This window comes from Nesoenas mayeri, assembly GCF_963082525.1.
Source record: "Nesoenas mayeri genome assembly, chromosome: 21".
NCBI lineage: Eukaryota > Metazoa > Chordata > Aves > Columbiformes > Columbidae > Nesoenas > Nesoenas mayeri.
Genome location: NC_137571.1, coordinates 6,092,647 through 6,161,235, shown reverse-complemented (window position 1 = coordinate 6,161,235; position 68,589 = coordinate 6,092,647). Strand labels below are relative to the sequence as shown.

At 47.3% G+C, this 68,589-nt stretch overlaps 6 protein-coding genes across 8 annotated transcripts; all 6 read left to right on the top strand.

Annotated features, from left to right (window-relative positions):
* Positions 1-10,108: 10,108 nt before the first annotated feature.
* Positions 10,109-12,276, top strand: LOC308048335 (cbp/p300-interacting transactivator 3). Its single transcript, XM_080357409.1, has 2 exons — positions 10,109-10,186; positions 10,441-12,276. The coding sequence occupies exon 2, from the start codon at positions 10,453-10,455 to the stop codon at positions 11,065-11,067; it is 615 nt and encodes a 204-aa protein (XP_080213535.1). The 5' UTR covers positions 10,109-10,186; positions 10,441-10,452; the 3' UTR covers positions 11,068-12,276.
* Positions 12,277-16,170: 3,894 nt separating this feature from the next.
* Positions 16,171-23,539, top strand: STX12 (syntaxin 12). Its single transcript, XM_080357500.1, has 9 exons — positions 16,171-16,325; positions 17,596-17,665; positions 18,229-18,328; positions 18,546-18,683; positions 19,567-19,610; positions 19,742-19,847; positions 20,324-20,396; positions 20,566-20,648; positions 22,095-23,539. The coding sequence occupies exons 1-9, from the start codon at positions 16,217-16,219 to the stop codon at positions 22,200-22,202; spliced, it is 831 nt and encodes a 276-aa protein (XP_080213626.1). The 5' UTR covers positions 16,171-16,216; the 3' UTR covers positions 22,203-23,539.
* An 825-nt stretch (positions 23,540-24,364) lies between these two features.
* On the top strand, positions 24,365-34,105 carry PPP1R8 (protein phosphatase 1 regulatory subunit 8). 2 transcript variants are annotated; one of them, XM_080357499.1, is made up of 7 exons: positions 24,365-24,431; positions 27,338-27,398; positions 29,355-29,508; positions 30,181-30,329; positions 30,966-31,110; positions 31,460-31,524; positions 31,778-34,105. In XM_080357499.1, exons 1-7 carry the CDS (start codon positions 24,376-24,378, stop codon positions 32,129-32,131), a joined length of 984 nt encoding a protein of 327 aa, XP_080213625.1. In that variant the 5' UTR covers positions 24,365-24,375; the 3' UTR covers positions 32,132-34,105. The 2 variants fall into 2 exon arrangements, with proteins under 2 accessions (XP_080213625.1, XP_080213624.1); XM_080357498.1 differs by having other exon boundaries at positions 30,109-30,329.
* Positions 34,106-36,072: 1,967 nt separating this feature from the next.
* On the top strand, positions 36,073-37,602 carry GJA9 (gap junction protein alpha 9; the record flags this gene model as incomplete). The annotated part of the gene is made up of 1 exon (XM_080357719.1): positions 36,073-37,602. The coding sequence occupies one exon, from the start codon at positions 36,073-36,075 to the stop codon at positions 37,600-37,602; it is 1,530 nt and encodes a 509-aa protein (XP_080213845.1).
* A 1,976-nt stretch (positions 37,603-39,578) lies between these two features.
* Positions 39,579-42,508, top strand: MYCBP (MYC binding protein). Its single transcript, XM_080357681.1, has 5 exons — positions 39,579-39,647; positions 39,846-39,918; positions 41,033-41,081; positions 41,497-41,626; positions 42,410-42,508. The coding sequence occupies exons 1-5, from the start codon at positions 39,633-39,635 to the stop codon at positions 42,452-42,454; spliced, it is 312 nt and encodes a 103-aa protein (XP_080213807.1). The 5' UTR covers positions 39,579-39,632; the 3' UTR covers positions 42,455-42,508.
* Positions 42,509-43,822: 1,314 nt separating this feature from the next.
* RRAGC (Ras related GTP binding C) lies at positions 43,823-51,705 on the top strand. 2 transcript variants are annotated; one of them, XR_013923128.1, is made up of 8 exons: positions 43,838-44,095; positions 45,884-46,087; positions 47,335-47,534; positions 48,403-48,517; positions 49,084-49,226; positions 49,316-49,464; positions 49,732-50,043; positions 51,029-51,705. XR_013923128.1 is itself a non-coding variant. In XM_080357572.1 (7 exons), exons 1-7 carry the CDS (start codon positions 43,838-43,840, stop codon positions 49,881-49,883), a joined length of 1,221 nt encoding a protein of 406 aa, XP_080213698.1. In that variant the 5' UTR covers positions 43,823-43,837; the 3' UTR covers positions 49,884-51,705. The 2 variants fall into 2 exon arrangements, 1 of the variants encoding a protein (XP_080213698.1); XM_080357572.1 differs by having other exon boundaries at positions 43,823-44,095; positions 49,732-51,705.
* Positions 51,706-68,589: the final 16,884 nt, after the last annotated feature.

Below are 68,589 nucleotides of genomic sequence, written 5' to 3'. Positions count from 1 at the left end.
CTGATTTGACAAGGACCCACCCTTCCCCAGCCCCTGCGACACGGTTCCTTCCCTCGCACCAGGGACTGACCTGGGCGTGCAGGCAGCCGCTGCGCGGGGCTGGTGTGGCCGAACACAGAGCTGTTTTTGCAGGGTTACTTATCAGTCTGATCAGCTCCCCGAGTTAAGTCAGCCGGCACTGGCACGGGGGCAAGCAGGAACACGCCACCGAGGGCGTGAGCCCTAGCAGGGTCACACAAACCTCGCTTAGATCAGTTCCTGCCATGTGAAATGGATGCATGGAAGAGAAGATGTCTGTAAGGGACAGTCCACCCCCTCTCTGCCTGCACTCTGTGTTCCTTCACTGTGTCCTTGGCATAACACAAACTGTACCTTTCCATGGCAGAACACGTGTTGTTTTCCTCTTGCAAAGTCCCAGGAAGCCCCGTGACACCAGGCAAGAAGCAGAATCTGCACCAGAATCCGCGTCTCGCAGAAGGTCTATTCCCAGGAGACAGATCAGCGGGCACCCTGCAGAGCAGTGCGACCCACAGCATGTCCTTTGCAGTCCAGACTCAGAGGGTGAAGAAACAGAGATTCTGGAAACATTTACAAGTCACAGGGATGCCACGAATCCACCCAGAGCCCGAGTGGATGAACATGAGCCTGCCCAGGTAAGAGCTTCCTGGAGCACTTGGGCCAGAGAGCGTGGAACAGATTTTTCTCTATCTGCACTAGTTTCTCAAGTTAACTTGTCCTAAGAAATGCAGTATTTATCATTTAGAAACATTCTGTCAACACTCATCAATTTTGTTAGATTTCCCATTTTAAAAACCTGTCAATGTCCTTCTCCCTGCCCATCCCTGGTGCCACCTCGGGTTTTTAACTGGAAACGCGGTGCTACCACTTTCAGCCAAACAACAATATGAAGTCGCCCATATAATCAACTTGCATTAAGGATAATTTCAAGCATAATTGTTAAAAATCATCAGAAAAACTACGCTGGTGTGCTCTGCCATCTATGCTTGAATCTGTAAAGGTCAAGTTTCTGTCCATCTCCACCCAAGACCCTTTTCCAAAGTGGCAGCTGAGATTCAGCTTGGCGTCTCCTGTGGATGGAGCTTCCTTGGGGACCAGAAGTTGCGTGAGTACCAATTTTGTATTCAATTTGAGCCCTGGGGCTTCCCAAATGTAAAACCTCAGGTAAGTTCCTCATAAACTGGCATGCAACATCAGCTCGGTGCTTTCTTCTGATTCAGGCTCTGCCTGGTACAGCAGAAACCAGCAGCACACTCTTGCAAATATGGCAAACCATGAACTAGAGAGCAGTGGATAAACCATACCTGGAAGGCTGAGTGAAGTTATTACCTGCTCTGCTTGAAGCCTTCATCCCATTAGTGTAGCCCCAGTGATTTTCCAGCAAACTTGAAGCCCGGTGTGGGGAGCACTGAGTGTTCTGTGACTCTCTCACCAGGTACTTTCCATCAGCTGCTTGTGCGTTGGGTACAATCATCCCTGACACTTCTTCCCTTCCTCTCTGGGAGCTCTGCTGCCCTGAGGGCTGTTGGCAGGAGCTGGGCAGCAGGGCCAGGGGCAGGATGATGGGGTGAGAGGTGTCCCTTTCCCCTCACCTCTGCAGAGACCTCAGCAGGTGCAAACCCACCGGAGCCACTCCTAAAGCCCCTCTCCAGGAGTGCCACCTGCAGAACTCAAACAGCAGCATCTCACCCATTGCACCTCAGCCAGGAAGGGACTGTCCTCAGCAGGACATTGCTGTTAGATCCCACCACGAACCTCTGAATGCAGCTCCTCCTCATCCCCTAGACAGCCCACCAGGCCTTCCACGTGCTGCTTTCTAGAGACCAAAATACAACCAGTCTGATGTGGAGCAGCAGCGCTTGGCTCTGCCGGCCGGGCTGGGTGAAGGTACTGATCCCCACCTTGGGAAGAGGGGGCTCTTGCACAGGGCACCCCTCTCCTGCCCCCGGGACGCTCGCTGCCGCTGCCCGCGGGGAAGCAGCCTCCTCCGGCAGAGCCGCACAGGAAGCCCTGCGGTATTTATAGCTCCCTCTGAGAGCTTCTTGCACAAACTCGGGGAAAAACCTGCATTCAGTCGAAAACAACCACCGTGCACACAGGGCTGCACTGGGAGCTGGCGTGGCGGGGGATGTTCTCAGCACAGCCCTGGACCCACAGGTCCTGGGGAGGAGGCTGCAGGACCACGTCTGCCATTCAGATGAGGAGCCTTTCCCAGGACTATTTCTGGTTTTCCCTGCTGCAGACTCCTCACTTGCCTCTTTCCATCTCTGGCTTCCACCATCTCACCCCTCTTCCTCCCTCCTCCATCTTCCTCGTCCCTTTTTCTTATGATCAAAGCAGGCTGTCTCCACCTAGCCAGATGCACTGAGCAAGGACAATGGTCACTAAGATGCAGAGGACAGTGCTGCACAGGAGGGAAGGACAAAACCTGCTGCTCAGTGTAGTGTAAAGTGTCCCTGGCAGTCAAGAGGGACCCGTGTCCTGGTGCATCCAGCTCAGCATCGCCAGCCAGGTAATGCAGCTCTGGCCCCACTTGAGCTCTGTGCACAGGGCTGGGGACATGGGATAAAAAGGATATTAAGCTATTGGAGAGTGTCCAGAGGAGGGTGACCAAGATGGTGAAGGGTTTGGAGACGATGCTGTATGAAGTCCCTGGGTTTGTTCAGCTGGAGCAGAGCAGACTGAGAGCAGAGCTCATGGGGCTGCAGCTTCATCACCAGGGGAGCAGGAGGGACAGGGCTGAGCAGAAGATGTGCCAGGGAGGGTCAGCGGGACATGAGGAAAAGGTTCTTCCCCCAGAGGTGCTGGACACTGAACAGGCTCCCAGGGGGGTGTCACGGCCCCAACCTGACTGTGGTCAACAAGAGACTGGACACCGTCTTCAGACACACGGGGTGAGCTGTGGGGTGTCTTGTGCAGGGACAGCAGTTGGACTCCATGGTCCTGTGGGTCCCTCCAAGTGAGGACATTCTATGACTTTATGATTCTATGAAAGAAGAGCAGAAGTCGGAGCAATCTGGCACGTGGCCACACACATTCATCTCCCTGGGCCGCAGGAAAGCTGGACAGGGTGCAAAGATCCTTCCACCTGGGCTTCCAAGACGTCAGAATTTTATTTTGGTCTCAATGGGATAAAACACATGCAAACTGAATTTTGCTTTCATTATGTTAGGTAATTCCAAGTTTCCATTCCTATCCTGAATTTTAAGTGAATTTTCTGCTATCACATAAAGCAGGAAAATATTGAGATTTCAAAACATCCACTTCAACTGGAAACACGGAAACATTTCACTGTGAAAGAGCTCTGAAACAGGTTCAATTGAACTCTGAACCTTGCTTTCCTGAATGAATTTTGCTTCATCTGGCCCAGTTCCACGATTTCTTGGTAGATTCATATATGCTGAGGCAATACAAGTTCCAGGAAAATTTTCCCAGCCAGTTCTGGCCCTAATGTGAGTCAATTTCCAAGCCCAGTGATGATCATTTCCAATTCAATCCCACCTGGCCTGGGTGGATCCTCACCTTCAGTTGTGTCCCGCAGCCTGCAAGACACAATGGGTGATAATTCTCCACATATGACACTTTTTCCCCCTTTTCTTTCAGTGCCAGCAGATCTCCCCGTGGATGGCGAGGCAAGCAGTGATTTCCCACCGTTGTGGACATGCCCAGAGCAACCAGCCTCTTGGAGGAGCTGAACGGCTGCGTCCTTCCAAGGTTGGTCCTTGTCTTGACGACAAGGCAGCCCCGAGGTGACCCGTTTGTGGCTTGCTGTGCTGAATCTGTGTCAAGAAGGGCTGCTGCTGCTGCCTGAAAATAATGGCATGGATTTCACCATTTTTTGAGTGTTGCTCCTCAAAGCTGAGCCCACAGGGGCTGCCAATAAATACACTATACACCGTCTTTAGCATGCTGCTCCTCTCTCCATGCATATACACATAAACATGTGTTGCCTGAAAATTCCTGCTTGGCTTTTGGAGCTGCAGAAAGGAAGCCCTGGAGCCCAGGGAGCAGGTTTCCATGCTGGAGTGCGCTGAGATGATCAGCCTTTGCCTGTCAACCATTATCTCTCCATCCTTTCTGGGAAAGACCCAAGTTGAGGCTGCATCTTGAAGATAACTGTGAACATGGGAATATTTACACAGGTCTCTCTCCTGGAGTCAGGCCAAGCTGCCTGTGGTTTGTGGCCTACAATAACAAACGTTACAGTAGAAGATAGTATTTGTTTAACTGCTTGTTCTGTCAATACCGTAGCTTGCAAAAGCCCAAAGATTGCACAGTCAGAGCTGACAACGTTTTGGAAATCGTCTGTTCTTGCACCAAGAGTAAGGGCTGTTTTTCTGTAGGTGGGACTGTGCCAGGCTTCGCTTCTCTCTGGAGACTGGGGATGGGGATGTGCCTGCTTTTGAAGACTTTTGAAGACTCTCCTGCCTGCCTCGGTTGTTCCTTCTCCAGGACAAACCATCCGGCACCTCCATCTACCAGCACCTCTGCTGGTGATTTCCCACCTCCAAACACTCTCCAGTTTCTCCACGTCTTTCCTGAAGTGGTGAGGCTTCAGAAGAACCCTCCTCTAGGGCTTCTCCATTCACAGCCATCAGTTGGATCTGCTCCACTGTGCCAGGACCGCACTTCACCATGCCCGTTGTGTGGTTTCAGCACGCAGCACCGGCTCAGCTTCCCATCAGACACAGGTCCGTACCCAGCTTTCCAGGTTTCACGTTTCCTTCTGGGGTGGCTTGAGTTAGTTGTGAACCAGAAGCGAAGGGTTGAGCTGGGAAAGCTGCCGCTTTCATTGCCTCTCAGAATAGCAGCTCTTTTTTTCTAAGCCTTATTTATAAACTGCTGCTCTTTGGTGGTGTTTGGGTTTTTTTTATGACAAAGATAGCGAGTTCAGGAAATCAGCAGTGGTTTCTGTTATCTGGAGCACAACCACGCGAGAGAGGGAAGAGGGTGTCACACTCTAGGAGCCTGTTCATGGAAACTTGTATCTCATTGCTTCGCCTCTTGAGAGTCAGATATTTATAACCCCTCGCATCTCCTCTTCCTGCTCCTTGCTGTCACCAGCTTCAAAACTTGCTCATACTTTTAACCCCACAAAAGTAGCCAGGGGAGGACGGCCACCTCGCCTTCCTTCCCCCATTTCCATGCATAATTCTTTGCTCACAGACCAAGCACCACGTTTGCATCGCTTCAGGTCACCTCCAGTGGACTTTCCCACCCACCGTACCTGGAGCGCAATGCAGAGCAAGGAGCTGAACATGCCTTTCGACAGCACACAGCGTGGCCGTGGCAAACAGGAGGACGGTTTCTCTCCCCGCCTGGCACTCCACTGCTTTCACCAGCTTGTCCCTTACACAACAGATGCCTTCAGCAAGCAGCGTTCCCAAAAAGGGCAATTGCGTTTTAACCCTGACAATGGCAGCAGCAACACAAGCTGTTTTCCTAACATCACATGTGCCAATAGCTACTATGGATTTCAGTGGATACTGGCCAGGAAGACACATTTTCAAGCAGCACGTGTTTTCACGTTAGTCCCAATAAACTGATAACTCACTTAAACATCCAGACCATTTTCTTCACGTAGAAAGGAAACCGGTCCACATGAAAACCAGACTCTGACGCTGTGCGATGCCAATGAGGTGACAACAATGCGATTTGTTTTCAGGAATACTGAGCTGATGAATAACAAAAAAAGGAACTTGACAAACAGGTCTTGGGCGACCTGGATCCCAAGAAGCTCTTCCTGCACAAAACTTTCAGTTGCCCTGAATCACCCATCCCATTCCTGCCCTGGCCACACGAGCTGGGGCCGCCGGGCACCCAGCGCACCCACAAGCTCGCACCTTCCCGGGGCTCCACTGCAGTCCCTGCTCAACACTCAGACAGGTAAGAAGGTGTAGAAGCACTTGGGCACCTTAACAGAGTCATGGGAGCGAGAGGGGCAGGAGTGCGGCTGGAGGAGCGCGGTCATAGCCATGAGGGTCTGGAAATACCAGGGAGAACATCGTTGCTACATTGACCCAGGGAAAACAGCCACTGCCATTTGAAAAGAAGCTTGCATAACACCGAGAAAAGAGAAGGCAGATAAACAGCAACAGCCGCTTCTGATGATAATGCAAGAAACACCACACTACAGCCCCCCGAAGACTCAGCACCACATCCCTGACTACCCCACACCTCCAAATGCAAGACAGTTGCATGAGGCAAGTTCGGCAGACCAGAGAAACCGCCACCAGCTAATCTGCCTCAAGACAGTAGCAACATGGGTGCAAAGAGATAACAAGAAATAACCTAAAACCTCTCTGACTTCATGCTGTGCTGTGCAGGAGCAAGGAGGACACAGTCATTTGGGGGGGAAAGCCCCACTGCTCTCCATGGCTACTGATCCCACCACCATGCACCAGGTCGTGGCAGAGGGACACAGCATCACACTGGGACCCAAGAAAAGGCAGCCTTGACCCCAAGCCCCACAGGGACATCCAAGGAGGCAGGTGGCTGTGCCAGGCTCTCCTCCCTGACACCTTTCCCAAGGCAGAGAACAAGGCGCTGGCGCAGAGCAGGGAGCGGAGCAGGAGCAGCCAGCGCAAGGGTGCACAGCGTGCCCAGGGGAAAGCAAACAGGAGAAAGCAGTTGGGGATCCTTGACTCAACAGGCTCTTCACCAGTGAAGCCACAGCACGGCTCTGTCCATCGCTGCTTCAAATCCAGCCTGAGGGAAAGCGGAGCGACCAGGACATCCCAAGAGGCCACGTGGGCAGAAACACATGCCCGGGCAGCAACGCGAGCCGGGCCTTGGGCAAAGCGGCTTCTTGACGTGAAGCAGCCCTAGGGGTTGGTGGCATGAGAGGGCACTCGGCTTGTCTTGAGCAGCGAAAAGGACACACTGGGGTACCTGGGGAGGACAGTCATGGCACTGAAGGGACCGCACAAGAACAGGGCCCTCTGACATCGCACACGGACCATCCCTTTGACACCAGAGCTGGTTTGGTGCCAGCTCACGGTCCATGGACCACAGACACCAGCCGATATGGAAACCTGGAAAACTCCAAAGTGGAAAGGAAGGATAGAATTGGGAAACACCAACAGAGCAGTAGCCAGGCTGGCACAGAACAGGGAGTGGAGCAGAAACAACCAGCACCAGGGATGCACGGCAGGACCAGGGGAAAGCAAACAGGAGAAAGCCATTGAGGAAGCTCGTGTCTCATTCGTGTGCATCTCAGCCAAAGTCCAAAGCAGGAGGTGCTTGCAAAGGACACTGGAAAAATTCCAGTGATGTTATCTGCCCTCACAGAACAAGATTAGCCCAGAGGAAAAAAAATAAGAAGGAGTTGTTTACAAGCTGGGCAAAGCAGCTCCGTGTTGGGAGCACAGCAGTGCCTGGGTGAGCTGCTGGCCTGGCTACCTCTGCCGCTTGGGAAGATGCACCAAACCCCGCCATGCCCTGCTCTGCTCTCGGTCACCTTTGCAGCCCCAGCAGCTGTGTCCTGCCGTGCGTGCATGCGGGTGGTGGTGTGTCCCAGAGACCGTGTGCAGGGAGTTTGCACACCGGACACTTGCATGTTTGGCAGCTCCTGCAGAGCAGTGGGTGGGTTGTAAACTGAAGTGTACACGGAGAGCCGCTTGGTCAGGGGGAGTTCCTAAAATAAATCCTCTACCTGCTCCCCTTTCATCCGTATATCTTACATCCTACAAAGCTCTTCGTAACAGTGTTCTTTCCCCCTCCGCCTCCCAGCCACCCAAGATTCTCAGACTCTTGCAAAAAAAAGAGATTTGGACTGTAGATCAGCAACTGGAATTAGCAAGAACCAGTTCTGACACATACAAAACATTGCAAGGTAAGTGTTCATGTCTCTGCTTACACAAAGCTCTCACCTATGCCACTTCTCATCCCTGGGGTCTTTATGGACATGATTTTACCCCTGTAATTGTGCAGTCAATGCATGATGATCAGGGATCAAGTATGAGGAGGGAATATCTTGCATAAACGAATCACAGGTAACACAGGCTACCTGTACATTGGGCTGCAAGCCCCGCTGAGAGGGGAACGGTCTGCAGTGTGCTGGTGACCCCATCTCTGACCTGATGCCCACCCATGGGGATGTCTTGACCTGGGACACAGACACACTGGGACACAGATCCCCAGCTTGCAGAGCCAAACTGGTGCCACTGGAGCCACAACATGATTTATAATGATTCCCAGTCTGGGTAATCCACCCTTGCCAACACGGGGCTGATGACACCGGTACAGCCGGCCTGGGGAAGTCCCACGTCAGGAAGCTGTGAATGACACACTCCTGGAGGTGGCTTGTGTTGTGACTTAAGTCAGGGCTGACCAACTGGCAGCCCCGGGGCTGGATCCGATACACAGGCGGTTTATCTGCTTTCCCAGAAAGGCCAGTCTGTCCGGGGGCTGATGACAGATGGCAGCGCATGGGGAGGTGGAGAGACTGCAAACCTGGGGTTAGGTCGAGTCATACACAGCGTATGTAAATACAGCTGCAGCGGTTTGGGTCCTTAATACTTGAGACCTCAGCATGACGAGGAACCACTGCTTGTTCTGGGCCAAAACGAGGAATGTTGCCAGGACTAGTCAGCCTTTTCCAGCTCTGCTCCCCCGGCCACTGGCTGGGCAGTGTGAAATGGAGCAGATAACCCCACACTGGTCCCTGTAAAATAAAATAGTAGTGGTTTGAGAACAGGAAGCCCTCAAGACACAGAGCACAGGCTGATGGCACACAACGTGGCAGACACGGAGGCTGTGGATTTGTGGACCCATCTCCCCACCGCAATGCCTCACACGCTTCCTTCTGCAGGTTCCTCTCAAAACCCCCCAGGTTATGCTGGTGAAATGTCTAGGGGACAACATAAGCTGGATCAGGTGATCCCAGCCAACACAGCTCCACTTCTGGCCAAATTATTTTCAGACTGGATGAGATGCTGATCTAGCTTACCCTTCCCAAAGCAGAAGGGACATAAGCCAGTGCAGAGGCAGGGGGGACTTTCACACTTGTGTTCAGCAAACATCCTCTCTCACCTGCCAATTTGTTTTCAAAATAGTGGGTCATTTACCATCCTGGGGGTCTTGTGTAACGCACATGGCTGTGGAGAGCCCCTTCCCACCTGTTACTCCTGTCCAAGAATTCCTGCCCTGTGTGAGCTACACACCACACCTCCCCTCCGACTGCGAGAGGCTCGTACAGCTGGATGCGTCTGCAAAGACAAGGGCAGACACTCCCTTTGTATTTGTTCCTCGCCTGGGTGGCGTCTGCATGTGAACTCTCGGGCAGGCAGGTATATGTGTGTGAGCGTGTGTTTATTAGCACTAAAAAATGCATTTGTCAAAATCTCTAGAGTTAAAAAACAATCATTACGTAATTACACTCAACAATTAACCAACTGATTCATCAGTTAGAGGCTCACCAACAACACCTGAAACCCATCCCAGCCACTTAGCAAGGCAGAAGGTGGCACAAACAAAAGCAACTCCCAGAATGTCCTGGAAGTTAATGGTCTTGCATTCTGTCCAGGTAAGAGAGGACATTTTCCATCCCTCACGTCTGGAAACTGATGGTTTCTGGGCATTATCGGCTCTGAGGAGCTGGTTTGAGGTGTTTTGATATAAAGATACTCCATACAAGTAACCCTTCAGGTCAGTGTTGTGTGGTTTGGCATTCATCCAGGATGTCTGTCCCTAACGTCAGTCCCTCCGGACAGCACATACTTAGACCTCATTCCTCGTGTAATACAGTTAGCAACAAATATTTTATTCAGCAACCTTTGAAACACTGTGTTATCACCTCTTGCTGCTCAACGGGGTCCATGAGCATCACAAAAGCGCAGAACATATAAAACTCCATGAAACAGGCTGCTCCAATTCTGCAGAGATCTGTCTGTCATTACCAGAGCCGTGGTCTGTAACGCCGGGAGGGAGCTGGCCAGCCCGGGAAGCGGCCCGGCCTTTGTGCCGCCCGCCCGCCCCGTCGAGGGCCGGGCAGCACCGGGCCCGCTCCAATGGGCGCCGGGGGGCCGGCCCGCCCGGCCCGCCCCAGCCCGCGTCTCTATAAGTGCCGGGAGCGCGACGCTCCGCACACAGCGAGCTGAGCGGGTGCAACGCTGCTGGTTGAGTCAACTTGCCGCCCGAACCTGCTGCCCGCCGGAGCCCCGGATCGGTGCGTACCCGCGCGGGCACAGCCCGGCTCCCCGGGGCGGCCGCGGGCCGGAGCGCTGAGCCGCCGCGGGGCGCGCCGCGCTGGGCTTTGTGCGGCGACCGCGGGCGGACGGGCGGCAGCGCGGCTCCCAGGGCGGGTGCAGCGCGGTGCGCTCCTGCCGGCGCGGAGGCGGGGGGTGCTCGGGATCCTCGGACGGGAGCGGGAAGCAGCGCTGTCCGCGGGAGCCTTGCCCTGAGCCGTGTGTCGCCTTGCAGGGGCCTGGAGCCATGGCTGAGCACATGATGATGTCCATGAGCCACAGTGGCACCGGGCTGCAGAACTACCGCATGGGGGTGAGCGGGCTGCAGGGCCCCCCGCAGCACGGGCAGCATGTGCTGAGGACGCTGCCTGGCGCCGGTCAGATGATGCCCTACGGAGGGGCTGGCATGGATGGTGCGATGAGGCCAAGACCCAACCTCAGCGGACAGATGGGCCACCACCAGATGCAGAATGCGATGATGTTCAATGGTCCAAGCCAGCAGCAGCAGTACATGGGGCCAGTGGGCACCCAGCAGCTAATGGCCAGCATGCACCTACAAAAACTCAACACCCAGTACCAGGCTCACCCGCTGGGAATGAGCAATGGGCCCATGGGCGCTGGTGCCCAGCAGTACAGAGTGGGGCCAAGCCAGCACCCGGGCATGCAGCACATGCCCTCGCCAGCGCTGACCTTGAACGTTATGGACACTGATCTCATAGATGAGGAGGTCTTGACATCTCTTGTCCTGGAACTGGGGTTGGACCGGATTCAGGAGCTGCCAGAGCTATTCTTGGGACAGAACGAGTTCGACTTCATTTCAGACTTTGTTAGCAAACAGCAACCCAGTGCCATCAGCTGTTGAGGGGCTTTGAGCTCCTCCTTGTGTCTTGGTGGTTTGGAGTTTGTTTCTAACTTCCTTCTCCACCTGCCATCCTCCTCCCTTCCCCTGCCTTGCCCTGTCCTGGATTCCTGACCTCCCCGAAGAGACAATCATCGGACACCGACTTGCAATGGATTGCTTTTCTCTTCTGTGTGGTTTTCCATTTGGAGTTCCTGGGGAGGGAGCGTTGTACCCCAAACAGAGAGCAGATCAAGAGCTCTTGCTGTAGAGCTGCCTCTAAGTGGCATTAACAGGATTTCTGGCTTAAGTAGAAATAATGGACTTAGGACTTTCCACAACCAGGCTCTGAGCGCAGGAGGAGGTGGGCAGCTGGCGGTCCTGCCGGTAGCTGGATTTGCTCAAGGATTCTGTGGTGCCAGCAAAGTTGAAGGATCCCCCGAGAGAGGATTGTCTCCCTGCTGCATGGCTTGAACCAGTTTCCCCTTGCAAATGTGGGTGGGGTTTGCTATTTGTTGGGACTTTTTACTGTGACAGTAAATAGGTTCAGCTGGGGAAGGGGGCACTTCCCCTCCGGCAGCGTTCTCTAGCTGGCTGAGCAAAATAAAGTATGCCTTGGGGAAGGGTGTGCGTGTGCGTAAATGTTCATCTCTGTGCAACTTGGGATCTCCGACTTGTACAGCTAATCAACTGTAAAATTCACAAAGTGTTTGAGGCTGATTCAGGCTTAAAGCTGCAGTCTAACTTCACTTTTTTCCACCTCTGAAACCAAATAAAGACCATGTAACTGTATATTCCAGATCTAATCTTATTTATTTTTCCTATTATTTATTTGCAAGGGCTTCTTTTGTTATTTGGCTTCGGGACTGCTGGGAAGGATGCATGGAGAGTACTGCAGCTTTAAGATTCTGGCTTCAAAAATAGAAAGCCTGGGATAGTTTTCAAGGTGCTCTGCAGATAGTCACTTCAACCTGAGATCTGTATGCTGAACACACAGGGCTGTAAATCCAACACCTTTCCGAATGTGATAAAGATGACTCGATTTCTAATTCCCTTACTCAGAAAAGGTTACATGTAAAAGCTGGTGGGGTTTTGTTTTCCTCTGCTGTCTCTTGTTTCCAGGCTCTGTGGAAAGCTCTGAACTCCTAGTTGCTGCTGCCCCCTGCTGCTGAGGCTCCTGGCAGCTCTCACTCAACAATCAAGTGAGAATGTACAAGATGAATTAGCAAATAAAAGCTGAAATATCTCCAGTGTGCGTTTGTTTAGCGCCCGTCCCTGGCACGGCTGCAGCGGGGTGTCACACACCGGGGACAAGGGTTTGCTTTGCTCCTGTTGGTGATCTGTGGATCCCGGTCACCGGTGTCGCCCACCTGACACCTGAGTTGTAAGGATTGTGTTTCTAGTTTGATGCTTGGATAAAGTCAATCCTGAGTGCGGCTGGGGGGATGAGATGCTCCTTCTCTGTGCTGAGGGCGGTATCCTAATGTGGACGGAGGGGTCCGGACAAGCGGGTGCTGACTCCTCACGCCTCTTCCAGACCATGTGCAGCCCGGGCAGCTGGGCTGTAGCTCTACTGGGAGCTTTCTGCTGCAGTTTTCTGCACCAAAGAGGCTCCAAAAATCATGACAGCTCCTCCAGAGCTTAGATTTTTCTTCCTAAAGGATTCCCAGCAAGTCATTTGCAGAGTTCGGAAATATTTCCATGTGTTCCTTTCCTGCCTCAGTAGGTTACTCTATGTCTCCTCTCAGCAGTATTTGAAGGCTGAGGGTCTCTTCTGGGACATGTGGTGGTTTATGGCGCGTTACAACATTCGTCATTTTCAGATGCTGGTTACACTGTGCCGTTAGGTTGCTTCATAATTGCTACACCAAGGTATGGACCAAGTCCTGCTTTTCCTGTTTCAACGGTCGATACAAGAGACAGTTGATTGCAGGGCATTATAGTGAGTTGAGAAAAGTTTCAACAAGTCAGCCAAGTCCTGTTGTCAGTTGTATATGTGCAGCTCAGAACCACTGGGACCTTGCCGGGTGCAGGGGGCTGTGCTGCATCCTGCAGCCTCCCAACAGAAGATTATTTCCTTTCCAGATTTGCCAGAAATATCCCTGAGTTCACATTTCCAGCGAATTCTGCGAGTTCAGCCTGCTATAAAAGTCCATGACCTACTCATGACCACTGAAGTAGAAGGGGTGAAGAGACGTCTGACACTTTCCTGATCTTTTCCCACTGCGTTGGCTCTGAGCCACACGTCCATCCTCAGCACTGCAGCTGTGCTTGGGGTGTAGAGCACACTGAAACCTGCCTTCCTCTGCCTGGCTGGAGAGCTGCGCACTCTGCCCCATCCTCTCCTCACCCCTCTGTACCCCCCTCGCTTTCTCTGACAGCACCAGGACAAACAGAAGGGGACAGAGGGTTCTATTTCATTCGTTCATTCTTGACCGAAGCCCTGTGCGCTGTTTTGCTAAGCACCTGCTCTTCCACGCCAGGCTACTAAGAGCCACAACCAAAAGCTGCCACATCACTACAGGTGGGGAAATCTGGGTGACACTTCAGTGCTGCCCTGTGAGCAGTGCCAAGAGCAAATCCTGTTTGTAAAGGGGGCACAGCTAGGTCAGGGAAGGAGCCGTCAGTTTAATACCTAGACCTAGTCCTGGCTTCATCGGAGTTTTCGGTGGGGTCAGAAGAGGATTCTAGCAGCCCTGGAGGAAGAGAGCTGAGCGCTGCCCCAGACCCTCTGGTCTGCTGGACAAACCAGGGGGAGACAGGCAGAGTGTTGCCCAGCATCCCTACACAAGTAAGCTAAGGAAAATACTAAGAATGGCGTCTCAAGGAAATGAGATCTGAAGGTTCCTATTTCTCTGCTTTGACAAGGAAGGAAAGTTAGCTAGGGCTTAGAGGACACGTTTCAGACAACTCAGAGCAGACAAATCCCACCTCAAGTGTGTGCATGCAGAGAACACTGTGCTGCTCAGCAGCTTGGAAAGATAAAGCTGCCGATTTCAGCCCATACATCGCACGGATTGTGCCCTTTGGACAGGCACAACTGTTTCATGCATTAAAAGCACAACTGCTACAAATTACTAATTTCTCCCACAAAGCCTCTGCAACAATCCAGGGCTGCGAACAGCACCGGCTGCACAGGCAAAGCGTTTAGGGCTGGTACTCACTGGAGTTTGGTAACTCCTATTAAAAGCTGCCGGTGCTGCAGCGTTCCTCCAGCAGATGGTCAGCAAGATCTGCCCTATTCACTCCTGCCTGGAGGATCGCTGGGTGAATTCAAGGCAGAGAAAGAAAAGCTGCAAGAGTCCCTGCCCCCTCGCAAGCGAAGGCTCAGCACAGCAGGCTGTTTATAAATAGCCAGTTTCAGGAAAAGGCACTTTCCGTTCTGGTGTCAGTACACTGTAAAGAATAAGCAGCTTGTAGAGCTCAGAAAAGCCCTCCTTATGTTCTCAGTATGCAAAACCCTGCATTTGCCTCCGTGTGCTCGGCTAGCTCAGGCATTCAGGGCACGATGGCCATCGGGGTCCCCTCGGCCTGGCGGGGACGTGGCAGGGGACCCTGGTTCACATCCTGCACAGAAGCATTCGCTGCAGCTTGTACATCATCAGCCCAGAGGCACCAGATGAGAACTTCTTTAAGGACTCAGTTTAAGTCAAAATAGCTCTCAGACGATTCTAGTAAAGACACAGTTTTTGGGATCCTGGTACCTTCTGGAAAGCACACCTTGTTTTTATCTTTCCTCTTTATCTCTGAGAACTGGAGACTATTTCGAAGCCTGGTGGAAAGGGGCTGGAAGTGAGACAGAAAGCTTTTTCCATCTGTGGGAAGAAGGGGAGACAAAGCACTATGGATAGCTGGGTCCACTTCCACACCACAGCCTTAAACTCAGCTCTTCATGGGAGCCAGTGTAAAGCAGAGCAGAGTGGGGACATGCTGCGAGGAGCCTTTCCTCCCCATCCCAGCATGGGCTTGGGCCCCTCACACCAAGAAAGGCCTTGAGGTGCTGGAGCGAGTGGAGAGAAGGGAATGGAGCTGGTGAGGGGCTGGAGCACAATGTGGTGGAGACTGAGGGACCTGGGGGGTTCAGCTGGAGAACAGGAGCTGAGGGGAGACCTTCTGATCTCTGAACTGCCCGAAAGGAGCTTGGAGCCAGGGGGGTCGGGCTCTGCTCCCCAGGAACAAGCGCCAGGAGCAGAGGAAACGGCCTCAAGTTGCCCAGGGGAGGTTGAGGTTGGATTTAGGAACAATTTCTTCCCCAAAGGGCTGTGGGGCATTGAACAGGCTGCCCAGGGCAGTGCTGGAGTCACCAGCCCTGGAGGGCTGCACAGACAGGGACATGAGGTTCTCAGGGACATGGGTTAGTGCTAGAATTAGCTTATGGTTGGACTTGATGATCTTGAGGGTCTCTTCCAACCTAAATGATCCCATGATTCTATAGTGTCGCTGCACGAGGTGCTGGGTGCTGGGGGCTGTGATTGCTCAGGGGACATCAGTGCTGACAGCATCGCCACTAAGCAGCCGCAGTGGCCAGAGAGAGGCAGGGGAGGCAGGAAGGGTCCCCAGTCCCCGGCACCCAGGGCCGCCCGGGGTGTCCCACGGGGCGCTGCTGCCGCCCGGCGGCACCGGGCGAGAACCGCAGCGCTGAGGCCGCGGGTGCTGGGTGCCAGTCCTGGTTTTCACGCTCCTGGGGTCACTGTTCGGAAGCTGATGCTGGTCTCTTCCTTCCTCCTTTCCGGACACGGGAGGATGCGTGGGCTGTGTGTGACAGCAGCGACATCTTCACGTCTCGCACCCACAGAAATCAGAGCGAGGAGACAGGACCCTGGAAATCTCCCTCCCCAGGGGAGTGTCACAGCCCCAACCTGACAGTGTTCAAGAAGAGACTGGACACCGTCCTCAGACACACGGTGTGACCTGTGGGGTGTCCTGTGCAGGGACAGGAGCCGGACTCCATGCTCCTGTGGGTCCGTCCAGCACCAGACGCGGGCTCCGTTGCCATGGCGCCCCGTTGCCATGGCGCCCCGCGGCCTCACCGCCTCTAGCGCGCAGGCGCAACCGGCCACGCCCCGCGCATGTGCGACGTTCCGTCAGCAGCGCCTGGCGGCCGCGCATGCGCACGGAGCGGCGGGCGCTGTCAGCCGGGCCCGGCGGAGCCGCGCTCGCTCCCGACCCGGCCATGTCGTACGGGCCGCTGGACCCGCTGCGCCCCGGGGCGCCGCCGCCCAGGGACTTCGGCGGCATCATCCAGACATGCAGCGCCAACGTGCAGCGCATCGCGCAGTACAGTGAGTGCGGCCGGGGCCGGGCGGGAGGGAAGGGGCAGCCCGGGCGGGAAGGGGCAGCCCGGCCCGGCGGAGCCCGTGGGGAGCGGCCGCCTCGCCGGTGCGGGGCGGGAGGTGCCGGGCGGGCCGGGGCCTCCCGGGGGTGCGGGCCCCACTTCCCCGCGGCCGCGGAACCCCGCGCTGTAATTAACAGCTGGTCCGGCGCCCCTGGCCTGGGTGAAACATGCGCTGCTGTCAGTTCCCGTGCGGTGTTTGTGTCATTTTTACCATTTTACTTGGGAGTTCTGGTGGACAACAGGTTGGCCACGAACCAGCAATGTGCCCTTGTCGCCAAGAGGCCAATGGTGCCTGGGGTGCGTGAGGAAGAGTGTGAGCAGCAGGTCAGGGAGGTGAATCCGCCCCCTCTGCTCTGCCTGGGGAGGCCACATCTGCAGAACTGGGGCCAGTTCTGGGCTCCCCAGTTCAAGAAGGACAAGGAATCACTGGAGAGAGTCCAGGGAGGGACACGGAGATGCTGAGGGGGCTGGAGCATCTTTGTGATGAGGAGACACTGAGAGGCTGTTCAGCTGGAGAAGAAAAGCTGAGACGGACCTTATTTATGCTGATCAGTATCTCAGGGTGGGTGTCAGAGGATGGACCAGACTCTGTTCAGTGGTGCCCAACGCCAGGGTGAGGGGCAACGGGCACAGACTGAAACACAGGAGGCTCCATCTGAACATGAGCAGAAACTCGTTTGTTGGGAGGTGCCAGAGCCTGGCCCAGGCTGCGCAGAGCGGGTGTGGAGTCTCCTGCTCTGGGACATTCAGACCCCTGGGATCCTGTGTGATCCTCCGGTGACCCTGCGTGAGCAGGGCTGGGCTGGATGATCTCCAGAGGTCCCTGCAACCCAACCAGGCTGTGATTCTGGGATTCCCCAGCAGAACCGAAACCCTCTGTCCCCATGGCAAGAGCGCGGCTACTGCTCCCCTTGAGGTGCCTTCAGTGAGGTGCCCGAGTGGAATCAGTGAGCAAAAGTTGTCACCCCGCCTTGTGTGGGGGACCTGGGAGTTGCTGCTGGTCCCGGAATTTCTGACGACTGATGTTGACCTGCTTGTTTCCTCTTGAATGTGCTGGCGGAGTTCCGCAGGAAGCGTTCTGCTGCTGAACAGATTGTCGTTAAGTAAATGGCGTTGCAGTTTCTTGGTCATATGGTTGTCATGCTAGAATGCATCCAAGGAGTAAAATACACTAGAACTTGTCTTCCTAACTCATCTTGTGATCTCTTTATCTTCAGCCGCTCAAATAAAGAATTTGATGAGCCAGCTGGGAACCAAGCAGGATTCCAGCAAGCTTCAGGAGAACCTGTAAGTGTTAAATGGGCTGATGTTTGTCGAGGTTCTCTTTCCTTCTGTCTGTAGGTGCTTGTTCCTCACATAAGAGCAATAAGGAAAAATAGCAAGAAGACCCATAATTGATGAAAAAGTAGCTTGTAGTACAGGTGGATTTACACACTAGGAAGATTAGCAGTCCTGTATGGCAGCCAAAATGCCACATGTAATTTCAAAAAAATCGTATGCCAGCAGGGGATGATCTAGAAGACATTTAAACAGGCACAGTCCAAACTGACTGCTAGAGAGACTGAACAAGGAGTCTGTCTGTCTGTCTGTGCAGCTTTTACAAACTTGTGAAGTATAAACAGCAAGTTATGAGAAGAGTAATTTCTGGAGTCTTAAAACTTGAAAGTAAGTTCAGAGTCAAGTTGATGGTAAAAGCTGAGAGTACATCTCTGTTCCACTAGGGTGAAAATCCCCCACCAGGAAGATGTGTGATCAGAACCCCTACATGGTGATTATTTTCAGAACTGAAATGCTCACAGACTGTTTTTTAGGTAGAAGCTTGTGTAACTGCTTTTGAACTTTGATTTCAGACAACAGCTACAGCATTCTGCAAACCGCCTTGCCAAAGAGACAAATGAATATCTAAAGGAGCTGGGGTCTCTACCGCTTCCTCTGTCTGCATCTGAGCAGGTCTGGATGTGTTTTTAAATCACTCATTTCATGAAACTAGCTTAGACTTAGATAATACGTTGGGCTTTTTGTTCTCTGCAGTGCCTCAGAATGCTGGATCCAGAAGATCACTTGCATACCAGCATTCATTGTTGTGATGATGATGATGATGATGGGGTTTGTTTTGAAAGTCGTGAATGGCAATATCTGAACACTTGTTTTTGCTTCAATTCTTCAGCGCCAACAGAGGCTTCAGAAAGAACGTTTAATGAATGACTTCTCTGCGGCCTTAAATAACTTCCAGGCAGTACAGAGGCGAGTGTCAGAGAAGGAAAAAGAGACTGTAGCCAGGGCGAGAGCTGGCTCCCGGATCTCTGTGAGTATTTACAGGAATTTTGTGTTGCTGTAGTGATCTACAAGTCTTCTGAGAGCCCTTGCCCTTGTCTACCAGCTTCATAGCCGTCCGCTGACACAGCACTGAGTGCAGACAAGGCCTCGGTGCGTTAGTTTTGTCATTGCAGATGTTGTGAGCACCAGGCACTCATTTCAGTGTCCTCCTTGTCAATGTTAGTAGAGGAGGGAAGGAATCCTGGTAGTTGCAAATATTATGGAGGATGAGATGGGGAGGCAAAGTGTAGTTAATAGCAAGGTATTGCAGGCTGCTCTTTGCTTGGCATCTGCCCTAGGCTGTAAATTTTAAGAGATCAGTTGGCTGCTTACCACACCTTAAATCACATCTTAAATTTCACTCTATGTTTCCTTATTTTCTTATAGTTTCTGTCCTGCTAGTATCTCCAATGTACGTTCAAACCTCCTCCATATTACGTTTTGACAAACTCATGTGACTACTAAGAATCCCTAATAAAAAGGGCAGCAAAAGCATTTTTCTGCCCATGCGTTGGGGCTTTGTGTTAAGTGTGCGGGCTTAATTAACAAGAGCACACACGTATCAGTTGGATTATGCTCTAAGGTTTTATTACATGTTGAGAAAGGAAGTGCCAAACGATGACGGCTAATCTGAGTAAACGGACTAGCTGCTTTTGATCTCTCGGTTGCCTCTGATTTGCGGAGACAATCTGAATCTAAAATCTAAAGAGGAATCTCAATCTAATCTTGATTAACCGAAGTTAAATCTGAAAGTTGAAGTGACAGTGGCGTTCTCAAAGAGCTCTCTGGACAATAGATGCCTTTGTCTTAAGATACTCCTGTCCTGGTAGCCTGCAAGACTAAAAGACTAATAACTCATTTTTCTCTTCCAGGCTGATGATCGGTTCCGAGAAGAACAGCTTGTTTCATTTGATAGGTAACAGCTTCTTGTACTCTTGGTGTATAGTTCTAACTATGCGTAACTAAAGTTTTTGTAACGTGGGCCAGGGTCTGTGGAAGCAGCTGTACTGGGAGAAAGAACTGTGCTTTATTTCTGTCTCTTCACAGTGGTGAAGACTGGAATCAAATGCAGTCTCAGGAAGATGATGTGGCAATAACTGAACAGGACCTTGAACTCATTAAAGAAAGAGAAACAGCAATCAGGCAATTAGAGGTGACCAGTAGATCCTGCACAGTTAACAGTATTGGGAGATAAACCAAAGAAGTCGTGCAGTGCTAACTAATGGGCTGGGCTGAGGAGATCTGCAGGTGGAGGAGCAGAGTTCCTCGTAGAGAGGATTGATGCCGAGATCAATCTCCCTGCTCCTGTTGAAGGACATTAGGTATATTTTCCTTTGGTGTTGACTGGTGGTCCTTCAGAGATGGCAGGGGGAGCTTGTGTCACAGTGTCCATCTCAGTTCCGTACTGTGGCCATTGCCAGAGTGATGACACAAATACTGAGTAGCGGGAGCACTGGAGGCTCCTGGATTAACCCCAAGTTCCATAGGCAGCAGCATCAAGTCGCCTCAGTCAGTGCACGATGGGATCTGCTCTGACATTGTGAGCGATGGTCGGAATCACTGCCAAGAATGAGGCTTAGAAAGATTGTAACCGGTGTTTGCTATAACTTGTCGAACTGTTGTCTTCAGGCAGACATTCTGGATGTCAATCAGATATTTAAGGATTTAGCCATGATGATTCATGACCAAGGAGATATGATTGGTAAGTGTGTTTGGATAACAGGAAGTTTCTTTTTAGTTCAGTTACATATTTTGCCTACATAGTTTACATTTTCCAGTATTTCTTAATAAAAGTATCGTATTTCAGATTTTTCTTTTTAAACACTGAAGCTCTTAGATATTTTACAATGAGTTCTCTTATTTTCCCGTAGATAGCATAGAGGCAAATGTGGAAAGTGCAGAAGTCCACGTGGAAAGAGCCAGCGAGCAGCTACAGAGAGCTGCCTATTATCAGGTAAATTCTGTGTGCTTACGTTATTGTCAATGTGCGGTTGAGCAATAATGGAACAGGGACTGCAGCACATAAACCAAGTCATTAAAAACAGCTTGTGCGAGCTGACACTCGCTCCAAATTGTGCTGCGAGGAATAGATAACGCACTTGAGTCAAAAACATGGCATTGAAGTTGGCCTTTGCTTCAGAGGATCTGCAGTCAGCCTCCTGCACGGAGGTGTGCTCAGCAAGTTGAAATGTGTAGCTGCTTTGGCTGTTTTCAGGATCAGCAGAACAGTAAAAAAGAACAAATTCTAATGTTGTAAATGTATCAGACAAGGGGCTGATGTGTAGAACTCCTTACCCAGACCAGGGCAGCTCCCGGTGACTGGGATTTGCAGCATTCTTCTGTCTTACTGCCAAGCTTCTATCCCATAGTCTGCCCTCCCTGTCCCATCAAATCTCTTGCAGTGGTTCTCACTGCTGCTTAAATCTCCTTTTGTATGATATTCAGTGTTCTGTATGTTCCTTTCATCAGTATTGTCCTCGTGTGTCCGTGTTCTGTGCAGGAATAAGGGTTCAGTCAGTCCTATACACAATTTCACTGCTGGGACTTCAGTTTTCCACACGAGATAACAGCTTGAAAGATTCCAATTTTTTAAATGGGGAGGTCCCAGAAGGTGACAAAACTCCAGTGCTGGTTAGCGCAAGGGAGGGGAAGTAGCTCTGGCAGCATTTAGTAGTGTTTTCTCTCCCCATGGTTTCCTACATAAAGTTTTGAGGTATGTTATAAATCTCAGTTTGGGAGCTATTTGCCATGTATTAGATGTGGTTTTCTGGATGGAGACATGGTTATGTATAACTGTCCTCAAATCCTTACATACCAAGTTTTTAACTTGGTATCTATGGACATAAACAGACTGTAGGCATATGGACAGACTGGAGTTTTCTATGATTAATATAATGATTGAAGTTGTAAAATCCAAGTACAGTAACTGTATATTAAATAATTTAAACTGTAGAAATGCAATACTATTTCCACACCAACCCCAATTGGCCAAGGGGATGCTGTACCAGAGAACTGCTTAGCACTTTAATTGGTCTTAACTGGAAAATCTAAATCACAAAGAGGTGTTTGGCTTTCCTTTGAAGCCACGGTGATGTCCATCGGGATGAAAGCACGTGGTAGATGTTGTCAAGTCCTCTTTCTGTAGCCAGCTTGAAGCAGAGCTTGCATTTTCCTTAAGAGAAGCAAAACTTGTCGCATTTGGACTTTAACTCCATTTCTTAGACCTCTGTGCTCCTAAAACTAAACACCTTTATCTGTAGGATCACGCACTGGTTATTTCTCTTGAGTAAGTACGGGTGTCGAGTGCTCTAGTTCACCACAGTTAGGAACTGGTAGACATGCTTTTTCCTCTTGTCATCTCTTCCTGGTATCAGTGGCTTTTTTTTTCTTCTTTTATTAGAAAAAGTCCCGTAAGAAGATGTGTATCCTGATTCTTGGCCTTGCTGTGGCTTCTCTAATCATAGGACTCATTATCTGGCAGGCGACGAAACCTTCCCATGGAACTTAGTCTCATGGCTGAGATTTTTTCCCCTCAGAGGGAACAGGCTGCCTAGTCTCAAATGAATTGACCACCCTGAGAGAGCACAAGCTGGAACTACTTCTAGTGATAGATATTAGCAACTAATGTGCAGATAACTAGTATTTGGAATTAGTGAACCATGGAGACAGTATTTATCAGTTTATTTACAAATTATATTGTTTTATGTAACTAAAATCTTGTGGGTTTGCTTTCTGTAATGTATTATTCCCTGTCCCAACTGTATGCTGAAGTGTGATGCATAATTGGAGATGTCTCGTTTATGACAAATGGCACAACTTTAGCTTGTTATATTTATCGGTAACTTTGTTGGACTGGAATAAGAGTGGCATTCAAAGAGGGCACAGCACCGATTCACATTGCCTGAATCCAGCGGTTTCTAAAGTCTCCAGTATCTGCCCCATGGTTTTATTATCTCCAAGTGGCTGTGGTTCTCGATTCTCTTGGACAGAAAGGTGATGTTACAGAATTGGAAAGCAAGGAGAAGTACGCACGGGTGATGGTTGGAACCACTATGTGCTGGTCAGTTCAGCCTTGAGACGTGTAACTGTGTTTAATTTTTGAGTGTGGTGGGGTCGTTTGTTTTCCAAAATGCACCATTTGAGACAGGATGTTCTTTGACTTATAATTTAAGAATGCAACTTCCTTAGAGAAACTAGCTGGTGGTTTGTTATTGGACAAATAAATCTCTTCCAATGCTGGCTCTCAAGCCCTAGAAATACAGAGTTTAGCTGCTTTCTCCTAGTTGTTTCTAGAAGCTTCCAGGGAGAAAATCATGCCGAGATGAGGAAGTGGGCACCTAAGTTTACAAGCTAGCAAGATAGGTGAGTACTAGCTGAAGTCTTGCTTCTGAAGAAGTACTTTTGAAGCTCTACTGTAGTGTGTACTAGTAAATATTACATGTGGCTTGCGAACATCTGGTATTTTTCATTCTCTGTGAAACATAAAGTGCAGGAACTGGCTGAGCCAAGTGCCAGGTTCTCCAGGCTGAGGTGTGTGTGCAAATTCAAGATGGGTGGTTGGAACTGTCTCGCTAGTAGAGCTGGACAGAATGTAGCAGCTGCTCCTGCTTCCATGTAGCCCTGAACTGACATGCACTGAGGGAACAGTAACCTGTCCAAAGCCCAATGGAGCGCGGTAAACGCAGCAGGCTGACCCATTTTGTATTTAATCCTTATTCCATGTCTCCTGTATCATAAAGTAAATGTGAAAGCTGGGAAGGGAGCGTGTTCTCCCAGTTGCACAGTGGTTTGCACTATTGCGCCATCATTCCATCTAATAACCATCAATAAACACTTTTAAAAGTCTATGTTGGAGCTTCTTTCTCTTGCAGTTTAGACATTGGCACTGGTATGTTTGCAGTTCCCTCTGACTTTATATCAGCAACAGCAGCGTTTCCTCCAGCTTTAGTTCCGTGGTCTCTGATGAACCACTGAATAACTTGCACATGGACATACACAAAATCCCGTGCAGTAGATGGTCACAGAAAAATAAATCTGTTGTCCCAGAACTGTGTTGGGACAACTTGGACTAGTTGCCTGTTCCTAGAACTTTGCTGAGCCTGAATGGTGATGGGAGCTGGGGGTTCAGCTGGAGAACAGAGCTGAGGGGAGACCTTCTGGTCTCTGAACTGCCTGAAAGGAGCTTGGAGCCAGGGGAGTCGGGCTCTGCTCCCCAGGAACAAGCGCCAGGAGCAGAGGAAACGGCCTCGAGTTGCGCCAGGGGAGGCTGAGGTTGGATTTAGGAACAGTTTCTTCCCCAAAGGGCTGTGGGGCATTGGAACAGGCTGCCCAGGGCAGTGCTGGAGTCACCAGCCCTGGAGGGCTGGACATGGAATGAGGGTCTCAGGACACGGGGCAGTGCCGGGGTGGGTTATGGTTGACTCCATGATCCTCAGGGTCTCTTCCAACCAAAACGACTCTGATTCTACACCGGGTGTGACGCGGGTGTCCCCCCGCGCTTCACTTGCCAGTGGGCAGCCCCGGGGGCGCCGGATCGCACGGGGCAGCTCCCGCCCCGCCCGTGTCCCGGCGGCCGCCGCAGGCCCCGCCCACGCCGCGCGGTGCACGCCGGGATCGCCTCCCGCGCTGGTCCTCCCGCTTCCCATCCTGCCCCGCGCCCGCCTGAATGGGGCAGAGCCAAGATGGCGGCGAACGCGAACTCCGGCGGCGGCCTGTCGCTGTTCGAGTGCCCCAGCTGGTGAGCGGGCGGGCTGGGGCGCTCGGTGCCGCTCGGCCGGGCCGCTCGCCTCTGGCTGTGCCGTGGGGAGCGGCGGGGTGCGGTGCCCGCTGGGCCGGGCCGGGGGAGTGGCGGCGGGGCCGGGCCCAGGGGGCCGGGCCGGGCCGGGCGGGCGTGGGGCGGGCAGGGCCGCGGGGCTGAGGCGCTGCCCGGGCCCCCGGGGCTCCCCGGCCCGCCGAGGCGGCGGCTGCGGCGCTGGGTCTGCCGGGGCCCGGCTCGGGTGCGGCCATCGTGGCCGCCTCGGCCCGAGGGCGCCGGGCAGCGCGGGCGGGCGCTCGGAGCCCTGCCCGGCGTTACACGGAGCGCGGGATGTGCCGCACGTTGCAGTTTAGACTCTTGACGTGTATTCGCCATAAGAAATTTATCTGTGTGAAACTAGCCTGGGTTTTTTTAATTATACTGAATTAAGAAGTCGGGGGGGAGCGATCTATTGGAGCAGTAACATTGAGATTGTGAATTTGGCCGCTTTTAGAGTGACAGAAAAGTCCACGTTGGAGAGGAGCTCTGCAAATCATCTGGTCCAGCCTTTTTGGCCTTAAGATTGGTTTACCTGGGGCCCTGTGCTATTTGTTTGAATTCTTGCTACATTACTGCATGGATTTAGCTGTACCATCTTCCTCGGGTGCCAGAGCCTTTATTACTCACGGGCTGTGTGCAGTTATATATTAAATCGCATGGAAAATGATCCAGTGTTACAGCCAAAAAGCATTTGCATGAGCTGCCTGTATGTGCGTGCACCGCTGCAGTCTCTAATTGCATAGTCATCTTTTTTTCACTACAGGTGCCCTGCCTTTCAGTGCGTTGATGATCGTGCTCAATGAATGGGTGCTTAGCGAATATGCCTTTAAATTTTCACCTGTTTTTGAAGCGCCTGCTTCAGTTAGGAAGATCATTTAACCCTCTCATAGAAAAGAATTACTCATGGATTTTAGTTGTGCTGAACGTACATAATAACAAACATCTATCTGAGACAAGATGGGCCTCCATAAAATGGTGGCGTGAGAGAGTAGATAAAGCCAAAAATTATTCTGGATGATCAACTTGAAATATGAAATGTCATATCTTTATTATTGTTTTTCTCACTGCTTTTATACAAGAGTGTTTACAACTTGCATTATAATGAAATGCAAGGTTTTCATCAGTTTTCAGTTCTGGCTTTGATTTAGATTTTATGCTGTTATAAGTTACTTCTTCATAGTATATGAAATACTTTATTGTTGTGTTTCCAGTGGTTAAACTAGCTCAAGACAGATCAGAAATAATGAATGCTGTCTTAGTCGTACTTGCTCATGCCAGCACTTGTTTATGAACGAACTGTAATTCCTCCATACATGTTAGCAAAGGCATGGGCTATGCATCTAAAATTGGAATAAAGGTGTTGCCGGTACTTTCTGTGGGTTAAAATGTAGCCATGCCATGAGATGAGAAAATGTCTTCAGATGGCAATTCTCTATTCTAGTTTTAAGACTTTTTCATACCTTCTGAGGTGCTGCTAGTGAGTCAAAGGAATTCCAGCGAGGCACGAATGCTCTGGGGTGTAGTTTTGAGGTGACCATCAGATGTTTAATAGATACTGCCAGTCCCTCCTTTTGTCCCAGTTTTGGGATTGTGCATCTTTCTTTCCTCTGTCTGCCACCCCATGAGTTGGGATGTCAGGCTTGCTCTGGAATGTCCGTATATTTGGAATGGTGTGGTCGAGAGGCACCGCGTTTCTCTGAGCCAAGAAGAAGCTGTTCCTGGCGGTGACTGCACACAGGCGTCTGGAGACGCTGAGCTCCTGAGTTCTGGAAATCCCACCTTGTCCTTGAAGCCGGGCACGACGGTGCGCGCAGCAGACACGTAGGCCAAGAGTTTTAAGAAGTGGCTAAATCTAGGCTTCTGAGTCCACATTTAGAAACTTAAATAATTGACCTAATTTTAAACCAACACAGCAGAACTGAAGTTGTCCTATGTCCTTAATAGCTACAACTCGCAATTTCTCAGTGGGCTGGTGGGACCGGCCTCAGCGGAGCTTCAGCTGGACAGGGCTGATGTGACCCAGCGGTGGGTCTGAGCACCACTGAGGAGGTGCTGCCTGCTCGTCTGGAAAGCTTCAGTCCTGCCATCCGGTGCTTCTAGCGAGCATCACATCCTTAATGGCTTTGTCCTCTTTTTCTGATATGTTTTATTTTTGTTACTCAATATGTTCCTTCCAGAGTTAAGCTCAGCTTCGGCTTTTCTTCCTCTTCTGGACCAACTGTCCCATTACTCTGTAGTCCTGCAGTACAGGATTTGCCATCAATGGTGGAAATAATCTGTACAGATTCCTCATGGAATCGTCCTGACATAAGGCCCAGAGCGGGGACTTGTGCAGAGCACAAGGGGGACAACTGAAGAAACACGTTCTTCTGTTTCTAATACAGAAGAAAGAATTTTTGCTTGTAGTTGTTCTAATCTTTGGAAAACCTCTGCTGGAACTTGGCTTTGTTCAGTGGCATCTCTCTTAAATATTTTATCATTCTAAGGAGTTGATGTCTTCTATAAGGCAAACAAATCCATACGTGTAGCTGCTGTGGGAGAACCTGAACTTCACCATGTCCAGCTGCTCTGTTCATTTTGTAGACATTTTTTTTACATGGAGAAGTAACAGCTGAAATGTCTCATGTCCCGTTAACTTAATTCTTATTAAAAAAATCAGGTTTTATGTGTTGTTAGAATGAATCTGCAGGGAACAATAGGAAATTATAGGGTTTTCATATTTTCTCCAAAATAGATCTGCTTACAGTTGTATAGGTTTGTTCTGTGGCTCTAATAGGGTATTAGCTCTAACACTAATAAAATTTTTATTCAATATTTTGATCCTATATTTCCCTTTCTTTATTTTCTAGGGCAGGGAAACCTCCACCTGGCTTACATCTGGATGTAGTCAAGGGAGACAAACTCATTGAGGTATGAAAATAGGTGTTGTATATATTTGGTTTATAATACATGTAGGCACCAGCAATAGAAAATTTCCCAGCGTTTTCCACATTTACTTGTAAGTAACTGAAAAATTAGCGTCTGGGTCTCCCCATTCTTCATTGGTTCTCTGAATTCTATATTAGCAGCTTCTAAACGAGTTCTAGAAGCAGCAGTGTGCCAAACAATTCCGTAAGCTCAGGCAAGTCTGTCCCCTAACAGCCAAGTTGGCTTTGTAAGGCTGGGCTCTCTGCCTGCCTTAGGAAAGCTGGTGGTACGAACATCCCGGTTCCCTCTTCCTTCCATCAGGTCTCTGGATAACCTGAACCAGGCTCGGTTTTCAATGTGATCCGTCTGTTTCCCTGTTTGGTACATGTGGCAAATAGTTTTTCAGGTTTGTGTCTTACGGTAGACAGCAGTAACCAAGAAGGAGCTTTCTTACCTCTTGCGGATTGCTGAGCACTTGATACTAACCGAGCCGTCCGTGTCCCGGGTCTCGTGCAGAGATCTGGGGTTCACTTTGTGATCGCTGGGTCCAGAAAGTGCGACATTAAAACAAGCCATGAAGTGTTTAAGCTCAGTGTATAAAGGATAACACTGGGTTATAGCTCAGAGGCACAGAAAAATTTGGAAACGTTATCTTGAAGGAAGGGCAATAAAAATATTTTCTCCGATTTATTGCAATATTTCCAGTTTATGAATTCGTTTGTGTCTTTGCAAAAATCTTTTGGAACATTGTCAAGTGAGAATGGTCTTGTTTAGTGTGTGTCGCAGTCACAATCGCTCCCCTCACCACCACCCCAAATAGGGGAGAGGATTAAAGGGGAGGAGGAAACTTGTGGGTTGAGAGAAAGGTGGTTTAAGAAAATAACAAAATAATACTATTATACCACTACTACTATGAATATATATAAAATGGAAATACAAAATAAAAGATACTCAATGCAGCCGGTCCCAAGAAGCAGCTCCTGGCTCCAAACAGCTGATGCCAGAGAGAGAAGAGAGAAGGCGGCAGAAAAGCGCAGAGACCTCTGCAACAGTGGAATGGCAAAAAGCCCAATCAAGAGAAAACTCCAGCGAAACAGGGCAGAACCAGAATGGGTCTCTGCAGCCAGAAAAACCCGACTCTCCTTAAATATAAAGCCTGATGCTAATGGCGGGGAATATTCTCAGTGGTCAGTCTGGGTGTCAGTCAGGGTCTGTCCGTCCGTGTCCCCTTCCAGCTGCCTCGCGCCTGTGGGCAGAGCTCACAAAGACTTTGGCTCCCAGGCAACTAAGATAACAGTGAGTTCCTAGATTTGCTATGTTCCAACTCAAAAACAATGGAAAGTTACTTGAAGAAAAACATGAACTCTGTCCCGGGGTGTTATCATCTTGTTCTCAAACTAAATCCAAAGGAAGTAATTTAATTAATTCAATTAATTTATTTAAGCCTAAAATTAACAATTTGCTTGAATAGGGTAGTATGGATTCATACCACAGTGCATATTCAGGATAGTATTACATCTTTATTTTAAAAGTCTGAAATCTCCTCTGTGTCCGTTTCTGTACAGAAATGTCATTTAGATGCTCTGTGCTGGACTGAAGATCATGTAGCGCAGATTCCTGGCTTGGACCAGACCCCAGGCCGCCTGCACCAAGCAATGTGTAACAATCGCTGGGAGCAGATGTGAGAGAGAATCTCTTCTGTAAGACGATCTGCTGTGAAGAGTTATTGTCCTTCCCAGGCTGCCTTGTGCTGGCTGTTACAGAAGGGATTAACTAGGACTCTTCCATATTCAGCTGTTCTGATTTTACAATGAGAAGAGAACTGAAATATTGATTAGCTGTGACGCTTGGGTTTGAATTTCCCCTGTATATTCATTTTCTTTTTAATTTTTTTCCTTCAGGAAGATCCAAAAGATTGTAGGAGTCTAATGTGCTTTTCTGTTTGATATTCTACCTCAGAAACTCATCATTGATGAGAAGAAATACTATCTCTTTGGGAGAAATCCTGATCTGTGCGATTTCACCATTGACCACCAGTCTTGCTCTCGGGTCCATGCTGCCTTGGTCTACCACAAACATCTCAAGAGGGTTTTCCTCATAGATCTGAACAGCAGTAAGTAGCGTGCCATTTAACCAGCCAGCAGGACGATATTTCAGTGCTTAAACGTTTCTGAATCTGCGACTTTTTGCTCTTTTGTTGTTATTTGCCCTGTGTGGCTAGATGACTGTAATTCGAATGAGCATCCTAGTGAAAGAGTGGTGAGTGTCAGGAGTGTTTGCTCCAGCCAGCTCACATCTGCTTCTGCTGGTGCTTAAAACAACATTTCTAAGAGGCCAAGAGAAGCAAGGAAGGTGACTTTGCCTTCCCTTCACACTTTTAATGCAGCTTTCTCTTCTGAGGGTAGTTGCCCAGGATCTAAAACCTGACATACTGTTTTTTCCAGCGAGGGAATGGTTCCAGATATGGTGCGTTGGGACCTACAAGAATCCAGAAATAATTGGTGTTCGTCATTTATTTCCATGACTTTTTGAGGAATTCTGATGTGTGTTACCTTAGTTTGTGAGACGGTAGGTAAAACGTACATAGCTAACGTTTTCAGCAGTATCTCAGTGATTTGTATCTCAGACCAAATATGTGCAGTTTCTGAATTTTTCAAGACTTAAATACCCCGAGCCCGAGCTGATGACTAACAGATTGTTTTGATGTTCTCAGCACATGGCACATTCTTGGGTCACATCCGTTTGGAAGCTCACAAACCCCAACAGATACCCATTGACTCCACAGTTTCATTTGGGGCTTCTACGCGAGCATATACCCTGCGAGAGAAGCCCCAGACGCTGCCGTCAGCGGTTAAAGGAGACGAGAAGATGGGCGGCGAAGATGAAGAGCTCAAGGGTTTGCTGGGGCTGCCAGAGGAGGAGACAGAACTTGATGTGAGTACAGTGGCACGTTGTACCTAGATGGCTTTTCCAGCTAAACGGATAGCGTTCCCCACTTGTTTCCTTAACTTCGGGTGCTTCATTTCTTTGGCCTTGAAGACAGCCTGAAGTGTCTTGTTCTGCCACGATAAGCCTGTGGTCACGCTGCTTCCCGGAATCTGTGACCTAATAATCCTGCTGGTCCAATGGTTGTCTCGCAAAGGTCTTGCCAATTAACATCCCCACATCAGGGGTGGTTTCCCACATTTCCCCGTTGGCAGGTAACAGCGAACGCTGCCCTGTTTCCTACAGTTGTCTAGTGAAGAAGGAGAGAGCAGTGTGTGTGACATTTACAGGATTGTTGGGTTTGGAAGGGACCTCTTGGGATCCTCTGGTCCAACCCCTCTGCTCAAGCAGGGTCAGCTGGAGCGGGTCACCCAGGGCTGTGCTCAGGCAGGTTCCGAATGTCTCGCAGAGACTCCACCGCCCCTGTGGGCATCGCGTTGTGGCACCGGAGCGCTCTTCCCTCCCAGGGTCTGCAGTTGAAGCAGAACACGTGTGCTGTGGTCTGTTGATATGCACAATCACATGATTAAATCAGGCTTCACATACTGGGTGCTTAAACTGCTTCATCTCTAAATTTGTCATTAGAACCTGACAGAGTTTAATACAGCCCACAACAAAAGAATTTCCACGCTAACCATTGAGGAAGGAAACTTGGATATTCAGAGACCAAAGAGAAAACGGAAGAACTCCCGAGTGACATTCAGTGATGATGATGAGATCATCAATCCAGGTAAGTACTTTGCTTTTGTCTTCAGTTGATGCCTTTAAGGCCCTTTTTCCAGTATTCTCGTAGGATGCCCCCCCAGTTGACCAAGGGAAGCCAGTCAGTGTGATCTTTTTGGATTTCAGTAAAGCCTTCGACACTGGCTCTCACAGTGGAAGCCTTTCTTACCTTGAGGCAAAGCCACCAGGTGTCCCCTTAGCTCTTTATTTGGGCAAACTTGTGCTTCCTGAGAGCTGCAGCGCTGGCTTTGGGACAGAAGGGCTGTGAACCAGTTCTTCATGCAGGTTCCTTTACCGGATAGATGGTGGATCTTTTCCTGTTCCTACTGACAGCCTCACTGTTGTTGCCTTTGCAGAGGACGTGGACCCTTCTGTTGGGCGCTTCAGGAACATGGTACAGACAGCAGTTGTCCCTGTGAAGGTACAGAATAACTCCCATCTTTCTCATTAATACATTACATTAATGAACTCACTTCCTGCATTGTGCACCTTTAAGAGTTTGTTATTCAGTGGTTTTCAAGGAAACCCAGAAGAACTCTTGGGAGATGGTCTGTAACCAGTTGGTGTGTGGCTGATCTAGGTCCCTTTTAGGGGAAAATGGCCTTGGCATCCAGTTTAAGGAGATTGCTTGTTTCATGTATATTGACTAATTCTTTCAATACTTCCATCTGCAGAAAAAACGGCTGGACAATCCAGGCTCATTGACCACGGATGATTCTGCATCACGACGTATGCAAAACTTCCCCTACAGCGGAGGATTATATGGGGGTTTACCCCCAACTCACAATGAGGCGGGTTCCCAGTCGCACGGCGTCCACGGGACAGCGCTCATTGGGGGGCTGCCCATGCCCTACCCCAATCTTGCCCCAGATGTGGACTTGACTCCCGTTGTGCCCTCAACAGTTAACATGAACCCAGCTCCCAACCCCGCTGTCTTTAATCCCGAAGCTGTGAATGAACCCAAGAAGAAGAAATACGCGAAGGAGGCATGGCCAGGCAAGAAGCCGACCCCGTCCCTGCTGATCTGAGCTGGGTCTGCCGAGGGAGGGCGGGAGTTACGAACTCCAGAAACTGTTTATGTGCAGTATCGTCTTTTTAAAATTTCAGTGTCCTAACCAGATGTAATACCGAGATTGGAGAAGTGAAATATCCTTTAAAGATCTGTCTTCAAACGTTTTTATATGTCTGTTTAAAAAGAAAATACAGCTCCCATCTCCTTTTGAATCAAAAACATCTGGCAGCCTTTTCTTAGCCATTACTGTCCCAGAGGTCCTTACTCTGAATTTTGATCCGTAAGTCGAAGGGGCAGAGTAATACAATTTAATTATCATTTATGGGATGACCCTGCAAATTCGTGTATTTAGGTGTCGTGCTCACTATGAATATTGTTGTTCCTGCTGGACTTGCTCATAGCAGGTCAGCTGTATCAGAAGTAAATGTTTGTGGGGCCAAGCCTTTCAGAAATCCCATTGCTGTGAGTTCTAGAACTTGCAAAATATAGGTCAGCTTTTCTTTTTTATGTTTCCAGGACCCCGCTGATGTGGGACTTTTTTTAATTTCAGTCTGGCTGCAGTTTGATTTAATTTCCACCCAAAAACACTACAGCGCCCCGGTAGCTGGTGAACGCGCGGGGCTGAGCTGGCGGAGCAGCAGCGGGGGCTCCGCGGCCATGCTGCTGTGTCGGACGGTGCATCACGGTGTCTTGGCGGCCCTTTTAACTTAAGTAGTTCTGTTTTATTTGCAAACGGAACCTGTGAGGTTAGATTATACGCGAGATGCAACGAGACACGTAACACTGAGCAGCCATCAGCAGTGTCTTGTACGTTGAACAACCACGCCACCACCCGCACGCTGTTTCAGCTGCGTTAGCGGGTGAGAACTGAGCGCTCCCTAAAGCTGGGATATGAATTCCAGTAGAGAATCTGCCTCGCCGTGAATAAAGCGGCGCCCAAGTTGGTTTCATGGTATTACATTGTTTGACTACGTCACTTTTTCACATGGAATAGAATGAGGAGCTGGGTTGGGTTGTTGCTCCAGCCCTCCAAATCCTTTCAAACTCCGATTCCCTTGTGCTCAGACATAATGTCTTTATACAAGGTAAGGCCAGAGCTGTTTTTCTTAGGTTTACTCTGGATTTCTTTACATTCTATAACGCAGTTCAGCTATGTAGTCGCATTTCTGTGTCGCTCGAGGGGTTTCTCCAGGAACTGTGCGCCGGGCTGGCAGTGCCGTACGCAGCCGTCCGCTCTGCAGCCCCTGCTGGGCAGCGTTGGGAGAGTTGGTGGCTGCGGGAGTGGATGCTCCAAAATCAGAGTGCACTCTGCATGCACAGAGCGATCCTTTCGATCATGTTGATGTAAAACGCGCTGGTACCTCCCCCGTTCGCACGAGCGACGGCTCGAGAGGCTGGTTCATCCCCCTCCCCGCACCGTGGGATGGAGCTCAGACTGTCCTGTGGATGAACCCGGGACCTTCCCCATCCGGCTCCTGTGCCGCTGCTGTCAAACAGCATCTGGGCCTCAGATGCTCTTCCAAATATTCCGTGCGGACTCTTAAATCTCCCTTTAGTTTTGCTCCTCTCTGGTATGTAGAACTTTCGTTTTCCAGCCGGTCTGCTTTATGAAGGCAACTCTTTAGGGTAACATTAGTTAGGGCAAGTAAAAGCTGAACAGGTCATCTTCTGAGTTTTTTTTTGGGGGGGGGATGGTTTTTTGTTGTGTTTTTTTGCAAGTGGATCTTTGCAAGATTTTTCTTGAAAAGCGAAGCTTTACTGCTCATTGGTTTTTAAAGCTCTTCTCCTCCCTGGATTTGAACAAGCTCTCGTTATTTTAGAGCTTATGGGCCATAGCTGCCCAGTGCAGGAGGGGACAGTTTAACACCTGGGGCTTTGTACAGAAGTTTGTACACTTGTGTAATATGTAACAGGCCTTTTCACACTTTCTGTTGAGCTTTTTACCTGTAACCTTTACTATGTTGTAAATTAAATGCAGATTTTGCCAGTTTGGAGGGTGCAGTGTGGTTGTTCGCAGTCTGTGCTTGGGCAGTTGAGCCCGTGCGTTGTTTCGTGGCGTATTGCGGGATTTGCGCCGCGCTCGCGGGCAGCTCCGCCTGCGGGTTGGTTTGTGGCTGCAGCTCTTACAGCTGCTCCAGCTCCTTCACCCGTCGGCTTCTGCACACGAGTGACATCGAACAGCACATTTTAACCTTTGTTTTATGAGTTTTATCCAGTTCTGGCATAGTCCTGTTTATTGGACAAGAAGCTCTTTTCAACACATTGAAGAACTTACGTGGGGCAAAGAGACGTCCCGAGTGGAAATATGGTGTGTTATCTAAGCTTAAAAGTAGACAACTAGAGACTGGGGGAAAAAAGGCAAAAATAATCCCCAAACAAACCAACCAACCACAAAACTTCAATTTTTTGATAAATTCCAGGGCATCTTCAGACGTTTTGCTCATGAAAACAAACCCACTAATCTGTACCTACAGATCTGCGTGTGCGTCTTAGCGATCAAAAGTGAACCTGTAAGGCAGCTCAGAAAACACACACGTGAGGAGCGGGGGCCTCGGTCTGCTCCGCTTCCAAACGCAGGAACTGCTGCATTCGGTGGCCCTAAAGACAATATTGAGTAGACTGGTTGTCCCAGTTTCTCATTAGCGGTTCATCGTTTGTAATCCAACCTTCACCGCAGGAAGGGAACGATGGGAGCGAGTCCGTGTCACCCCGAACGCCCCGGGGACGCGTCGCTGCTGTTTGTGCCTCCGGTTGTCCAGCCGACTATTGTGGGTCAGACAAATACAGTAGAAAATAGAAATCAATTGTACGCATTAAGTGCACATTATTGATGAGTAGGAATGAAAAGGGCTTGATCTCTGGAGAATATTTCCACGACTGAATGATTTCTGTGCTGGCTGACCCTGAGCTAAGGAAATAGAACAGGCGTTAAAGTTTGGGGGATGTTTTGCGGCAAACTAGTGAAAGGCACCGAGGTGGCTTTAGACCTAGAAGAGAAACGAGCATTCTTTCCTCACATCGCTTATTATTTTGTTCCTAAACGCTGAATGTTGGTTAGGACAGTTTATGTACATCTGCAAAATGTCTGCACTGAGGTAAAGAGCAGCGTCGGTGCTATAAAATCCTCATTTGTGCTCAAATTCACGTTCTCGCTCGACTTGTCCGGTGGCTGTTTGGCTGCTGTACCGTTTCACACGAGGTCACGCATCCCAGAACATCAGATGCGGATCATTCGAGGTCTGGGAAACGCCTGAGCCTGCTGCGGGCGCTGCTCTGCTGGGCCAGCACTCCAAGGGCGTTTGTGCCGCCCGCTGTGCGAGCGAAGATCAGCTGAAGGAATTTCCAGCTGCGGATTCTTCATTTCGAGCTTTCTAAATGCGGTTCTCTCGCTGCTCAGAGTCGAATGATGCTTGGAGCGGTAACAGACCGAACCACAGATCGATTTTCTCCTCGCTCCATCCCCAGCGAATATAAATTCAATGTGCAAAGCTCGTGCTCCATCACTTGTTCCTGTAGCAAAATAAACGGCTTAGAATGTGAAATTCACTCGGCCGGAGGGAAGATGGTGGGGGTTATAACTTCTTACCGGACACCACAGATCTTTAACTTTACACATTTTTGCAAAGAAAGGTAGGTTTTCATTTTAATTTGCTGTTTATTTTTAATTTATCTTTAAAAAATGTGCGACTTGCTTATTTATAAACTGATTTGCAGGAGTATTTTCATGTTTGGCAGGCTGCCTTAACAGCAGGTTTTCTCTATAGCCATCAATATTGCAGCCGTAAGACTGCAAATCCCATTTGATTTCTTAACACTCCTGCTTTACAGGTGAAAATTAATGCTATTTCCATAGAAAACACCACTGAAAAGGAATTTAAAGTCTTGTCCCACCAGCTTTTACAGTGTTTGATGCTTTTCTTCTCTCCTACATTTTAGTGTTAAGATGGCAGAATAATAATGGGAGACTGGAATTTCCTCGGAGGCATTTTAGAGGAGGTCCACATTCATTCCACCATTATTGGAAAGATTTGGTTAACTATCCTCTTCATATTTCGAATGCTGGTCCTCGGGGTGGCGACCGAAGATGTTTGGAACGATGAACAATCCGAATTTATATGCAACACTGAGCAACCCGGTTGCAGAAACGTGTGCTACGATGAGGCCTTTCCCATCTCCCTCATCAGATACTGGGTCTTGCAAGTTATATTCGTGTCCTCCCCTTCCCTGGTGTACATGGGTCATGCTTTATACCGGCTGCGAGCCCTGGAGAAGGAGAGGCAGAAAAAGAAAGCTCAGATAAGAGTGGAACTGGAAAGCACTGAGTTAGAAATGACCGAAAATCGGAAAAGGCTGGAGAGGGAGCTCCGGCAGTTAGACCAAAGGAAGCTGAACAAGGCGCCGCTGCGGGGGTCTCTGCTCTGCACCTACGTGGTGCACATCTTCACCAGGTCTGCCGTGGAGGTCGGGTTTATGATCGGCCAGTATCTTCTGTACGGCTTCCATCTGGATCCCCTGTACAAGTGTCAGAGAGACCCGTGTCCTAACACAGTCGACTGCTTCGTGTCTAGACCAACGGAAAAGACGGTGTTCATATTATTCATGCAATCGATAGCGACCGTGTCGTTGCTTTTAAATATCCTCGAAATTATCCACCTAGGATTCCGAAAAATTAAACTGGGACTCTGTGGGCACAATAAACACAAGGACGACCCTGACAATTCCTACGGAAACAAGCCCAAGAAATACTCGGTGATACCGCACTCGTCTTTGGGAATATCCACCACCTCGCAGAAAACGGTTCCTTCTGCGCTTAGCGGTTACACCTTCCTGATGGAAAAGCAAACTGATGCTGCCATCTACCCCGTTCTAAATTCTCCTCCCATGTTTCAGTCCGTGCAAAATAACCGTACGGAAAGCAGCAGCAACTACACGTGTCGCAATCAGGAATATAAATCGCCAAAGAAGAGGCCGGCTACAAATGCTTTAGACAATCAGACTCCAAATATTAGCACAAATAATAATGATGCCTTGCTTGGCAAACTCGATGCTCAAAAAGAAGCTGAAAGGAAACATTTCCCCGTTGGCGCTCAGAATGCGGACATCGCTTCCAGAGGCTTCGCTGAAGCGCCACCTCAAGCTTTGCTGCAGCCCGACACAGCGCAGCCCGTCACCGCTTTCAGAAGACAACACAGAATCGGTTCATCTCGGAGCTGCTCGGCGACGGCTGAGGGTGCAGGAGCTTCAGCTAATTCTCTTCCCAAGAACAGCAACCGAAGGCAGAGCAGCCTCGGCGCAAGCAAAGCCCAAAGCCACAGCGCTGACGCAAAGACCTGCAGCCCCCCAGCCACTCCGGAGTCCCCCGGGGAGGTGAGCTCGGGGTCCCACGAGAGCCGGAGCTGCGGGAGCCCCCGGCCGGCCCTGCCCCGGCGCCCGTCGCTCTCCAGCAACGCCAGCAGCAGACGGGCCCCCACCGACCTGCAGATATAGCGGGGGACGCCCGAATCGCGCCCATCGACGCTGGGGTCGTCGGAACGCCGCGCCACGAGCCCGCCCTGTGTGAGAGCATCGCCCAGCTGTAACCACCCGGCTCACATCCATGGGAAAGTTGTGTAGCGCGGTGAATATTAGCGGAGTAACGTTTGAACGGTCTCTTTGCTTCCGGTGTAATGAGAGGCAGCTTAGGGCTCGGCATGTAAACTTCCACACCGCCCTTTGGCTAAAAAGGGAAACGTACATTGAGTAAATCCACATATTAGGAAAAGTCAGGCGTAAAATCACAGCTGATGCTATTTAAACGGAAAAAGGAAAAAGCTAGAAAACAAACCTTACAGTCTAACAATATATTTTACAAATGTAAATGAAATTAAGCTAAAGATGGCACTGGCGCTCTCAGCGGAAATTAATTATCGGTAAACATGTTTTTGCTTAATCTCTCTAGGAATTCAAACAGGTATTTGATTGTTGGCTGAAAGCAGAACACCAGACATATCCCCCTGCTCCAGCTGGGCTGAACACAAGAGGAACAAACCATTTGATACATGTATCACTGATACTCTGGCTCCGCAGTGACTTTCCGCTTTCTTTTCAGTGTATCACCACTGGCTTCCCCGCAGAAAATCAGGGTGAACCTCTCATTGTACACTATCACCACTCAATCCACTATTGCGTTTTTAAAGCACCACGATTTAGAAACGAGCCGTGAGCTTTAAAAGTGAGATTTTGCATCACACTACTAAGCTAGCGAGTTTTTTTAATCAGAAAACACACCACTGCAATGTATAGATCAGAAATGCTGGGTTTCCCAAACCAGAAAGCTCACTATGGTAAGAAATAAATAATTTTAAAGAATGGTGGTACCTTGCTGCTTTCAGTGTCAAAAACCATATAAAAGGTATTTCAAAGTTTAAACTCACTCCTTTTCCGAACAATACGGGGTCTGTTTGTCTCTGCCCTGAATTCTAACATTACTCTAAGCATTATGGCCCTGTCCACATAAGAAATATGCATTAGTACTATTAAAACTACTCACTGGACACTTCTCTCCAGCAGCTGCTCTTGTCACCTCTAGTGTTGCTCTACATGTATCCAAACCCACATAATTCTGCTGACACTGTAAAATTTAACATTGTTTCATACACAGGAACTTATATAAATGTATAGCATGATTTAGCTGAATTAATACTGCTACTGTGGCTTGAGACATACGTTTCTGTGGGCGATAACTGCGCTAATGCATGTTTTGTATCTAAAGTCTCTGCAATAAAAAGCCTGGGTTCACTGCACTCTGCTCCCACTGTCTAAATAAGAGAAAATCAGCATTTCGATGGCCACAAATGTGCATTTCTGTCGGTTCAGGACAGGTTACAAAATAATCCATTTTTCTGTGGGTTTTTAATAACTTTGTGTGCGTGGGCACAGGTCAAACATTCTGTTTTGTCACTTGCCAGCCAAAAGGTGGAACTTGATCCCAGTGAGAACCAAAGACATTGCAGAAGTGTAGAAAACAGACCCCAGCATCGCAGGTGAAGGTGAATTGGTTGGTTCTGGGTTTAATTGTTGTAATAAGGTTTTATCAGTAGATACCGCAGCGCTTCACAAAAATAAGCTGGTATAACCGCTTCCATTTCTTAAAAGGGGCCGAGGCGAGAGGCGTTTTTCGGGAGGCGAAGCTTTCCCGCCGTGGCTCCCGGGCCCGCCGGCTGCGGCCGCCGCTCGGGCCGGTGCGGCGGTTGGGCGATCGTTCCCCCAGGGCCGGCACAGGTGCGTCCCGGAACCGCCGGGCCCGGAACGCGCTTCCGTACCTGGCGAGGAGTGCGGGGCAGAGCGGGACAACGCGGGACAGCGGGCACGGCTGCCCGGGGAAGGGAGCGCGGCGGCGGGGCCAACGGGGCCGGCGGAACAAGCCGAGGCCCAGGCCGGGGCGTGGCCGCGCTGCCGTCGCCATGGTAACGGCGGCAAGCGCTCGCGCCGTACAAGTGCAGCGCGCAGGCGCGGGGCGGTGCGGGCGCGGGGCGTTGATGGCGCATTACAAGGTAGGAGGGAGGGAGCCGGAGCGGGGCTGGTGCGGCTCCACCGAGCCGGCTGCGCGGAGGGGCCGGCCCGGGACCGGCACCGGTGCGGCCCTTCGTGCCGCCGCGGCGGAGAGGGGGGGGTGGCCCGGTCCGACGAGCCGGCTCCGTTAGCCGAGGGGGAGGCGCCGCCGATCTGACCGTGTGGGCGTCCTCCCTCAGGCCGCGGACTCCAAGCGGGAGCAGTTCCGCCGGTACCTGGAGAAGTCGGGGGTGCTGGACACGCTCACCAAGGGTAAGTCCCCGCCTTGCGTCCTGCCGCCCGGGGGACCCGCGGCGCGTTTCTGCGGGCGGGGGCCGCTCCCCTCGGGTCACCCTCGGGCTGTCCCGGCGCTGTCCGGCGGCCCCGCGCCCGGGGAGCCGCTCGCCCGTTCTCCTCCGTCTGCGCGGCGGCCGAGCGCTCCCGGGAAGCTCGGAGCGGCGGTTGGAATGGAGACCGAGCCGGGCGCGGGGGGGAGGACAGAGCTGAGCCCCCCGTGAGAACAAGGTCCCCCCCGGGAACGCGGCTCCGAGTCTCGTTCCTGGCGTGTGGGGCAGGAATGGTTGAGACACGTGAGAACGGGGAAACGGTTCCTCTCCCGTAGAGTTCAGCTGCTCACGCTGAAACAAGTTCAAACTAAAAGAATATAATTCAATTTACAATTTAGTTTGATTAACTTATTCTGCGGTATCTAAGTATTTGTGAAAACTGATGTCTTCTATAGCCATGTGTGCCCCTGTGAGCAGGGGAGGTGGTTACATTTGGGAACTGAGTCCATGAGTTTGCCAGACACGGAGCTGGTGTTTGCACGGCCGGCTTTGCTGGAGCTGCCGGGGTACTGCTGCTTGTGCCTGGGCTTTAGGGTGCTCTGCTGGAGCCCCCAGCCATAAAGATGATCAGTATCACCTGCTGTCGTGGTGGCCATTTAGTTTTATAACTGTAGGTGTTCAGTGGAGGTTTTGTTTTTATGCTCAAACTGATAGAAGCGCTGATGTTGTCCTGTGGTACTTTAAGTATAAGCAATGGCTCTCAAACTCTCAAAAAAGTTAGTATTTCAGCTTTTCTCATGGAAGCCAATACTAGGGTTGTATGTGGAATAAGCAAGAGTTGTCTAAGCTGCTTTGTGTTCTGTGGTAGAACAGCCAAAGATGGTGGTTAGGTGATCAACAAAACTCCCGTCAGCTGTTAGCGGGTGGGATGCTCTGTTCCCTCCTGTATCACCTGCTCTTTATGTTGAAGTACAGAGGTGAAAATCTTGTCAAGCAGAAAAACGTTCTATAAAAACGGCATGCAACTCTGACTGTGGTGCGTTTTAAAAACATAGAGTTCTGTGAACTTCTTGCAATCTTTGACTATTTTCTGTTTGCAGTGCTGGTAGCCTTGTATGAGGAGCCAGAGAAACCAAATAGTGCACTGGAGTATCCTTTTTCTCTTCTGGGAATTGTTTCTAGAACCACTTCAGACTCGTGGGTGAACTGGAGAGGCTCGTTTAGAAGACTCGCACTGAGAACATGGCTTTTATATACGTATTTTAGCTAATAATTGCATTCTTACAAGAAGAAAAGGGTATAGTAAAACACGAGAATTTGTCCTGTGCGTACCGATGCCTTGGTGTGGGCTTTGTCTTGTTTTTCTAGGAATGTACTAACGATCTTGAAAAGCTTTCTGACTTTTGTAACTTCATCCTGTAGGATGAAAAGCACTGTAGTAATCTTACAGTGATTTAATGCCATTTCGGTCGCGTGTATTGCAGCGCTAACCTCATCGTAAGCGTTAAAACTAAACCGCGGTTGTGCTGTGTAGCTGGAGGAATACTTAACAGGCAAATATCAGCTTTCTGAAGCAGCACCTGGGAGCTTCAACTCCTGAGAATCCAGAAATAGAGGCACTTCGCTTGGAGGTGACAGAGATGAAAGAAAAATACGAAGCCGTGTTGGAAGAAAATAAAAAACTGAAAACCAAGGTAAAAGTCCGCTTAACGTTCCGCGGTAGGTCCGTATTACACAACAAGAAGAATGCTTTAATGCTTAGAATACGGTTGACTTTCATTATAGTGACTGATAAACGTTAGTGCATTGCTGAGCCTCGTGGATGGGGAGCGCTGACAGAATTCATTGTAGTAAAGGTTCCTTTTTTGTTGATGAGACACTTCTTATATTCTATAACATAGACCAGTATTCTAAACTAGGGATTTTATTAATTTAGTGCAAGTATATATTAGTGAGGCTGATCCATGTGTTCATTCGGTCCTGTCTGGATGCGTTTAAGTTGCTTGATATTATGTATCTTAGGCTTCCAGAAGTGCTTTGAAAAAGATAAAAGCTCTCTCCTATAAAGGCTTTCAGAAGGCAAACTGAAGGAGGAATATTGTATATTAGTTTGTGTGACTTGGCACAGCCCCGTGTGTAGCCGGACGTTACCGGGGGAGGCACTCGCATCCCCATGGATCAGGAGCTTGCACTTTTTGGCTAAAATGACCCTGACGCTCCTCTTAAAGCTTGAAAGTGCATCTAAAAAGCCCCCCTTGTTATAGCTGCGTGATTATACAACAAGACAAATGGATGTTTTGAGGGAAGGGTTATTTTGTTGCCAGACTTGAAAATGGACCTGCACAAATATCAGTGATGGATTAAAACGCTCAAAGTAGATGGAATACTTCCAGACCAAATGTTTTCATGCGTTTCTTAATGTAGAAAGTGTCTCTGAAATGTTGCAGCTAACTAAATTCCTCTCTTTAAATCCACAGCTGGCTCAGTATGAACCACCTCAAGACGAGAAGCTTGGTGAATAACAGTAGTTTCTCCTTTAATGCCTTCACTTAATAAAGGGCTTCCTGAGAACCACAGTCTTTTTCTTTGTGTGTATGTGAACTGTGCATGTTTAATTTGTTACTCATCTTAAAGAAAAAAGGCAGTATTGTGAGTGTATAGCTATTTTTGTGCAGCTGCAGCAGCAACTGATGAGTTTAAACATACTGGCCAACTTGCTTTCTGTGTTTAAGAAAAGGTGCTGGTCATGATTAACTTGCAGATAACTGTGCCTGCCAACTTGGAATATTTCACACCCGGGTCAATGTTCCTGCGAAGCTACTGATCTCTGTCTTGCTTTTAACTGTAAGGGGTGACGTGACACAGAGGGACCCACTGTAAACTGAAGCAGGACCCCCAGGGTGTGTTCCAAGTTGGTACTTGGCACTGTTAGGCTTCTGTTGGAACTGTCTGCTCAGGGGGACGCAAAAGGAGTGAGTAGAGTGGTGTTAAGTGATGGGCGTAGCACGATGTTGGAGATGCAGAACAACCTGTACTTTGACTCTTTAATTTGTATGTGCTGTACCTATTCCCACACAGTTCATGTGTCTGATCCTGTTTCAGAAACTAGACCTATTGTTGATCTGAAGAGACCAGAAGAGAGCAAAGTGAGCAGAAAATACTGTGTTAAATCTTTAAAACAACAAAAAAACCTCAGAAAAACCTGGAGGGGGACACCACAAATGTACCAAAACCAACCAACAAATGGAAATGCTCCACCCTCTGCAACAGAGAAGCAAGCTCGCTTCTGAGTTAGAATGTATAGCTAGGGTTAAATTGCAGTATGTAGAAATAAGGAGAGTGTAATGCTGTAGAAAATGCATTGTACATTGCACTATGAGTGGAGGACGACAGGGACAAACGCTGTTTGGGACGAGTCGTGCTGAAGAGCCAGCGCCAGGTGCGGTGCTGAGCTGTGTCACCAGGACTCACGGGGGGGGCGTTGGGTGGGAGGGCGCTTCTCATAACTCTTCTCTGAAAACAGTTTGGTCTTCGGAGCCTTAAATTAGGATTATAATGGAATAAGTCTTTGCTAAAGCTTCCACTGAGCTGCCTGCCTGTAGCAATGATGCCCGTAGCAAACCGAGGCCCCTCTGACGGACGCGAGGGACCCGGTTTCACGGGTGACAATCGCTCGGGACGGGCGGGTCCGGCCTGGCCCCGCCCCTCCGGCTCACGTGCGGCGGCGCCGTCAGGTGACTCGTGTCGTCTGACCGGAGCCACACTACCCCGCTGCCGCCCTCAGCCAATCAGCGCCGCGGAGCTCGGCGCCAGCCAATCCGGGGCGGGCTGTGTGCTGTCGGGCTGCGTTGGCCGCGCAGCAGGAGGCCCGGGACGGGCGCTGGCGGCGGCGGGCGCGGGCGGACATGGCGCTGCAGTTCGGCGGGGCGGGCGCAGCGGGCACGGCCGAGGAGCCGGCGTTGGTGGGGAGCAGCTTCGGGGCTGCGGACTCGTTCCCCAAGGACTTCGGCTACGGGGAGGAAGAGGAGGAGGCGGAGCTGGAGGGAGGCCCAGGGCCCGGCGGCGGCGCGGGCGGGCCGGGCGGCGGCGCGGGCGGGGCGGACTCCAAGCCGCGGATCCTGCTCATGGGGCTGCGGCGCAGCGGCAAGTCCTCGATCCAGAAGGTGAGGGGCAGCCGGCGGCTCCCGCCCCGCCTGCCGCGCCGCCTCCAGCGCTGAGCTCGCTCTCCTTTCCGTGTTCCCGTGGGGGCAATTTCTGCTTTTAAATGTGGGCGAAGTTGGAGCGATGGGAGGCTCCTGCTTAAAGACACTTCCCAGAACGGACTCCGAGAGGAAGGTTGTGTAGTGTAGGTTGTAGCCTTTGTAGTTCTTCACTTTAACACTTCAAAAATAAAAGGTGAAGGTACTGGTGTGAAATTTATCATGAGGTGTTTTCTCATGGATGTGGAAGTGGGGCAGGTATGTGATGCCCAACCGGCGTGTGGGGCTGGAGAAGACTTGAGCTGTTCTGCCTTTTGATCCTTTGAAAGACGCTTCTGCTTTTCTGTGAGCAGAAAGGCAGCTTCTGGTTTCCTTTAGTATGACCAGGCAGTCAAAGAGGAAGTGAAACTGTTTTGGTGCTGTAGCTTTGTTGGTAGCTTCATGAAGTTGCTGGTGTTTCCTAATAAAAATAAGACAAAACTGACTATTTTCACTTGTTATGTAGCTCAAGGGAAGTGTAGCGCTAAGAATCATCCTTGTTCCTACGTGCAAGTTTTGTATTTGCGGTCCCCGTCTAGAGTTAGGGCCCTCAAACTTTCTTCAAATGCAAGTGCAGAATCCTCCAGAGGTCCTGGGGAGATTCCGGTTGGACACAAGAGGGAAAATTTTGCCAATGAGAACAATCAACCATTGGAACAATCTCCCTGGGGAAGTGGTGGATCCCCCAACATTGGACACATTGAAGATTGAGCTGCACAGGGTGCTGGGCCAGCTTGTCTAGACCAGGCTTTTGCTCTTGCTGTCGCTTTATAGATGTAGCTTTTGGACTATTTTAATGACCAAGGTTAGTAGTATCAGTTCTCTGAGGACCCATTCAAGTAGTTGTACAGGAAAGGAACAGTGCGATCTTGAGTATGCAATAAGAGGACATAACATTTATCTTGTGCTGATGTGGCTTGGGAATTAGAAGCTGTGGTTCTGTTACCTGGGAGCTCGTTGCGCTGCTGCCTGAGCGAACTAGCTGTGGTAATAATTGGAGGTGCTCTTGGAGTATCAGGAAGTTTCTCTTCAACAGCGTCTCTGCAGAAACTATTTGTTTTCTCCTTTTGGACAATTGGATTTTCCATGCTGGCATAACCTGAACGTTCAGTAGCAGATTGAGTGGTGGCTGGGACAACCCGGTGAAGGGCTCTTCCTTTTGGGTCACTGTGAAGATTCTTATAAGAGTTTTGGCTTTGATGGTTGTTTCCCTTCTGAGGAGAAGGATGTAGATTGCTCAGTTATTCATGTTTGTAGACAAAGTGTCAAAGAAAGTGAAGCTATCTTAGGTTGGTTACTTTCTCCGCAACTTGCAATTCTTGCCTTAGATTTTCTCCTTGCAGTCTGTAGGTGTTGCTACAATGTACCCGATAAGGTGTCTTGCGGTGGCAGGTTGTATTTGATCATTAGACCTTGAGATGTTGTGGCAGTCATATTTGTCACTGGTTGGGATTACTGTTTGGTCATCTGGGAAATGTTACTTTTTACACTGTTACTGTAGTTTAGGAACAGGTTGATTATATCATGTCATAACACTTGGCAGCAGACTAAAAGTGAAGTTGCCTTTAGGAATTTCTCAGGAGCTTGCAGTTGTTTAATTAGCACAGTGACTTTATACCGGAATAGAATGGACAAACCTATTTGTAAGATTCAAGTCACAGAATTTTTACCTGTGTCTTCTAATAAAGACTATTATTTGTGTTCTTCTAACAGGTGGTGTTTCACAAAATGTCTCCCAATGAGACTCTGTTCTTGGAAAGTACCAACAAGATCTACAAAGATGATATTTCCAACAGCTCGTTTGTGAATTTCCAGATATGGGATTTTCCTGGACAGATGGACTTTTTTGATCCAACATTTGATTATGAGATGATCTTCAGAGGAACAGGTGCTCTAATATATGTTATTGATGCCCAGGTAAATACAAATCACTAAGAATCACACAGAATCACAGAGTGTCAGGAATTGGAAGGGACCTGGAAAGCTGATCCAGTGCAATCCCCCCATGGAGCAGGAACACCCAGATGAGGTTACACAGGAAGGTGTCCAGGCGGGTTGGAATGTCTGCACAGAAGGAGACTCCACAACCCCCCTGGGCAGCCTGGGCCAGGCTCTGACACCCTCACCACAGAGAAGTTTCTTCTGAAATTTAAGTGGAACCTTTTGTGTTCCAGTTTGAACCCATTGCCCCTTGTCCTATCACTGGTTGTCACCGAGAAGAGCCTGGCTCCATCCTCCTGACACTGCCCTTTTAGATACCTGTAAACATGAATGAGTCCCCCCTCAGTGTCCTCTTGTCCAGCTCCAGAGCCCCAGCTCCCTCAGCCTTTCCTCACACGGGAGATGCTCCACTCCCTTCAGCATCCTGGTGGCTGTGCTGGACTCTCTGCAGCAGTTCCCTGTCCTGCTGGAACTGAGGGGCCACAACTGGACACAAGATTCCAGGTGTGGTCTCCCCAGGGCAGAGCAGAGGGGCAGGAGAACCTCTCTGACCTACTGACCACCCCCTTCTAACCCACCCCAGGTCCCATTGGCTTCCTGGCCACAAGGGCCCAGTGCTGGCTCATGGTCACCCTGCTGTCCCCAGGACCCCCAGGTCCCTTTCCCCTACGCTGCTCTCTAATAGGTCATTCCCCAACTTATACTGGAAGCTGGGGTTGTTCCTGCCCAGATTCAAGACTCTGCACTTGCCCTTGTTATATTGCATTCAATTTTTCCCTGCCCAACTCCCCAGCCTGTCCAGGTCTCTGGATGGCAGCCATGTGCCAAGCAAAAAGAAAATCATAAGGAAGTTGTCATTTTGCTTGACACATGAGAGGAATGATCAAGAAGCTAATGACATATATTTTTAGATAAGCTTGTAAAACATGTGTTGTGTATCAAAGGATGCATTGGCAACCTCACTTCTGGTGCGTGATTTTGGTTTTGTGAAGTGACTGGAATGTGTGTTCCTGCTCGAGTGGAAAGGGGCGAGTGCCCTGAACTGACCTTTTCTGCAATAATATGAGAACCTGCTTGTGCTAGATGCTCTGAATTATCCCTCCTTTCTCTTCTCCCATACTCCTCTCTGGTTACAGAAGTGAAGTTCTTTTGTCCTTGTGCAGAATGGAGTAGTTGTCATAGATAAACCCTTGTCCTTCATTCCTGCCAAAACTGATTTACAGGATGACTACATGGAAGCTTTAACAAGACTCCACATTACCGTTTCAAAAGCCTACAAGGTCAACCCAGAAATGAACTTTGAAGTTTTTATTCATAAAGTTGATGGATTATCGGATGACCATAAAATAGAAACTCAGAGGGATATTCATCAGAGGGCTAATGATGACCTTACGGATGCTGGGCTCGAAAAACTTCACCTTAGGTGAGTTAAAGATTCTGGCATGTGATTCTACGGTTGCTGGTATCCATAGTGTCTTTATCCAGGTGTCTTTTACAGACACCTTTAAAACGAGCTATCTTTGCTCTGGTTTTACTGCTATTTTGAGTCTTGTGAAGCCTTTAAGTATTGCCAGTATCTCTCAGTGTTAGTGTGAACCAAGTGGAAGGCAGGAACAGGACTGGAAATCTAGTCATAGAATCACAGAATAGTCTGGGTTGGAGGGACCTTCCCAGCTCCCCCAGTGCCCCCCCTGCCATGAGCAGGGACGTCTTCACCCACTCAGGTTGCTCAGAGCCCCGTCCAGCCTGGCCTTAAAAGTTTACAGGGATGAGGCATCTACCAGCTCTCTGCGCAACTTGTTCCAGTGTTTTACCACCCTCACTGTAAAATAAAACAGACCAAAACCAAACGTCTTCCTCATGTCCAGCCTGAATATCCCCTCTTGTAGTTTAAAACCATCACCCCTTGTCCTGTCGCAACAGGCCCTGCTCAAAAGTCTGTCCCCATCCCTCTTATCGGCCCCTTTTAAGTCCAGAAAGGCTGCAATAAGGTCTGCCCGGAGAGACCTTTGTGCTGAACGTTCTGTAAGCTGTGTTGTGAAAGCAGGCTCGCATTTTTCTCTCTGCTCTCCCGTCTCCCGGGGCTGGGGGGAGTCTGGTTCGCGTTTACTCCAGTTGCTCAGGAATCAGATTCTTGGTGCAGTGGACAGGCGTATTTGTGATAAAGGCATCTCAGCTAAACCATCAGGCCTGAATGTTAGAAAGCATAGCTTTAACATTTATGTTGCAATTCTGAAATACTCTTGAATCTTTGTTCTCTTTTCTTCCTTTTCCCTCCATCCTCATCTCAGCTTTTATTTGACCAGTATCTATGACCATTCAATATTTGAAGCCTTCAGTAAAGTGGTCCAGAAGCTCATTCCGCAACTGCCAACGCTGGAAAATCTATTAAATATCTTTATATCAGTAAGTGCTAATCTAATACAACTTTGAGTGAAATACACGGAACGGTAAAGCGAGTCCATCTGCCAATGAGCGCTGGCCAGGTGTGCCCTCGGGAGGGCCAGGTGGCTCTTGTGTTGGTGCACTCTGCTGGCCTGGTTGTCCTCGTTAGAAGCTCTTTACCACAGCTAAATTGTACTGGTGCGTGCTTTGTGAGTCTCTAAATACTGACAAAGTGTAGTTGGGCTGGTTATAACTGTTGATACCGAATTTTTCTGCTAGCACAACATACTGATTAGTCTGCTAAGGCGTTTAGTCTAATGTAGTTGTACTGGCAAGAGACTTTTCACAATACGAACTTGGCCTCGAACTAAATTGTCTGCTTCATGTGGCCTGTGAGACTTTTGCCCTGATTTTTTTAGCATTTGCATTACTTACAGAATTTGTAACATAGAAATATGCTGCTGTATACTTTAAGTCCAATAAAATATCACCCTAGAGACAAGGCTGGAGTAGTGTATGAATTCTACTTGAGATTTTTTAAATGCAGTTATTTTAAAAATTCATCCAAATTCTTTCTCTTCCCGAAGAATTCAGGCATTGAAAAGGCTTTTCTCTTCGATGTAGTCAGCAAAATCTACATTGCAACAGACAGTTCCCCTGTGGACATGCAGTCATATGAGTTGTGCTGTGACATGATTGATGTAGTGATAGATGTCTCCTGTATATACGGGTAAGTGATGAACACTGCATTTCACAGGTATTGAAATGACCTCTGCATGCCTGCTTGATTATATCTGGGGTTAACTCATACTTTTTTAGGTTAAAGGAAGATGGCACTGGAAGTGCTTATGATAAAGAGTCAATGGCAATTATCAAGCTCAATAACACAACGGTCCTGTACTTAAAAGAAGTAACAAAGTTTTTGGCATTAGTTTGCATTCTTAGAGAAGAGAGTTTTGAGCGCAAAGGTAAGGGATTTCCCCCATTGAACGGCTTTTATCTAATGTTTTTTATCAACTATAAAATATTAATAGGACTTTACAAGTCACCTCGATTTTTGTGTAACTAAATCTAAATGTTGTTAAATCATCTGAATCCAAATTCGTACTAAAATAAGTAGCAAAATAGCTGTTGGTTAAGTAAAGCATTTTATATTTGTTTTGAAGCTCTGTCGATTATGTAAATGTGCCAAGCTGATCACAGTTTTTCCTCTTCCTTCCCTCTCCTCTTGACAGGTCTGATAGACTACAATTTTCATTGCTTCCGCAAAGCCATTCATGAAGTCTTTGAAGTAGGTGTTGCCTCCCACAGAATATGCAACCATCAACCAAGCGCCTCAAATATGAAAGCAGTGACTCACAATGGCACACCCAGGAATGCAGTCTAGAGAACTAAGGACGTTGGACAGACTTGTCAGCTCTTCACTCTCAAGTTTTCTGGAACAAAAGAGGGGTAATCTGAAAGCCTGAAGGATGTTTTCACCGGAGAAGAGCGGCGCTAACTGGGGAACAGCAGCTTGTAACTCGCGTCGGACAACTGGAACTACTGTAAGAATACGTTGAGGCCAGTGGAGTTAGAAATGCCGGTTTGAAACCAGCTTTATTACATGTGCAGTGGTTTTTCAGTTTGGAGTCCTGTTTTAATTGTCTGTCTCTGACTGATTGCCCAGTCAAAACCTACAAATTATTGAGATGAGTTGTGCGTGAAACACTGAATAGTCACTTGCTCAACTTTTTTTTTTTAATTAATCTGTAGACTATCCACTTTTGTTTAAGTTTACCCTTTTGTAATTAAAAAAAGTTATTGTTCAGGCTTGTGAAACTCAGGCTTTTTGTTTGGTGAGGCTGGTCTCACAAATCATTCCATAAAGTAGTTCTTGCCCTTGCTGGTGTGCTCAGAGTATTCTTGTGAATTCTGTACTTATTAAGTGGATGGAAGGTAGAGCTCTGTTCTAGTGATCCTAAGTTTGTTCGGAGAGCTGACCTGGAGCTTCATTTTAAGATTGTGATACTTTGCTTTCAGACCATGCTTCTCGGTATGCCCCCTTTGACCAAAGGGAAGCGTTAAAACCAGAAATAAACTCCCTGCTCTCTTTTGCAAAAATGTGGATGTCATAAATCTGTGATTAATCCTATTTACAACACAACCGCATGGCTAACTAAACTCAAATGCCTGCCATCTCTTGGAATAAAGCAACCAACCACTCTCAGCTCTTCCCAAGTGAAGAAATGGCGAAGTAACTGACTTCTGATGGTGGATCTCCCTCTGCCCTCTAGCTGATAATCAAGACAGATCCCAGGAAAATGTCTGAGGATGTTATCCTTGCATGGCAATTAAATATCAGCGTGCCACAACCTACTAATAATACTGGATATTGAAAGTGCATTGATTCTCTACTGTGGCAAACACCTTGTTTGTCACCATGCAATCTGAATAGAATAGTGTTTTCTGATTTTTGTGAATTCTGGCTTTCATACTATGGGAAGTATATATGAATTGTTTTAATCTAATTTATTGGTATTATTACTGCAGATGTCATACTGTACATTGGCCTTGCTATGCAGCAAGCTCAGCTACTGGCCTGTAAAGATCTCGCCTCTTTTTACCCGTCCCTGTGCGTGTTCTGAAGCCACTGGACCAACGGACTATACAAGCAGCACTATAAAAGTTTCTGCAAGAAGATCTGTAACTGCAAGCGATCCCTGCGACTGATGTATTTATGTGGTCAGAAATAACCATGGGGTTGCTTCTTTGCTTTTAGAATGGATTTTCATTGAACCTATGTAAAAATGAATATACATGCATTAACATTAGGGTGTATGCACATACCGTATAAATGTTTTTCCTTTGTTTTGAAGATGTTGTATGATGCTAAATAGATAAAGGTTCTGCTGTTCTACAGTTAGCAGGAGACTTGGGAATTCAAGCGCTCTGGTTCAGTTTTCTTAATAACAGATGCGTTTCTGAATGCAGGCTGAGCTGCTGTGTCGTAACGGAGCTGCAGGGTGTTTTAAGGAATCGCTGTGGGTTTGTAAGGTTGGGCTTGGAGCTGCAAGTCTGTCGCACTGTGGTCGTACTCGAGCTGGGAGGAGAAGGAGTCGGCCAGGTCACGGCAAGGAAGGTCATTCCCATCTGTGCAGTGAGTTTTCCATGTCCTGAGTACACGCGTATGTTCCTGTCTTTGTCTTCACTCTTTACATGATTTTGTGTTAATAAAATGGAAAAAGGTCAAACTCTTAACGCTATTGTTTCTGTTGGAGGGTGAGGCACTTCAGCAAAAGTCCTAAAAGTCGCTGCGGGGAGACATCCTGTTAGAGATAAGGCAAGATCAGAGTCTCTGCAATAAAAGAACCGAAATGGTAAAGGAGACCATCAGCTGCTGCTTCACCTTTCTGCTCCATTTCCCCCCCCTCTCTCCCTGAACCTGGACTGGCACAGATGCTCTGCTTCTAAGGAGAAAAAAAGGTGCAGACAGGGGAGGGTGTGGGGGAAAAGGCGACCAGGCTGCAGGGAGAAGGAATAAAATCTCTTTCTGTTGGAAACTAAGGCAGCACCTCCAAGATCCCTGTCAAAGTTTCAAGGTGTCTGCGTGGGGCTGTGCGGGGTCTTGTCCCTCAGCAGCAGGAACGGCCCCGTGTGAGGAGAGTCCCGGTGTGAGGGGAGTGCCCGTCGTGAGGAGGGTCCCGGTGTGAGGAGAGTCCAGGTGTGAGGCGCGTCCCGGTGTGAGGGGAGTCCCCGTCGTGAGGAGGGTCCCGGTGTGAGGCGGGAGCGCGGTCTTGCCCCGCGGTGTGGCTGCCCCGGCCAGCAGGGGTCGCTCGGATGGCGCCAAAGGCACCTGTTGGTTCGGCTGTTTCCGGCCGCGTTCGTTACTTTCCGGGAGCCGCCCTCGCGCCGTCACGCACGTGACGGGCGGGAAGCGCGCGCGCCGCCGCAGTCCAGAACGTTCGAGCGCCCTCAGGAGCGGCCGCGTTCCTCCTTTACCAAAGATTTTCCAGACCCTTTAGTGTAGAATATCGTGGCGTTTTTTTGTTTGTTGTTTTTTCCCGCGATAGGTGGCACTCTTGTAACACATCTACAAGGAGACTTTTAAAAATGTTTCCTTTCCCGAAGCCACGTTTTTAACTTTCTGTCTCAAGGCGGCTTCACTTGGGACGAACAGCCGCTCGGTTGCTGCTGCGTCGCAGGCGAGTTCGGAGCCGTTTGTGCTTTTTCCTCGAAGACTGAGGAACCTTTTCGAACAGAACAGCCAAGGAAGACCGTCGTCTGTAAACTCTCGTCAAGTTCTATCTCGGGTAAACCATATTCTTTTTATTTGCTTTATGTCTCCCCGTCTTCCCGGTGCGGTGCACATTAAGTTAAGAAAACAAACAGAAACCACACCACCAAACAACAGAAGAAACCCTAAAATAGTCCTGTTTAAAATGAAATAATTATTTTTAAAAATAATAATAACAAGCAACCTCTGTGTTTCTCTAGTCACCCAAGTACAAGGTGTATACCCTTTATCTGACTGCTCAAGGCATGACTACAGCAACCTTCCATTAACTGATAGATCAGAACCCTACCTTTTATGGTTCCTGAGGGAGTTTAACTTCTTCCCATTAAAAATGAATAATAAAATTTAAAGCTTTCATCATAATGGGGTTAGGAGGAGATGTTTTGCTTTTTATAGCTATACCAATGATTGAAAAGCTGGTTGAAACCGTTGCAGAATTAGGGAAGAGGTCATCGTTAGAAGACCAGTGGAAAGAACCTTGTAAAGAGCACTCTTGGATTTAATTCAAAGATTGTTTCTTGCTGGTGCCGGTAAGCGGGTCATCCACTCTTCGTGTTGGATATGAGACAAAGGGAAGGTGTGGGATGCCTCGGGGTCATTGGAAATCCAGGTGAGATATTTCAGTGTGAACGGTCTGCTGCAGACTTTTTCCTAGGTAAGTACACAGTAAAATTAAAAGTTCCTCCATACCCCCCCCATTTCTGAGTGACAGCTCAAGATCTTTACTCCATATTGTGGAAATGACAAGAGATGTGAGAGAATTTTGTATGCGTTTGCCCCCGTATAATGAAACATATGCCAGGTACCTGTAACAGGCTTAAGAGAGGCCTGAAGTGATCACAGGGGACTTGCCATGTTAAGAACAATTATATCTCTGGTAGGGTAGAAAATAGGACAAACAAAAAGAGCATTGGTCCAGAGAGAGGGAGGAGCATTGCTGATTAATTATTTGTTCCCCCCCCAGTCTTCCCTCTGCCCAGTCTGAATCAAAACTCAAGAAAGAGTTTTATCTGTACTTTCTTCAAATGATAAAATGGTTCCTCTGCACATTTTCTTAATCTGTAACATCTGTTCCGAACCAGCTATGCTAATAGAACTGCATTCAGCTTTACCACTGCCAGGAACTGATCTGAATAAACAGTAAGAATTATCCAAAATCCTTTCCCACTGTAATGTTCAAATGAACCCAGTTCTCTGATGTATCAAGAAGTAGCTACTTACAAAGATGTTTCACTTGGAACTCCCACTTCTATGAGTTATTGTGAAGGTTTACAACTTACCAGTTATGAACTGCTATGGGCATTGTGGCCATCAATGCTGGTTTATGATACTGTAGTAAGGAAGCTCATTGCTGGTTTAGTTGCGTTTTTGTGCTGTGTTTTGTTCTGCACAGGGACCAGTTAGTACAGGAGAAGGAAATACAGTAATGTAGTAAAGAAGCTGGACAGAACTGACATTTTATCCCTAATTATGGACCAGTAAACGGGCCCAAGAGAGTTTGTTAGTGTCCAGGGACTGTTTCTACCAGGCACAAGATCAGAGCATCCCGACACGTAGGAGGCCAAGGAAGGGAGCCAGGAGACCTGTGTGGTTAAACAGGGAACTGCTGGGTGTGCTCAAGTGGAAGAGGAGAGTTTATAGATCGTGGAATGAGGGGCTGGCCACTTGGGGAGAATATAAGGCTGTTGTCAGAGAGTGTAGTGAGACAACTAGGAGAGCTAAGGCCTCCTTAGAATTAAAGCTGGTGAGAGGAGTCAAGGACAACAGGAAGAGCTTTTTCCAATACGTGACAGGTAAAACTAACAGCAGAGGCAGTGTAGGCCACTGATGAATGAGGTGGGTGCCCTGGTGACAGAAGATACAGAGAAGGCAGAGCTACTGAATGCCTTCTTTGTCTCTGCTCTGCTGGAGTCTGTCCTGAGGAGCCCCGGACTGCTGAGGCCCCAGAGGAAGGCAGGACAATGGGGAAGTAATGTAGATCCTTTTGCCTTAGATTCACATCTGTTTAGCCTGGGTATTTTCTGGCTTACAGTGAGTGAATTGGTCACTCAGTGTTCCCTTGTGATCTTGCCCTCTAGATGGCTGTCTTGTTCTCCTTTAAACAATCTATTACACAAAGAGAGTCTAGTAGAGCTGTAAGTGAGAAAGTTTATTTAAATAGTAATGTTTTTTGCATATTTGCAATGTACTTAAGCATTTATGAGCAAAAGTGGTGATATATGACTATATAATTGAAAACGTGCTGTGAACAACTGTGAGCTGATACATCTTCTGGTGCTGGGCAGGAGGAGAATAAATACTAGCTTGTTTCAGAGAATTGAAAATATTTCTTAATACATTTTTCATTTTATCAAAAAACTGCTAATTTTTCTGACCCTTAAAAACTGCTAACCCTTCTAATCCACCCCAGTGTTCTGAAGTACAGAAAGTGGGGTTTTCTCTGTAAGTGCCCTCCTTTTGACTGTAACACCAATATTGTGGTGTTTAGAAACAACTCTCCAGTTAATTGCTTTTAAAGACAGTTGTTAAGGGATAATAACTTATATGATTTAGCATTGATTAAAATAATTGCTTTCTGGAAAAGACTCGCTTGTCTAATAAGTTAATGCCTCAGAAGGGGAGATGTTAAGATCATTAAACATCTTTCTACTGTCATGAAGAAAGATGCCAGTTTCTGTAAGTGACAATTAGCACAGTCTGATAGTAGCTTTGCTTAGGAGGTGACTGGTTTAATCTGCCTCTCCTGCAAACCACAGGTCATAATGTGGTAGATAAGCAGTTACACTGACTCCGTGATTAAGGATGAATCATGTTTGAAAATCATGATGTAAAGCATTCAGTGATCTTATCAGTCATTCATAATAACTCCTGTGTCATGCAGAGTTTTTATGAAAAAGAGCAAAGTAATTGGTATCCGTCACATACACTTGTGTTAAGATCAGTTTCCATGACAGTGTTGCACTTTAATAGAGTCTGTCAACTTAGCTTAGCCTGTAATGGCTCACCGCACATCAATCTTAAAGAACATATGAACCTGTTAGTGAGTAAGAACTATCATTTTACACAGAATTGTACCGCGGAACCCTCCTAGGGATGAAAAAATGCAGAGGAAATCCAGTGCAATTAGGTCACACAGCTTCTCAAGTAGTAGGATGAGCATAAATGTTCAGTTCACTTTAAAAAAAAAAGTGCCAAATCTCAGTCTTCTGACGTTAAGAAAAACCCATCACGAGGTTTACATTTGACTTTCTTAAGTTATTTGTTTTCATAGAATTTTCAAAGCTACTTTCCAACCGAGTAGGTGCCTTGGTAATATTCTTGAAAAGCTTCAAAAAACCCCACAGAACTCAAGGAGCAGGAGAAAGACTCAGGTTTATTAGTCATGCAGCTGTGTTTATATGTGAATGATTCATCGCCAGGAGTAGTGACAGGGAAGGTGGTCGTGTTTGAAGAGACAGGAGGGTCACTGAAATCTGTCAAAAGTAAATGAATGGAAGAGTTGTTGGTGAAGTTTTGAAAACCTGTTTTCAAGACAACAGAAAAAAAAAAAACAGTGATTTTTTGCTTCAATGCCTACAACAGCGTTCCTCCATAAAAAATCTTCTTCTAAATCCTAGTTCTTAGGGTGGAGCTAAATAAGTGAATCACCTTTTTCTTTTCTTTTCATTTCTGCAAAATACCATTGATGAAAGAGAAATATGTGGAATATTTTACCTTTGTAACCTCTGTTGGTTTGAAGGAGGATGTCTACACCTATTTATTAGGATGTGACAAAAGACTCTATCTTACCTTATTTTTTCTACATAACCCTCTGCCTTAAGTTTTATGAGCACCTCACACCAGAAGGTTATTAAACATGAGCATATGGCTTCTGTCCTGGTGGTAGCACTAAGTACTGTCACTGAAATGCACTGAGCATTTGGAGGAAGGAAAAGGAATACGAAAGAAGAAATAAAATTCTTTAAAAAAGGGCAAGCTGTAAAATGCTAATGCGGGAGCGTGCAGCCTCTCAGCAAGCGGCTCAGCAGAGCAGAAGTGTGGGCTCAGTCAAGGCGCTGTGTCTCATTATTAGAATCCTTCGCCTAAAGGCTCAGAGCAGCGATGCAGGAGAAGCTCACGCTGAGAAGCTGAGAGCTCCTTGGAGTGACTGCGAGACTAATCACACCGCGGCTGCTGAAGGCTTGTGCTTGTTTCCTGACAGACAGATTCAGAATCAAACATTAAGACTTAGTGAGTCTCATGCGTTTCTGTGAGGGCACAAAGCATCCCAGCTTATTTGGTCTGAAATGTTGTTGTTACAATAATACAAATTATTATCATTATTACCAGCCTCAGTTCTCTGGGGAAGAATAAAACGTCCTTCTGGAACTGCTGCAACTCTGACCTTTTGTTTTGTAAAATATTTCTCTGACTTGGACAGGGCAGGATGTTGATTTTCAGCATTAGAATAATATTTTCCTGTTAGCCCAGGAAAGGCATTACTTGAATGAATATTCTTTGGGTGCTGCTCTCCGTCACTATAGTGGCAGCACAGGAACTGTAATACTGGCGGAATCTTGTGTCTTTATTTTGACACAGTGAGTCCAGTCTTAAGCATCTCATTTTTATTGTACCATTTAGAGAAAAGGCGCAGTGCCTGCTATTGGGCTCTGCAACAGCCTGCTTACTGAATGGCTTTAACTGGCAAATAGCAAATGCCAGAGAAAATGATGGGCTTAAGATTCCGTTTTGTTAAGGATTCGGATGCCTGGCTTCATTAAACAACAGAGGCAGGTTGGTCTTTTTTTGATACAGAATATGGCCAGGAGAAGTTCACTTATACTGTGATACTGTGATACCCAGTATTGACAGGTAGGAATTCAAGGGCCTTCGGAATTTGCGCAGTGGAAACTTGGACGCACTGGGTATTCAGCAACGCGTCAGAGCTGACTGTCCCCTCAGGAGAACGTTTGGGATTAGGGTCGTAGGTCCCACTTGTAAATCTACTGCTGAATGGTTCTTCTGAGTTTCATAGTTCCTTTTTTTGAAGATCTAGGAGGGGAATGTGTTGGCTTTTATGCCTGTGTACGTGACCGAACCTGTAAAACTTATTTGTGCTCACAACAATGTCAGGGACAACAGTTATGGGTTCTTGGGACTTTTAGTTATCTTGCTTGGAAACATGAGCTGATGAGATTCAGAAAATTATTTTCTAAACCAAGTGTATATTCGCAGTTTGACTTTCCTTCTGTTCTGTTTATTGCTTTGGGCAAGTAATTTGAGTGAAAAATATGAATTCTTTAGTGAAGTGCAATATGCTGAAAGAACATTCTCTCTTAATTTTAAATATGTTCTGAATACAGGTAGAATGTGAGACTTGTTTAACATAATATTCCAGTTTAGTTATTGTATAACAGAATAAGAAAACCCAAAGGAATTTTGTTAGCAAGGTAAAATAGAATCACATACCCTCCTTATTATTGCAAAAGTTTCCGTAATCACATTGTTTAAACTTTTCAATACACCTTAATGCTTATTAGTGGCTTTTCATTTTCAGCTGTCAGATAATTCCTTTTGCTGACTCTGGATAAATAGTACTCTCAATACCTTTGGTTTTGGTTATAAAAGATTTATATATGACCAGACAGCTGATGTAATAAAGTAGTATTGTGTTTTCCACTGTGTTGAACTTAGAGGTTCAAATGTGTTAATGCAATTGATTTGATTGTAATATTTTATAGAAGTTTCAACTAAAATACTGTTAGTGACTCTTGTTGTCAAGGTTATGAAAGGAAATTAAATGTGCTTTGAGCAGTAATGACAGCAGATGGTCAGGGTCTAAACCAGAGGAAATAGAAATAGTCCCATGGTCTCACAGCTTGATGTGGGTGGGTTTTTTGGGAGGGAGACGCTGAGACTGGGGCTGGGATACTGCATTGGGTTTGGCTGAGTAGAATTTCTAGAGGGATATCGCATGTATCCTTGAAAATATAAAGAGAGAAGAATACACTTTTCCTGCAGTGATATGTTTCGGTTATTGATCCTTTTCCTTTAGTGAGTGTGGCCAACGTTGTTGCGTGGAATTTTATTAAAAGTACACATAATTCCAGCATGGAGAATGCAGGTAAATGTGTGATCAGTCAGAAATCACCGATGATGATTTCCAGTCATCTCTCTGGCCAGTGGAAAGGGAAGGGCTGACCCTTCTTGTCTGCTCTGCCTCCCTAACCTCACTAACTGTTGTGAATAATTGCGAATGAAATTGTGAATAAGTTGCCTCTTTTCAGAGTACGTCTTTTGAGACAAGATGAATAACATTTTAGTAAATTACAAGAGGCAGCTTATCCTGTGAAAATTCGAGTTACTTGGCTTATATTGAGATTCTTTTCCTTCCCCTTGCTTAAAATTTGACAGACTGATACCTCCATGCTTCTCTAGCTTCAAAATGCTTACAGAAAATGAGTGACCACTGTATTTGAACGCAGAGCATGCCCTTCGTGCCAGCTTCTCCCTGTAATGTTTAGTGGCGAAAATAGAATTCTGCTGGAACACTGAGTCACCAGGGCTGACCCAGCAGAGCGCAGCGTGTGTGACACATAATGAAAGGTTGAACTGTCTGTCTCTGAGGTTTCGCAGCAGATCAAATCACAGCGGATCAGGCGGAGAGATGTTGCCTTGCTCTGAGTGACAGAAGTTAATAATTAGTGACAATGATTGACAGATCCTCTCCGTCTGCCGCTCTGCCGCCCAGGAGCGGTTATTCCAGAGCTGTCTGCAGGCACAACCAACTCCCGTGGGACAGACGGATGGGCTGTGACTGACAGCTGCCTGAGAGACGGCACTGACAGCAAAGTCACTGTCAGCAAAAGTGCTCAAGTCTCCTCCAGCTCCCTGGAAGTTTCACTAGCTGTATACATTTATTCTCTTTCATTTCTCATGTCAGGTGGGGTTTTAAATATATTACTAGCCGGCCGTTTTCTTAAGTGCGGGTTGTTTTTTTCTAGTGGTGGTGTAGAGATCCACATACAACAAGACAACTTCACCTGTCTTTGAATGAAATACTATGCACTAGCATACTTATATAGCTACATCTACTTAATCTGCCTGCTGGGAGAGAAGAAATCTTGCATTACTTTATATTTTGAATGCCCATGTAACAAAATGTTACATTGTTAAGATTTCCAAAGGCGGAAACAATGTTTGTAAAGACTTTGTAATTTAAGTCATGTGGTATTATCCCTTCAGATTTGCGATATCACAGAATCCCAGAATGTCAGGGGTTGAAGGGACCTGGAAAGCCCATCCAGTGCAATCCCCCCTGGAGCAGGAACACCCAGATGAGGTTACACAGTGCACAGTTACTGTCATCCTTCCAATTCTGGGACACAGTCCATGGCATTCTCCCCATTTGCCTTCCAAGTCAATGGTTAGATAAATTAACTAGGAGAATCTCTGTTACTACAAAGAAATAGAGTTCAACATGCAAAATTACTTCAGTGATTTCAGTGTCTCTATGAAAAAGCTCTTATGCAATATAATGGTATATTTCTGAGAAACTAAAGTCTCTGTTTCATGAGGGAATCACATTACTCTTCTATGAAATAAAAACCATCTTGATTTTCCAGAGTGTTACAGTTAGTCAGACTGTGTGTCTTTTCCCACTTCAAATGGTTCTTTAATTCACAATTTGAATTAAAGATCTGGAAAGAACAAGGCCAAGTGAGAAAGCTGCTTCGCTCGAGCTGAGAGGCAGAGATTACAAGTTGGAGTCTGAAGCTTTGGGCCTTTTGGACACATTCTTTCAGTGCGAGGCTTCATTTGCAAAGTTCAGTGTCCGTGCCTGTTAGCACTGAAAGTCAGATCTGGTTGAGTGTCTGTTTGCCAGCACAGCGGGAGGTTCATCATCTGTCTCTGGATGGGGCTGCTGTCGGTTCAGCTGACACGTACAAGAAGCAGCATGCCTCGCAGAAATAAGTGTGTGGTAACTATACACTGAACAAAATATTCTTAAGGCATGAGGAAACTGAACATATCTCACTGTGTTATACTTCATCCTCACAATTCAAAATGACACATTTTTATAAGTTCAACAGTCATAACGGAATATATGTGTCTGGCCCTGTGAGCATGACCCTTTAAAAACCCTCCAGTTTTATGGCTGGCTTTGCAACGCAGACCTCTATGGAGACAGTTTTAAGGAGAGGGGGGAAAACCCCTCATCTGCTAAAGCGTGGCTAGAAAGAGGCTGTCGTTAACTCGCAAAACTTAAAATACTTAGAGAATGAATAAGTATCAGCTGAGACCATCTGTTTTCCCACCTTCTTAATCTTCATTCCTTCTCTTTTTTTCCCTGTTTACACCATCCATTCTAATGTGTGCTGCCTCAGTGTTATTATTTCTGAGTTGATGTCCTCACCAGATATTCAAGATGTATCTCGCTGTAATCTTTGTCTCATCATTAGCAGCCCGCTGTGCGTCAGTTCTGCAGTTGCTGGCCATGGATTCAGTAATGCACATTTCCTCAGTGAGACTTTCCCTCAGAGTGTTACTTTTTTTCTGCTTCCCGTTGTAGAATAATTAACCCTTTTGACCAATATACAGAGATCACCTCAAGTGCTACACATGAGCCCCGCAGGGATGTGAGGAAACAGATGCTACCAGCACTTTATTGTTTAATTATAATTAGGGATTTTTTTTGCACTCAGGAGCCTTGTCTGTCTTGGCCCATTCTATGATCAGAACGTGAAATACGTTTCTGTGTTGCTTTTGCAAGAAAATACCAAATTACCTCCCAACAGGAAGAAAACCCCCATCAATGTAAACTCTCATCCTGATCAAAAAAAAACGTTAGTCTGAACGCGAGCTTTATTTCAGTTGTGAAATCTGTAGCCTCTCAGCTCCGTCTCAAGAAGAGAAATAAAGATCATGTTCAGACTAATGTTTTTTATTTGATCAAGATGAGGGTAAGTGCAGAACCGTTCGTTTATCTAGACAGATGAATTGGGAATGGCTGTTAACATCCCCTGCACTTTCAGGTAAGATGTGTTAGGTTTTTCTTTGAGATGAAAGGGCTGGGGCCTGCAACAAAGCTGCTGCAATTGAAAATAAAGCTTCCCATGAATCAAATCAAAGACACTTTTCCTATTGTTAGCTTCTCCTGTGCAGGGGAAGATTGTCTCATTAAAAGCAGGAAAACCACACTGTTTACATAAGATGGGCCTGATTTATAGCATATGACGGTGCCGTATTTGTACCACCTTGAGCTTTTCTGCCCCAGGAGAGCACTTCAGCTATCGTGCGATGGCTCCTTTGAAGGTGTGTTCTCTTGAAAAAGGATGCCTACGATTGCCCTTGTTTGGTTTCCATTAGGTTTTCTTCTCTAATTAGGTGGCTACAGATAGGGCAGTATCTAGTAAGCTGAGACATAAAACGGCGTTACTCTGTCGGCAAAATTAGCTTCATGGTTCCGTTGATTAAGCTGTACAGTGTTGGAAGCATTGTCATACTGCACTATTAAATCCTTATTCTTGTGGGACTTCCGTACTTTTGATCATTAGGCCAATGTTTGTCTAACTGCTGGGGATATTTTTACAGAAACTGCATGAAAGTAACTGTGGTGTAATTACTACAGAAGTCTCTCCTTACTGGGAGAGTTTCTGAAATGGCAGATTGTTTATACAGGAAAAAATACTCCTGGTCTGGGAAATCCAAATCCAAATTACATCTGATGTTGGGTTTTCTTGTTGTTGTTGTGTTTCTGGTTGGTTGGTTTTGTCCCTTAAACTCCAGTGGGTAGAGCTGTCAAAGGGAAGCGCACGGCTCCATTGTTCTGCTTTAGTCCGTCAGGGCAGGCGGGAGATGTGGAGCCAGACAGCCCCATTTCTTTTGCCTGTTTTTCACAGTAAGTTATCAGATCTGAAAGCCCAAGTACTGTGGCGATATGTGAAAAAATACTTAATTCTATGTAAGTACATAAAATACAAATCTTAGTGTACAGAGGACACCAAACACATGAGAAATAATTGCGTTCAGATGGATTGTTTCCCAGACATGGTTGATTTTCAAGTCTCTTGTTGCTTTTGTTGCTTGCATGTGGTCATTTTGAAACGCTTCAGGAAGAACTGCTTCAGCTTCAGCTAAACTGAGGGAGCACGGTCTGGATGAGCGGGCGGTGAGGTGACTGCGAACTGGCTGAAGGGAGAAGCCAAAGAGTCATGGTCAATGGGGCAGAGTCCAGTTGAGGCCTGGATCCAGTGCAGTGCCTCAGGGGGCAGTGCTGGGGCCGGTGTTATTCAATATATTCATCAATTATTTGGATGAGGGAATAGAGTGCGCAGGGGGGTTGTGGAGTCTCCTTCTCTGCAGACATTCCAACCCACCTGGACACCTTCCTGTGTAACCTCATCTGGGTGTTCCTGCTCCATGGGGGGATTGCACTGGATGAGCTTTCCAGGTCCCTTCAACCCCTGACATTCTGCGATTCTGTGAAATTTGATTTATTTGCAATTAATTTCTGTTCTGTGTTGTTGATCTGCACTGTTTGAAACTTCTTAAGAAAGAATTGAAACGTTTTATGTTCTGTTACTATACTTCCATGTTTCTTCCTTTACTGTGCAAATGTTTTAGTTTTGGTTTAGTGACTTAAAATGCATTAAAGTAGGCTTTACTAATTTGAAAAATAATTCTTTTAATCAGCTCTTCCAATAAAGGGGAGACATCCAAAGTGTGTGGTTATGGCTCCCATTTCATTTACAGGGTGTTGGCCCTACTTCATTCAGTATAAATTGTAATGCAAAGGTCACGGAGATTAAATAACATATTTAAAAATGATAATGATGCAGATAAAATAGTAGGGTTATGTCACTTTTTACGGTATAAAATTTTTGACAAACGTAATGAATCAAGAACTGTGTTTGTTAGAAGATAGAGGTCTTTGACCTTTCTTTGACTTGATTAGCTGAGAATGAAATGATAATTTTAAACTTGATGGGACTGGTATTTAATTTCTTCCAATGCATTGGTCATAATTAAACAGTAACACTTTTAATGGACATTTTAAGCAGCCAAATCTAAAAATTTCTTACTGTACTTTTACAAGCAGCATTTCAAGTTTTGGTATTTGTGCTGCAAATTTTATTTTGCCGCTTGTGCACCTCATTGTTTCATAGTTGATTCATGGAGATTTGCCAACGACCAAGATGAAGCAGGAAGGTTAGGGAAAGAAATTCTAGGCTGCAATTCGGAGGGCTTTGCATTGGCAGACGGGTTGTTCAAGAGTGCCATTCATGAAAGCATTGCCTGCAGCATTGGCTGCTTCCTGATTATGACAAACCTTTCAGAACATTAGAGATGCAATTAGTTAGAAATGAGGATAGCCCGCAGGGTGTGTACATATCACTGCTATTTTCAAAGCACATAGATACAAACAGTTCGGTTCAGTTACCTGAAAGCCAACCCCAATGGAGTTCTAGGTGCTCCAAGCAGCAGGTGACTCTCCAGCCGCGTGTGACTCTGTGCCCTGTATTATGTTTGCAAATCTTATGTGATTACCAAGGGATTCTGCAAAGTTCCGAGCTCGGACTGTGTAGTATCAGAAGTCGGGTACTTTTGCATGGTGGCTGTCTTATGCTGCTACCTGCCAAAGCCAAGGTACCCTAATCATGTTTCATGGGTAGTGCTTTAATTGCCCTGAAATTGCCTGAATGGGGCTGTTGCATCTCCAAATACAGATAGTTTCCCGTTCCATACTTGGGGTGATGGTGAGGGAACAGTGATGTGGTTCTGAGCTGCGTGCAGCCACGCTTCTCATTTCACGTTGGTCGGATTGTCTTGCCCGGTGCTCTCACCATTGAGGCCCTAGATCAGTGGAAGGCTGAGAAGTGCCACTGGACCAGTTGTGTGTGATGCTACAAAAGGTCTTTGTGTGGAACTGGGCGGGCTGGTTGCTCTGCAGGCCCTCATCGCCTCCCCGATCACGATGCGTTGGCTGGAGCGCGTGTGCCCTCGCGGCTCTCCTGGAGGAGCCGTCTCCTCGCCGCCGCACTGGCTCCGCTCACCCCTCTCTGACTGTGAGGAGAGTTGTTAAAAAGAATGTTTCTCCCTCTGCTGTTACAATCCACTTAGTGACACAAGAAATGTCACTCAGGATGATTAACATTTTAAAGCAGTAAATCTTGAAGGTCAGTCTGAAACAGAAGACAGGGAATGCACGTGGCTTTCCTTCCCTGTCTGACTCCCAGGAGATGTACAGTGCGAGTGTTGGCGGGGTAATAACAGCCCCTTGCTTTTCCATTGTTTCTGATCAGTAGAAAGGACAGAGATTATTTTAGAAACGTTTCATGTAAATATAAAATAAATAACCTCTATCTTATAGAAAATGCACTACTTGGACTTATTTCCATATTCTCAGAAAAGAGCCGCTGTTTAAACCAATGCACCTTCCTCTAACACAGCGTCGAATTGCTCATTAGAACTCATTAATTAGACTACTGAATGATACGGTAAACATAAAGAGAACCCCATGATGTGGGAACAGGATTGCTTTTTAATACCAAAAGTTGTCCTCTGTATAAAACCACTGTGTTACGGAACTGCTTTGTCACGCGTGCTCAGTGCATTCTGATGCTGCAGTGGAATTTGGAATAGGTGGAATCAAGCAGCCACTAAGGGCCGTTTATATGCTAATATATATCCCCAGAGCTGCCTTAGGCACCTCCAGCCCACTGCTGCACTTCAGCCTCTCTGGAAAAAAGAGAAGTATTTTTCCATAGGAAAACAACTCAGTTTCTTTAAGTTGAAATGTAATTATCTATTATCAGATGTCCTATAAAAATGGAAGGCCTATTTAAGCTGCTAAAAATATTGAAGCCCTAATTCAACCATAATAGCATTTTAATTTCAGCAAATCACAGTTCTATTGTTACAGGACGTTTAGCTGGAGGAATGGTGGTAAGAGGTCCATCTTAGCCTTTTGAAGAAACGTTTCCCTTTCTGTTAGACACTCAATTAAATCTTTGCAATCATCTAACCTTTTGTGACACAAAATTTTACTAAGTGAGAAAACAATGGCCATTAGCATCTAAAAGAATTTGTTTTAAAAAGCAGCTAAAGTTTAATTGCTTTACTTACTCTCATCAGAATATTTTTGGCTGCTGGCTTACTCTGTACTTTAGAAAGCTAGAGTTTAATTCATTACTGTTTTCCATTTGAAATACTTATTTAAATCGCTGGACAAACTTGGAGTAAACTCCTGCTGTAACTGAGTCTGACGATCATCTGAAGAGATCCAGGCCTCAACTGGACTCTGCCCAACTGACCATGACTCTGGCTTCTTCCCTTCAGCCAGTTCGCAGTCACCTCACTACCCGCTCATCAACTAAATTGACTTTTCTGTTTAAAATTGCTTAATTATCAACATGTTTACTGTTGTAGTGCACAGATGTGGGTGATACGATTTGAGAATCCTCATTTATGTTGATGATTTTCTACTGTCGTAAGAGTAGGTGGCTTATACAGAGCTATGCTGCCAATAGGTACCTCAGGTGTCTTTATGAAAGAAGTTGAGCTTTGCTTTACAGTTTCTATTGCATACTACTCCTGCTTATCTTTAGAATTTTTGTCCTATGGGATCAGATGAAAAATTTTTGTGTATTGGCTTCGTTATGATGTCCAGTGTGTTTATATGAGATTTTTTTTTCCCGGTATTCAATAGCATAGAGGCTTTTTGTACTGTGAAAGAGTTTTATTAGCCCTGGAGCTGAGCCTTAATGGGACTCACATATGAATGCCAAACATCAGAGAAAACAATGATACATACAGGTATTTCCCTGGCCGTTTGTCTCATCTGAATTTTACGTAGGAGTAAGATCTTTAACTTCAGTCTGTGCTTCTTTGCCACGGTATTTTATATTTAACATGGTTTTGCTCTGGGTTTTCACTTCCACTTTTTAGCAGTGCTGGGCCTATACAGCTGTGGCATATAGCCATATGAAACAACCTGTTTAAGGTAAATCAGCTCCTACTTAAATGATTGTAATAAGCATTCACCAAGCAGCACTACCCCTGGGGGTGTCATTTATCACAGTGCAATAGAAAATTGTAGTGAATAATAACACCTAGCGATTCTGCAGGAGCTTGCATATATTAATATTAGGGGAACTGCAAATAATGCGTCCGAGTGAAAAGATGAACGTCGTAGTGTGGTGGTGTTGCTTTTCGTTTGGTTTTAGTTCCTCTACCTCTTCCCACCCCTTTAAAAACTGCATGTCTGTAATGTGTGCAGAATGAATTCTCCTTGCCTGGAAGGTTTGTGTTTGAGAGGTAAAGACTCTATCATTCTAATCTGATTTCTCTGCAGGGTACTGTATAATACTGGCTCAAGGAGCATTTGCTAAACAGGAAACCGAAGCAGGGAGAAAACTGTTCAGTGAGGAGTGTGGGCTTTGGCCCAAACCTTAGCAAATGTATAAGAATGCAAAATTACAACATATTTGCAAGATTTTACAGTTGCTATTCCCCTTTATACTGATGGCTCATTTTTAGTGTTCTCTAGCAGCAATCCCTCTTGTCCCTGATGCCTAAAACCTCAACTTCTCCACTGATACCCGTGTCCCTGGAGCTGACCTTGCTATAGTTACTTATCTGTAAGTGTTTCAAAGATACATCAGAGGGGCCGGGATGCTGCTATCTCGGTTGTCCAGGGTTCTCCTTTCTCCTTCGTGGACAGCTTTAAGATTCTGAGAAGCCAAGTCCTTATCTCCAGGGCTAGGCTGTCCTCTCTGTGATGAGTTGGGGTCCTTTAGTAGTTAAGGAATGATATTTTCCTGTCCACCCCTCCGTCCTGTAAACTGGATTCTGTTTGTTGCATTCTGAATGGAACAGAGTACCTGCAAGTAGATTTTTATGCGGGTTTTGGTTTTCTTTACAAATTCACGTTCAAACTCTATAACATCCCATATGAAGTTGGGTGAAAGTTTTGCACGGCTGCAACTTACGTTTTGTCATGAGCGTGATGGACATCCCATCATCCAAGGTGTGCTAATAACGTTCACATCGTTATTACTCCATTAGTAAGACTGTTACAACCATGGAATAGCAGAAATCTATTTTAAGGAGCAGGTATCATTTGTAAGTATGCTGTTACAGCTGAATAAGCATATTTCTTGGCTTAAGTTCATAAAACATATACTAGTAATACTTCAATTTTGATGATGAATAAAAAGAGTGAGCCATTAACAAGCCCTTTAAAAGCTACTAACTACAGTAATACCTTCTGTTAATGGAAACGGCACTTTTTAATGAAGTATTTAAGGTTATATACTCACTAGTAAGTGCTGCTTTGTCCATTAATAGTAAATCTAACTCTGTGCTGTAACGAAAAGTAAAAGTAAGAAGATAATTTCAAATGATTAATTAAGGTGGTTTGTAGGCCAAGTTATTGAAGTTGAATCATTGCGGAGCTACCTTTTTTATTATTTTTTAAAATATTTTTTCATTTTGATCATAAATGGGGGCCGCCGTGATTGCATTGCATCATTGTGATCACATTGCATTAGGAGGAATTTAAAGAGCAAGAATAAAATGGTAAGGAATTACTTTGATATCTCGCTCAGAGGGCCTGGACTTCGAGAGACGTTTTGAAGGTAGGAAGAAAACATCACTTTTGTGACATACATTTCAGTAAAAATGACCCTCCTTGGTGCTGGAAAGTTACCCATTGTTAAGACTTAATGGCTATAAAATTACCTTTTTAATAAAAGAGACTTGTGATTAAGTATGCCTAATTATATCATCAAATTATGCATGTTTAAAGAGTTTGGGGGTTGGGGGAAACCAACTA

Excerpts from the sequence above, each read along its gene's own strand:
- PPP1R8 (XM_080357498.1), top strand. The coding sequence starts at position 24,376 with ATGGCGGCGAACGCGAACTCCGGCGGCGGCCTGTCGCTGTTCGAGTGC. Across the intron at positions 24,432-27,337 it reads CTGTTCGAGTGCCCCAGCTG|GGCAGGGAAACCTCCACCTG; the intron begins GTGAGCGGGCGG and ends TTTATTTTCTAG. Across the intron at positions 31,111-31,459 it reads TGATGAGATCATCAATCCAG|AGGACGTGGACCCTTCTGTT; the intron begins GTAAGTACTTTG and ends TTGCCTTTGCAG.
- MYCBP (XM_080357681.1), top strand. Across the intron at positions 39,919-41,032 it reads GCTGGACACGCTCACCAAGG|TGCTGGTAGCCTTGTATGAG; the intron begins GTAAGTCCCCGC and ends TTCTGTTTGCAG. Across the intron at positions 41,627-42,409 it reads ATAAAAAACTGAAAACCAAG|CTGGCTCAGTATGAACCACC; the intron begins GTAAAAGTCCGC and ends TTAAATCCACAG.
- LOC308048335 (XM_080357409.1), top strand. The coding sequence starts at position 10,453 with ATGGCTGAGCACATGATGATGTCCATGAGCCACAGTGGCACCGGGCTG.
- STX12 (XM_080357500.1), top strand. The coding sequence starts at position 16,217 with ATGTCGTACGGGCCGCTGGACCCGCTGCGCCCCGGGGCGCCGCCGCCC. Across the intron at positions 17,666-18,228 it reads AGCAAGCTTCAGGAGAACCT|ACAACAGCTACAGCATTCTG; the intron begins GTAAGTGTTAAA and ends CTTTGATTTCAG. Across the intron at positions 19,611-19,741 it reads CAGCTTGTTTCATTTGATAG|TGGTGAAGACTGGAATCAAA; the intron begins GTAACAGCTTCT and ends GTCTCTTCACAG.
- RRAGC (XM_080357572.1), top strand. The coding sequence starts at position 43,838 with ATGGCGCTGCAGTTCGGCGGGGCGGGCGCAGCGGGCACGGCCGAGGAG. Across the intron at positions 44,096-45,883 it reads GCAAGTCCTCGATCCAGAAG|GTGGTGTTTCACAAAATGTC; the intron begins GTGAGGGGCAGC and ends TTCTTCTAACAG. Across the intron at positions 49,465-49,731 it reads AGAGAGTTTTGAGCGCAAAG|GTCTGATAGACTACAATTTT; the intron begins GTAAGGGATTTC and ends TCCTCTTGACAG.